Below are 72,089 nucleotides of genomic sequence, written 5' to 3' on the forward strand. Positions count from 1 at the left end.
TAACGGAAACGGTGAAGTGTTGGGTGTCTCTCCTGGAGTTGGGGTTTGCAACGACGGTTGATGACTCTGGATACTGAAACGACCCACAAATCTGACTGTAGGAGGGAGCGACCCTCGATGAACGTCCGCAACAGCCTTCATCCGCCCAAACTCAAAGTGGAGGCTGGAAACCATTGACACAATGGAATGGAGAGAGACCTGTGGCCGCCGGGAAGGGTATTGTGGGCAACCTGTGGTCTGGTTCCGGGAGACGAGACAACGTGGTAGTCTCTAGTTCTTGGTTCAGACTGTCCATTTGACTGAGGGTGATATCCTGATGACAGGCTGACGGTGGCACCTATGAGTCGACAAAACTCTTTCCAGAAGGCGGAAATGAATTGTGGACCCTGTCGGAAACAATGTCATTAGGGAATCCATGGATCCTGAATACTTGATTCATCATGACCTCTGCGGTGACTTTGGCAGAGGAAGCTTGGTCAATGGGATGAAGTGAGCCATCTTTGAAAATCGATCAACCACTGTTAGAACCGTAGTCTTGCCTCTGGATGAGAAATCCTGTCACAAAATCCATCGAAATGTGTGACCAAGGACGATGGGGAATCGGCGGCGGAGCAAGCCCATCTTAACTTGAGATGAGGTCTTATTACATGCACACATTTTCTTCATGGATGGCCACCAGAAACGTTGTTGAATCCTGAACATTGTTCTTGCTACTCCCGGATGGCAAAGCACAGATGAGTGAGCCCAGTGGATGACCTTGGAGTGAAGAGCCTCCGGAACAAACAGCAGATTGTTGGGACACTCGCTAGCGCTGGATTCATGACACACTTGCCAGGAAAAGGCTCCGATCACGGTTAAGTGGAAGGATGGTCTTGGGCTCTACCGCAGTGGTTCGGGATCGTAAAAGGAGACAAAGCATCGGGTTTTGATTCTGAGACCGGGCGAAAAGAGAGTGTGAAGTTGAATCTACTAAAGAAAAGTGTCCACCTGGCCTGACGGGAGTTGAGACGCTAGCCTTTCTTATATATTCTAGATTCTTGTGATCTGTCCAGACTAAAACGGTTGCTCTGCACCCTCTAGCCAGTGTCTCCATTCCTCGAGGGCAGCTTTTACAGCTAACAATTCCTTGTTTGTTGTCAACTTCGCGACAGGTAAGCACATGGATGCATCTTGTTGTCTTCTGCAGAACGTTGAGACAGTACTCCTCCAATTCCCTCATTGGAAGCATCCACCTCGACCATAAACTGGCGCTGGGGATCTGGAATGGTGAGTATGGGAGCTGATGTGAATCTATCTCTGAGAAGTTTGAAAGCAAGATCCGCCTGGGGTCCACTTGAAGGAACCTTAGGAGAAGTCAGAACATGCAGAGGAGCAGCAACAGAACTGAAATTCCTAATAAACTTCCTATAGAAGTTAGCAAATCCTAGGAACTGCTGAACCTTTTTCCTGGAGTCTGGTGTGGGCCACTGGGATACTGCACTGACTTTCGCAGGATCCATTTGGATATGATTAGGTGAGACTATGTATCCTAAGAAAGACACCTCTTCTGTGTGGAACTCGCACTTCTCTGCCTTGACATATAGCTGATTATCCAGTAGTTTCTGCAAAACTTGGCGGACATGGTTAACATGAGATTTAGCGTCTGGGGAGAAAATCAGTATGTCATCCAGATACACAAACACTGAAATATTCAAGAATTCCCGCAAAACCTCATTCACAAAAGCTTGAAAAACATTGCACAGTCCAAAAGGCATTACCAAGTACTCATAGTGACCATGCTGAGTGTTGAATCCAGTCTTCCACTCATCCCTTGTTTTATTCTAACCAAGTGATATGCATTTCTTAAATCCAACTTGGTGAATATCTTGGCCGTTGAAGCAGTTCAAAAGCAGATGACATGAGTGGCAGAGGATAGCGGTTCTTCACCGTAATGTCATTTAGTGGACTGTAGTCTATGCAAGGTCTCAGAGACCCGTCTTTCTTTCCCACAAAGAATCCCGCCCGCTGGAGACGATGAAGGACGGATAATCCCTGATTTGAGTGAAGAGGAGATGTATTCATCCATTGCTGTTCTCTCAGGTCTCGAAATCGAGTAAAGTCTCCCCTTGGAATGGGGGGCTCCAAAGAGATCAATGGGACAGTCAAAATCTCGGTGAGGAGGTAGCGACAAGGCTTTAGACTTGTTTTTAAATCATGGTAACAGGAAGGTACCTTGTGTAGATCAGGATAGTCAGGGTGATCTATAATGATCCTACTAGAGTCTGTTGGTGCATTAACAGGTTGCGAAAGTTTACTGCTGCCTCATCTGCGAAAGTTTACACCCTGCCCATTCCTTAACTTTCCTGAAGGCCAGTCTATGTGAGGATTGTGGATCTTCAAAACCCCAAAATAATCGGGTGCTGAGTCGACTCAAAAATATGAAATTGCATGCTCTCGGTATGGTCCTTATTTATAGTAATCCGTATGGGCTCAGTGCAATGGGTAACTGGCACTAACAGAATGAGATAGCGGGACAGTTTTTATTTTTAGCTGTTTGACTAGGCCCCAGTCTATAAGGCTTTCGTCAGCCCCTGAGTCTATTAACACACCCTGGTCAATGGTCTGATTGTTAATACAAATGTCTACCTGAGTAACAGGTCGAGGAGGAAAGTTCAGGAAAACTTGCCACCAGCGCCTCCTTTTGACTGGTGAGCACGATCTTTCCCGGGCATGAAGCGAGTTGATGACCCGCTGGCGCAGTAAACAGCAACCCTCCGTCCCGACGGCGCTGCCTCTCCTCCAGAGAAAGCCTGGTTCTTCCAAGCTGCATGGGTTCACCGGAGTCATTCGGAGTGTAGTCCTCTGATGGTCCGGTAACATGAGCTGGAAATCCTCCGCTGGCGGCGCCGACTCGAATTCTGGAAGCTGGGAATAACATCTCGGTTAAGGCCGACGCTCTCTCTTCCTCCGAAGGGTTATCGATCCGGATGGCCACAGCGATGAGGATTCCAGATTGGTCCTTTATCGGTTCCGAAGTCCTGTCATGAAGGCGGAACATTCCATCCGCTGTCCGCTGCTGCTGTACGAAACTCGATGGCATAATCAACCACCTGACGGTTGAGCTGACGTATTGAAACAGTCTTCTGCTGGCCTCCGTAGCAGGCGATGAGTGGTCAAAATGCACCTCATAGTCTCTATGAAATCGGCCAATGAGTAACATAGTTCGGTGTCTCTAGACCATTCTGCAGTAGCCCAGGCTGCAGCTCTTAATGAGACACAATAAACGCCACTTTACCATGCTCAGATAAAAAGCTGCTGGGTTGTGTTGAAAATGCAGATCACACTGTACCAGAAAGGCTCTGCAAAGAGTCTCCGGAAAATCTCTCCGGAAGAGCCAGCCGTAATGGGAGGAAACAGCCTGACCTGCTGGAGTATTGACAGGCAAATTCTCAACTGTGGATGACGTCACCGGAGGAGCAGTCTGTTGATGAGTGAAAAATTATTCATTTGGGCAACCAGTTGTTGCATCTGTGTAGATAATTCTTCCTGAACCCCGCCCTGGCCCTCTCAGCTCTTGTATTTCCGGCTGACTTTGTCCAGTCTTTCCTCGTGATGAAAAATCGTCACGCCCTGTACCGACAGAGCGCGTGAAGCGTTCTTCGGTCGCTGGGTCCATAGAACTCAGACACTTAGGAAGTAGGACCAAATTGCACCCGGGAGACAGAGATAAAGTATTTGTAAGTACTTTATTCTTCGGTTCTGCAGTGACCAAAATGAAAGCGCCACGTAGTGAGGATCAAAAACTTTTCAAGAGCACAACATAACCCGACCTGATCATGGCGACAAGGAACACTGGGAGACAGGGGAATTTAAGCACATGGTAACAAGACACAGGTGGGACCAATCAGGGGCGGGGCTGACACTGATGAGCATAGGAGACAGGTGTGATGACAGGTGAAAACAATCAGGAAGCCTGGAATGAGAGAAAGCGAACATAAATGACATGAACCTCTCTAGCATATCTGTCGGTGCACAACACAATTACATTCAAATGAAACAAAGATCTGCCAAACACAAAGCATTAAGCCCCCGTTATTTGTATTTATCACTCTTAAATGTCACTGTCCTTGACAGATTGTACCCCGGGACCTTCCAGTCTAAAAAAAGAAAACCTCATCAAGTCTCATATCAAGGAAGATGATTTCTAAGCTGTAACTTCGTTTGAAGCTCTGAGCAGCAGAACATTAGAATTATTTTAATCAAAATTCCACCGTAGTTACATGTTAGCACAGATAGCATTGGCCCTTCCCCACAGCTTAGATATTATATATTTGCTCTTATTCCTGGCTTTTCTTAAAACCTTTGATCCAGTATAAATCAAATATATTTTATCTTACTGCTATGAAACAATTTAACACACCTTTTATATCAGTTTTAAATACATGTGACTTTGGCAAGTGGCTTTTACATATTGCAATTCCCTCTGTAAATTATATATATATATATATATATATTTTAAATGTCCTAGGAAGTACTACAGGATGCTTTGTGACCTTATTCCAAAGGCATGCTTGTCTAATTTAAACTCCTAAATAATCAGTTTTACCAAAAAATGAAGTAATTAATTAATTTAATTAATCAAAGTTAATGAATAAATAAATAAGTAAATGGATGACCAACCGCCATAAAATCTCAAACTGAACTAAAATGTTGGTGACTTGGTGAACTTGGCGGGCAAAAAAAATTATAATTATTTTCACCTGGCCTTTCAAGGCTGCCATTGCACACACCACCAGCGTTAATGAACTGTGAGTGTTAAAGTCAACACTGTGCCGGTGTTTCTACAAAATTAATGCAACACTAGTTATGACCAGTAGCCCTAGAGCCATATCAACGCTGTGAATGTACCACCAGCCTTCCAACAACACATGTCTCTAAGTAAGTGCTACCGGATGATCACACCAGGCTTTTGGAGAGTATCTAAGTATTCCCCTATACGATGATTTTCAGTGGTGAGGCTGCAGTTTTTTTCTATTTCTGTTTAGATTGCAGCTCTTGTTTTAATGGTCATGGTCCTGAATACTGAGGAGCCAGAGTCCAGGGTTTTCCTGCTGCGCCTCAACAGAAGGATGCAGTTGAACTCATACTTCAACCACCAGATGTGTAGAGGACCAGATGAACGGTAGACACAATGTACCACAGCCCTAACGTATACTACACGCAGCCTCGGGGCTGACTACAGTATAGTAGTCACAGGAGTCTTCTGCTGCCTCTTTTGGGGTAAGGTACTACCTTTCTTATCGTGGATGATATATTAATGCAACGTGTGAAAGAAAAAAGTGTCTTTCAACTCAAACTGGCTGTTCTTAGAAAAACCGTCCTTGAGCACTATCATTTCAAATTAGATATTGTATATAGTCGTAACTGTGTGAATAATTTCTTAATGTTGAGATTAGTGGTGCCACGACTAAAGTTCACGGTTTGGATCGGATCAGTCACAAATCTGATTTTAAAAAAAAGAAGCAGATCAGCACAAAAGAAAAAAGGGGGCAAATATAACATTTGGAGATCCCTGATCACGTTTGTTTTTGCTGCCGATTATAATTTCCAATCGTTGATGATCCATATTGCTGTTTGATTATAGGATTAGGATTATAAGACTCCAGATGAATTTTGTTCCCACGTCCCACAAATAATTTAAACTGCTCTAAATTCAATGTAAACCACTTTAAGTTTGAAATATTATCCTTTCATTTTATTGTCGTAATTTATAAGTTTTTTCTTTCTTCATAAAAAAAGATCACGATTCAAATTATAAGGAAATATAAGATTGTATTTTTATAGATTTAAATAATCCTTGTAATTGGTCGTTTCGATTATGTAATGTAAACTGTGTATAGCTTGTGTAAACAGCTCATATTTCCTTCACTAATATCTATTTATGTTGTGATGAAAACATCCCCTTCAAACAACTGGATTCATTAGAGTTTCTCACCGACACTACATTTTACGAGATCAGGATAACGTTATAATTCACTGAACAGAGCCTGAAAGCATCACGATGAAGCATTATCAGAGATTGTTGACTAGAAAAGCATAAATTATAATGTCCTGCTCGTTTATTTACTGAATATTGGCGTTAAATTGTGTAATTAAGCCGATCCGTACGGATTACGGATCGATAGTGGTCAAGTAAAAGCATCCGTACCGGTCAGCATGCTGGCGTGGACAAAGTAGCATCTGCTGTGCTATTGTCAGAGGGTACACAGAGGACTCTGCAAAATAGTCTTAGAGGTTACCTTGTTTCCAGATATTCTAACTTTTACCAACACATCAGTAGTTACATTTAAAATGAATAGAGGCCACAATTCAAGCATTGTTTTTCTGAAACACACACATTTCTGAAAAAACAACAACCCCCCTTACTTACATCCGGAAATATGCCAAAATGCAATATGTCATTGTGTGGTTAAGCATGTTATCTTTTGGAAAATTAAAATTAGGTTGGCTAGGAATAAATTGATGTGGAAGAAAACATTACCTCAGCCCCAAACAAATACATTGGACAAAGCTTCATTGCAGTAGAGTGGAATGAAAAGTCTCACCTCTCATGCATTAAATCTCATATTCTTGGAGGGATTGATGCTAACAATAGTTCTCTAAGCCGAGCTTGTGGAACTCTTTAACCATAATTGCTTGTAGCAGCAACATTTTGCAGCAATAACGGCCTGCTATTGTGGAGAGGAGAATTAGAAAATTGTGAAAATATTTACTCTGCCCAGCAGTCTATGGGGTAAAATGGAAACACATACATTGTTTTTTCAATAAAGATAACATTAATCAAAAATACCCACTATACATTGTTAATGTGGTAAATGACTATTCTAGGTGGAAACATCTGGTTTCTAATGAAATATCTCCATATGTGTATAGAGGCCCATTTCCATCAACTATCACTCCAGTGTTCTAATGGTACATTGTGTTTGCTAATCGCCTTAGAAGACTAATATCTGATTAGAAAACCCTTGTGTAATTATGTTAGCACAGCTGAAAACAGTTATGCTGGTGATATAAGCTATACAACTGGCCTTCCTTTGAGCTTGAAGGAAGGCCGGAACAAAATTAATACTTCAAATATTAATCATTATTTCTAACCTTGTCAATGTCTTGACTATATTTTCTATTCAATTTTCAATTCATTTGATAAATAAAAGTGAGTTTTCATGGAAGACATGAAATTGTCTGGATGACCCCAAATTTTGAACGGTAGGCTAGTGTAGCTTCGGACTTCGAGCAGTGTTTCCTCTTTTGGAGAGCGCTGACAGTTCTGAGAGAGGTATACTCCAGTTTCAGCTCACAAGAAGTCACCTTCAGATATCAGCTGCACCAATAATGTACATTATTTCAGTATGAACGTAAATATCCAGAGCAAGCTCTATGTGAGAAAAGGAAATATCTTTGGTCATTGTTCGGATAAATGTGTATCAGAGCAGTCGAGGAGAAGAAAGAGATTTTGCGAGAGGGGATACGATTAAGTGGAGTCCGTGACTGATGATGTGGAGTGAGCCACTTTCTCCACTGCAGAGCCTGCAGGGAGAGGAGTTCAGTCTGAACACAGGCAGTGATGGTGAGAAGAAAACTGGGGCTGGACCACCATCATGGAAAAGAGACCCTTAGCAGCTTCACAGGTGGCATTTTTTGAATTAGTGAAGCTGCAGCAGGAGGGAGGAGCCACTTAAACACATTTGGGAATGTTAAATGCAGAAGGCTTGTGAACAATTACAGAAGTCCAGACAGGAAGGAGATTAAAGCACAAGGAGGTGCAACTTTGGTTTCATCATTTGTTTACTCATTGAAGGCGTGAGTCTCCTGCGTGCCACAACTTGATAGGTGATTTTGATTTTCACATTTGTAGAATTTTCTGAAGTTATGTGAAAAAGTGAGACGCACGGTTCTTTCCACAAGTGAAGGTGAAAAGGAAAATGTTGTAAGTACAGAAAAGATTAATCAATTGTCTCTTCTCAATTATATCAACAACTGCAGAGGTAAAGGACATCCTGCCATTCTTTTCATTATTACCTCACCCTACGTTATTTGCGTGAAGAATAGCGGACCGGGTTGGAAGATACAAGAGTAAAGCTCAATGAACGAGCGAATGTGATTCTAAATCCTCATAACGATCACTTCGTTTTAAAACCTTCAACTTGCGTTGGAATACAGTTCAAAAGCAGGTAAAAGATATTCATACATTTGGTGTCATGAATATTTTAATAAATTAGGCTTTTTTTGTATCACAAAAAACAACAAGACTAGAGAGCTATGATAACATCAGCATGCTAACAGTGACACTGTGACCACCTGACAGCCAGCAGGTATTCAGCATGTTCACCATCCTTTAATTAAGGAAGTATCTTAGAAGCACGCTGCTATCTCTAAAACCTCAACAAGTTTATATTTGACTGCATGCCTCCTATTACTTACTCATTTGGTGACTTCATTTGAGATGTTATTAACATGGTTATTAATGAATTACTTACCAACTTACTATTCATCAGAAGCTTGATGTCTAAATTGGATACATTAATATCTAACAAGAAGTTACAGAAATGGCATGGAAATAAGAACTGGAAACGGAGTACTGCATAACAAGTGTGTATATCTGTAACGATGTTAACAGTTGTAATGAATAAATAACGCACAGCTGATGTATTATGTATGAAGCAATTTCTGCAGCTTTAGTGGAAACTGTTTTAAAATAAGGAAGAATGGTTTTAGTTTTCAACTTGTCTTCTGTGGTGGAATATAAAACTAAGGACAGACATTAAGGGAAGCACCATTGATCTTCTGCAGCTGCTTCTTTCCCAAAAACTTGCCAATACTGCATGTCACATCATGGAAGAATAACTTGAATACTTGCTATATAAGCTTGCTGCTAATTGTGATAGATTCATTAGAGGGGGAGTTTAAATTGACGATTATCGAGCTATTTTATGTATTATTAAACATAATAATAGTCTGTATCTTTTCACCCTCAGGCAACTGTTGTATCACTATCACTTTATTATGGCCTGCAAAGGCCTCTCACTCAATAAGCCGTGGGCAGAGGGAAGACTAACGCAGATAGAAGGGATGGAAGTCATAGTTGGGTAACAAGTGTCATTCAGTGAGGGTTCGGCTATGTGTGGGGTTTCTTTCTTCAGTGCAGAGTGAACAAACAGGTTTGTCTTTTTTTTATTGTGAAATTAATTCATATTTTCAACGCCATGTCTGAGACAAACCAGCTACAGGCCGAGATTAATAAACAAGCTGATCTGCAGTACAACATGGATGTGGCTTTCATCCAATGTTGCAAGTAAATGTACCACAAAGTAATGTGAAGAAGACTTCTGTGTTCAGGACAAACTCACCCCTGGACGAATTAGCATAATTGTGACCGTGGTGGAGTTCGTTTATGTTAGCTTTTTACTTTAGATTGCATTTACGCTTCGAACATCCTAAAAGTGGAGCTCTTGTGTGAAGATAATCTTTTTGAACAAAACGTGGGTATCACGAGTTTCATAAACGTATGTTTGCAGGCAGAGTTTGCTTTCTGCTATTATCCAAAATCCTAACTTGTCTGTTACATTTGATAACTTCTCCAACCAAATAGTGGCTGCTTTCCATCATATGACTCTCAAGTAATTCCAATGGTACATGAATGCACCACTGTACAACAGTACTCAGCAATACGAGCACACAGCAGCCTGCAGCGTAGAATACAAATACACGAGGTGAGCAGGATGAAGAATGCAAAACCACGAGCACGATGCTTAAACATGCATGGCTGAAGACAAAGCAAATTATTTCAAAAGAACAATCAAGGACACAACATTCCCAGACTTGTCCCATGCATAAAACAACTCGAGAAACTATTCAGTACCCTTGAATTTATATTTTTTTAAAGAAGCAATGATACGGTGCATAATTTGTAGACTAAAATAATGTCCTTAAAGATAAGTAATTATAATTATGTGAAGTAACTTAATGTGATGGCTTATGAGAGTATAATAGTTAGTTATCCAGAGTTGGCCCAGATTCATGGTCTCACTTGACGTCACTGAAGGCTCTCCCCTCTGTGCGGTCCATACTGTGAATGCATGAACTATAACTTGAGTGCAGTTTTAATAATAATGTGGAAACTCTCATTTTCATTCACGAGATGCCGTCGCCACAGCGTATACTGAGCAACTGAGCAACTGAGCAACTCATGGCTAAATCATGAGAACTGCATTCTGTGTTCCCAGACTGTTCCCATTCATTCTAATTAATAATAATTAATATATATCATTCACTGCAAATAATGAAAGAGTTTTGCTTCTTTCGTCTCTTCCCACAGGTCATGCACACTGGGGCCTTAGCTTTACCTATAATCTGACATAATAAAGATCAGTATATGTTGAACCCAGTGGATCTGATTAATTATTCAAACAGTATATTTATAAATCCTTTTAAATATGTATGATAGCCATTATGCTAAACACACCACGCAGTCCAGTGTTGTTCATAAAGGCTGCAGGTGAAGACCTCGAGGAACCACCTTTGATCACCATATATGTCTTCAGCAGCTGGTGGCTCGTTCTGGCGGCCATGGAGTCATCTTCCAGGTCAGCGTTGAGCCCTTTACACAAATTCCTAATTAAATTAATAAAGCAGTTGTCATTGGAGACGCAGTGCGAGCCCATGGAGTGTAGCAGCTCATTAATAAGTAACGTTCAAGACTGACTTATTTTTTTGGAGAAGAAAGAGTTTAATCGAGTTGCTTTAATAACTTTTGAGCGACTATTTGTTTGCAACTTCAAAATCATTAGAGAGACAACTAAATCAAATGCAACGTCAAATCTGTCATGCCCACAAGTTGCGCACAGTGACAACTCCAAGACAGCAACTGAAGTACGCACCTGTGAGTGAAATGAGAGCAGAGATGAATGATTCACTACGACAGACGCCAACTGCAAACTAATTGGGGTAGACTTGACAGCACAATTGAAAACATGTTAAAACAGGAACATCACTCAAATCACACATTCATAGACTTCACTGGGAGCGCACACACAAACTCAGCATAGTCAATTCTGTACCGCTGTGATGTCTGGAGGACAGTTTTAACCTACAAGGTATAAACTACATCGGGTCAAGGTCTACTCAACATTCAAACATTAATGCCTCGCGATTATTCAGATGTGTGATTGTCATCACACCTGTCATTATTCTGCTGAGGGTATATCTCTGCGGACCCGCTGCTGAATGATGTATTACCTGTCCACTTAGAAATCACAAGCACTTCCATTACACACTCACCTTGGAGCAGCGGAGCAGGAGTGCACAGGTGTGGTAACTTATAAGAATTCCCGTTCCCCTCCCCTTCCACTGTATCCTCGCAGAGTGCTGTCATGGCACCTGTCATCTCCAGTATGTCAAATTTCATTAGAGGAGGGATTTACTGGACTCCTCACTGCACAGCAGGTGGCTTGGGACACTAACATCAACTGTCCTCACGCTGTCCTCCCACGGGCCTTTTCTGAACGCTCAGATTGGCTTTCTCTGTCGCTTCTTACCCTTCTTTGACCCTCCTGCTTTGCATAATGAGACCGCTGTCACCCCGTTACTTGCCACTGTCTTTTGTGTCGCCAGGCATCAAAGGCCCGCACTGCTCACGACCGCAGCTTCATTTAGCTATGCCAACATCTTTAGGCTAAAGAGATGTAAGAAATATAACATGAATATAAACCAGCTCTCGTTCCAGTTTACCCATGACTGAAAGAGAAATGAGTGCAAATGCTGTGAATACTTTGTGCCACCTTCATCTTTGTCGGTGTAAACGTTATGATTAATCAATGTTTTAACAGTACCATATGTATTTTTACAAATTATAGCTGATAATATTCCTTTTCCATTTACCCTTAATTGAATTCAGACAGAAACTGAATCCCAAATCGTGAAGGCAAAATCTGTTCATGCTTCACAATTGCAGAGGTGTCTCCATATAAAAAAACATCAGAATTATCTTGTGTGTACCAGACACAAACAATAGTTTCACAAGAGAGACATATTGAAACGATTGGAGCAGCAGAGGCCAGCATGTTGACCTCTCTATAGATCAAGATAAAAAAAGACAAACACTGGATCCTACATTTCCCATATTGCAACTTATGTCTTATAAACTCCACACAGAGATGTCCTGCTGAAAAAGAAAATAAGCTTTTCTTTAATGTGCTCACTCAAAGTCCACTTGCTAGTTTTTCTTTTGGAACAATATTCTTCAGCAGATTAAAGCACTTTTAGGACTTTCGATTGGTGTTGGCGTAAGAATGAACGTTATTTATTGATCTTTAAAAAAGTAGTTTGACCATTTAAATATTCCCAATTTAAGTTGTCATGGTCGATAGGGTTGCCTTTTAAATTTCTCTGAAGATTTTTTGAAAAATAAACTTTTACGAGTTTACATCTAGAATTATGCTCACAAAATACATTAAATACATATAGTCAGTGGATTTGAATAATTGTCATGGTGTTAAAGAAACTAACCTGAATGTAAAAGAAGACACCCTTTCTGCTGGTAAACTGGTCGTATCAAATTCCCAGAAAATGAAATATATAGCGACTCTTTTATCCAACATGTGTCCCTATAGCGGAAAAGGACAACACGGTTTGTTTGTGAATGTTGAAGTGAGGGAGGGAGACAGAAGCACATAAACGGAAGGAGACAGATTATTTCCGTGCTGTCCCTGTCTCTCTTTCATCTGGAGGTCTGGCTGGTGCCGCTCACTCTTTAATCTAAATGTTGCTAGAAAAACAGCCTGTTTTATTGATTTCTACTTCTCTTACTGATTTCAGATAGAAATCTATATGCCCAAGTTCCTCATTTCTCCAAAGTAAAAGTGAACGAACACTCGTCTGATAAATGACAAAGATTGATGACAGGGAAGTTTTTGAAGTTATTGAGCGAAAGCCTCATCCCATAAATATGTAATACTACCGAGAGTCCTTCTGAAGAATCCACATTTGTGATGGAGTATCTCATTCCTCTCTTTGTTTCCCATTGTGCAAAGTGGGCAGCACAGCGGTGACCCCCTGCCTACACAATGTGCTTCAGCGCCTCGGCACCGCTGCACCCAGAGCATATTTTTGTGATTTGAAAAAGCAGTTGTGGATTACAGCCTAATTTAAATTCAGAAGAAGGGACATTAAATTAGTTCAGGTGCCACCTCCAAGGTCTTCTTCTGCTTCGTTTTATTTACTACCTGCTCACTTTATCTGTCAGCTGGAGGCAGAGTTACAGCCCCCAACTCTAAGTGCTGCCCGGCCCGGCATTGTAAAGCACAGTCTTCGACTCAGTCCTGAGCCAAATATCCTCCATCACAGACGCTGGCATAAAACTGATTACAGTTGCTCACCTGAAGCTTCATAAAACTGTTATAACACAGCTGACACAGATGTTGAGGGACGAATGAGCTGGGAAATTTGACAATAAAAAGTCCCTTTTGTCAGGAGGTGAGGTTATAAAGACAAAGACGTATATTAAAGAAGCAAAATAAAAAGCCAAACGAGGAACAAAATCCTGGCACGAGTGCTCAACTTTACTGTTATGGTTGTTTTCCTCAAGTGGCCAATTTCGGTTGCGCCTCCTTCAGAGCTTGACCTTGATGCTGTACAGTGGAGGCTGGCTCCAGCTGTTCCGGCAGAGTTTAGCTCTGGCCATAATTACCAATGACAGCGTCGCAGAGAGGGAGTTGTCTCCTGGACAGAAAGACAGCATAACACAGCTGACAGGACAATGGAAGGCTGAGACCATTTTACAGCTGAGGAGTGTTAGAAGTGGGACAAATAAATGCGAATTTTTCTGGGATTAGCACGAGGATCCGTAGACCAGGCCGGGAAGAGCGAATGCGGAATGTGAGTAATAAAACAGATCAAAGGGGACCCCAGTTCCATTAGACTACAACAACAGGAAAGCAACAAGGCATCCATCAGGCCGGCCGACGGGGAGAGTGGCTGTAAGATCAAATGAAAGCGTCGAGGCCATCGCTGGGACGATAAGCAGAGGGCCAGGTGTGACAGAACAAGGGTCCTGAGTGGTCATCTTTGGCGTTTACAACCGGTGACCCTCTGACTGAACTCACTCAGGGGCCCCACGCCGACACCAGATGTAAACATTGCACCTCTGGTGATATTCAAATGAAGACCTGGTTGATTGTGTGTTCGGAGCCCATATCCGCACCATATGGGCCCAAGAGGATGTATTGCGGAGTGAATAAACACAAACCTGGATTCATGTGTGTTAACCTGCCTGTAGATCAATGGTCTTTGATATGATAATGTAATATATGTCTCCCAATATGTTCTGTATCCTGACCCCCGGTTAGAGTGTGTTTGATGTCACTGGCATCGGGAAGTCTCACCAGGTCTGAAAGGATCATAAAGAGGGGACCCTAAGTGCCTGAGAGATAAGAGGAGACACCCAGAGACAGGTCACCGATGTGACCGAGCTCATCTAAACCAGCTAAGACAACGGTCCCCCTCTTTGATGTGGGACAGAGAGTCTCTCCAGAACCTCTCAGGAAGAGAGGGGGGGGGGGGGGAGGAACCCCCCATCAGCACCCCAAAGAGGGACGGATATCCGGTAAAAGTGGGAGGAGCCGAGGGTATAAAGGTGACGAACAGAGGAAATGAGAAGGTCAGAAAAAAAAGAAGAGTTTTTAGTGGTTGTGTTTTAGCGTCAGGCTTCCGTGAGGGAACTGACTTGTAATTGTACTTTGTTTCTTTCTTCTTTCTTTTTTTGAATAAAATACTTGGCTGCCTTGCAGTCTTAAACTTTACATTCGGTTTGTGGACCTACTTTGTTTGTGAGACCTATTTCTTCACCTGTCGACCCACCCGAGGAGACGGAAGGCGGAGAACCGAGAGCGGACCCCGCAGCCGCCGAGGTGAGTCTGCACGGCTACCCCTACTGACCTCAGTCCCCCAGGGACCATTCTGAGCCCTCACACTCTCCACTGACATTTTGTACTGACGAGAGAAATCGCTGCAGCTGGTAGACCTCCGGCTCTCGGCCGAGCCGTGGTTGGTTCCTGGACCAAGAGAGGGACTCGTAACACTTGAGTCCTCGTCACGGAGTTTGTCCTAAGAATAAGAATATTAATAAGTGTCCCGCCAGCCGCTCTACGAGCCTTGTACCCTCGAGCGGGTGGGGAGGAGACCAGATAATTGAATACCCAGCATTTCTCTCCGCGGAGATCGTTCCGACATCATCCGGGGTGCCGCGTGCCGAGAATAACAGCTACCACTGTCTATGTGCACGCGCGTCATTCATCAGGCCCGAACGATCGCAGAATCATATAGAGGGAGTTACTGATCTCCGCCTCCTCTCCCCCTTAACTCGGTCTTCGCCTCGCTCGAGTTTCCCGTTCCCCCTCGAAGCTAAAGGCGAGGATACCGTGACCGGGGCGGTCGTCAGAAGAGAGGCCGGGCATCGTGACCCGTGGACCCGCGTCCTCTCCAGTGCGACAGGTTAGCAGCGCGCGGTGACGCGCTGCGCCTGGGCGTCGCCGACGTGCATGCTTTTACGACAGTTTGCTACACGTCTGTCCTTAGAGCACGATTATTTCCCTCAATAAAGTACCCGGTGTGAGCCGGCTCGCACCTCAAACCTTTCCCCCTCCTCTCCATCTCTCCTCTCCCGTCTCGTCCCCCCCCCCCCTCCCCGCTCCTCTCCTCCCCCGTTTTCCCTACACGAGAAGACTGCGGCGTGACTTTTCTTTCCGTCTCCCACCCGAGGTGACCGAATCGGTTCACGTACGCGTCTCTCTTAACAGAGAGAACAAAAGGAAAAGATGAAATGTCATACTGGACCCAAACTTCACACTGTATTGAGTGGACAGAGGTGGCTGAGGGATAGTGAATGAAGCATGTGCATTCAAGAATATCCAGCAAACCCCTTAGAGGACTTGTCATGTGATCCTAAATGTATTGTACAATGTTTCAGACAGCTGCTGAGTCATCACATATTTACATGTTGCTCAAGCTTTCTGTTTTGCTGAACCTGGTCTTCAACCAGAGCAAAGTAACATTGGGCTATTCTAAAGATCCTTTTTATTCCTCTAATCCTCTATTCGTTCAAATGCAGTGGGCCAACATATTGTGATTAGCACACGATCATAAAGGGTTCCCATTGCTAATATCTCACGAGGAGCAGTGTCTAAATCCATGTGGTGCTCCCGAGGGAGAGTGAACAGTCCATCGTCTTATACGCAGACATGGTTCAGAGAGTTCAAGTGACATAAATCTCTGTGAAACTTTACCACACAGGGATGCTTCCCTTTAAATACCAAGCTACGCAATCAGAGTTGTTTTTCTACAATGTAAGCAGATTAGCAAAATGGTTGCATCAGCACATAAAGATGTACGGAGGAGATACAGATGTTCCTGCTTTCAGGGGCTAATACCTCCTCTGGGCGTCTGCTGCTGATACTTTGTATCCGTGATGAATAGATTCAGCTGTCTGTGGAGCAGGAATTCATTACTGAAACTGAACTCTTGTTTAAAACCGACACAGTGCGTTTTGTTGGATTCAAGATGTGCCATATGCTCGTAGGGATGGGTATCGTTTGGGTTTTTTCCGATACCGGTGCTAAACCGGTACTTTTAAAACGATACCGGTGCCTAAACGGTGCCTGAACCGATACTTAAAAAAAAACGCACAATGAGGACATTAAAAACCTCTTCGGCCATATTCCCTGTAGAAGCCGTTATCATGGAGCACTGACACACAACGGATATCAGACTGTTAACATACACAATATATGTTCTCCATTATATGATGTGATATGTATTGTCATGTGCAGACCTTATAGGGTTAATCCTGTCACTGTGTTGATGGGCAAAGAGAACAACCAATCAGAGGTACTGAAGATGACACGTGACAAATAAAGTTTTGCTTCTGACAGCGAGAGTTACACTGAAACAAAGTGATGCCCCACGGTCTTTATTCCTCCGTCATTATATTCCCGGTAACACCGGGTATACAGCCGGGATCGCTGGACATCAACACACCTGCTAGCAGACTGTCACGCTCGTAGCTAGCGCCAGCTACGAGCTAACGCTAGCTACGAGCTAGCTTAAGCATGGTTATAATGGCTAATTTATTATTTCTTGGCCTACTTTTATGAATGCAAGACTTGCAATCAACGTTACGGTACTAATCTGAGTTAAGGCTGCTCGTCATCATCGGTCTCCACGTGTTCAGGGGGACCAGTGACGGTCTCCCCATCGCGTCCAGCTTGACGCTGGTGTGCTCCACACGGGCTCACGTAGTCACACACGGCCACGCCTCCGCTGTCAAAGTTAAATATGAGAGGCTCGTAACCTGCTGACAGGGCGGAGTCACCAGAGAAGTTCACAACAATAGTTTTTTTCATTTTCAATCGGCTCAGGCACCGGATAGAAGCACCGAAATGTGCGTTGCGTTTCGGTCCGGGTAATACCGGTTGTATTGGAACCGGTACCATATTGGCACCGGGTTTCGGTACCCAACCCTATATGCTCGCGCACATTTTTCACCAGCTTGGTTATTCTCACATTTAAAACTTTCCGTTTATTGTTAAATTGTTGATTAAAACAGTTATTTATACAGATTTACACTACCGTTCAAAAGTTTGGGGTCACTTAGAAATGTCTTTATTTTTCAAAGAAAAGCACTGTTTTTTCAATAAAGATAACATTAATCAAAAATACACACTATACATTGTTAATGTGGGAAATGACTATTCTAGGTGGAAGTGTCTGGTTTCTAATGAAATATCTCCATAGGTGTATAGAGGCCGATTTCCATCAACGATCACTCCAGTGTTCTAATGGTACATTGTGTTTGCTAATCGCCTTAGAAGACTAATATCTGATTAGAAAACCCTTGTGCAATTATGTTAGCACAGCTGAAAACAGTTATGCTGGTGATATAAGCTATAACTGGCCTTCCTTTGAGCTTGAAGTTTGAAGAACAACATTTATACTTCAAATATTAATCATTATTTCTAACCTTGTCAATGTCTTGACTATATTTTCTATTCAATTTTCAATTCATTTGATAAATAAAAGTGAGTTTTCATGGAAGACACGAAATTGTCTGGATGACCCCAAACTTTTGAACGGTAGTGTATGTACATTTTAGATTTAATTTATCTTTTATTTGCCACATATAGTGCCATGGGCTAGGGCAGTATCGGTCAGTTTGTCCACCACTCCAGACTGAAATATCCTAATAACTATTAAATTGTATTTGTATCCAAAGATGAAGCTGAGACTTGAGCATGTGGATTACACTAGACTGCTATTGTGATTTTTAACGAACAATGGTTGATTAAAAAAATGCTAAATGTAGCACTTCACAGTGAGAAACAGAAAAGACTTAAAAATGCCCTTACTTGTAAAGTTTTTCATTCACAACATATCAACCATACGACTGTGTCATCTTCATTAAACACAGCAACAATAGAGAACTGTTGTTCTGACAGGGAGAGGGATGTACGGTAACAATGCCAAAGCACGTTGCATAATGTGTGATCCACAACAAAGACTTGACAGAAGATGAAAGAGACAATTCTTTTAGGTTCACCAGAGGAAACAAACAAAGGGAGACCTGCAGATAAAAAAGGTAGAAGTAAACAAATGTGTCACTTTGTCGAGCAATATTTACACAAACAAATGTATCACATTACTTAAATACCTTCTATCATGAAAGAAAACATTGAACAGTTTATTTTTTATTTTTTTACATTTATTCAATAATCAGTCGTTTGTTATGCTATTGACACAATTCTGACTTCTAAAAATATCTGATCCAAAGCATTTGAGAAATATATTCTTCGCTGGAGTATTTTTTTTTTGGCAAGAGTTTCACTCTCTTTCTTTTCCATTGGCTCATCCACGACTGACAGTTTTAGCTTTCATCAAACCAAAGCTCTTCCTTTGATCCGTTGATATTTTCATATAGTTTTAGGCATTTCATATTTTATAACGGGGAAATGATTCTTAATCAGGTTTCTGCTTGAAAGATGTGTTCATTTGCGAGTCATTATTTTATATGAAACAGGGATACGTTTCAGTGAAGCTTACTGGCCTCCTGAGGGATGAGCTGGGGAAACGTTTCCTGCTTAACAGCGCCTGACCGTCACATCGCCGTGTTTTGTGTTTTTTCAATTTGATGAAATAATGCATATGTTTTTGTTTTGTGCACTGTGGCTGACGATATGGGCAGGAAAATAATAGACCGTCATTTATTTACTGTCATACAGAAGTGACACATTGTGGCGCTATCTTTGCATCCTGTACTGCTGTTATCTCATTTTTGCTATGAGTGTAATTGCGACTAACAGATACCAGGTGCATGGTGCATACAGCATCTTATGAACATGTCCTGTTTATGCATCATTACTTTTTTAGTTTTCTCAAAATGTTACCCTGTATTCTGCAGTGAAGTTTTATGCATCCCACCCTAGAGAGCAATAAGGGGGAAAGGTTTGGAGTCTCATGCCACCTGTTCGTTACATGCAATATACGCCAGGCACTTCCAGTAAAATACCTACTTATTCAAAGAAATATTAATAATGAAGATGATGTAGTGTTTTATATCAGCGAAGGTTTTACAATCCTGGGGCAAAAACTCCCAATGAGCCAGAGTGGCCACATCACTGTTGGTGTCCGTTTCACTCCCATCCCATTCTTTTTATATTGATTCATCCTCTGAGTCCCAGTGTAGCTCTCAGGAGAAAAACAAATCAACACATTTTCTACCTACCAAAAATGTGAACGTTGGTCTTTCTCTCCTATGTGCCGAGTCTTTAACACTTGTCAAGTTAGGATGTAGAAACCCTCTCGGAGTATTCGTCGAAAATGTGTCAATAGAATCCGAATTTGAATGATTAGAATTTTTTATCATTTTATTTGAATGACTGAGAAACGTGAGAAGCATAATTTGAAATTGTATTTATTAGTTTGTTGACTGATTTCCAATAAACTTTAAACTTAATTAATTTGCTCTGAAATTGCATTTGATCCTCACTGAACTCATTCAGAAAAAAACCCTCAAGACGAGCGAAGTGGAAGTGCAAAAATGCTAAATCATATCTAGGTTTCAGGACTTGTTCCTGCATCACTCTCGAGGATACGCAGTTTGTATTCATTTTATTTGTATAGCCCATTCTCACAAATTAAAGATTTGCCTCAGAGTGCTTTACAATCTGTACACATAGACATCCCTGTCCCAGAACCTGGATGCATAACGGATATGGATATAAAATATGTGAGATTCAATTAATACTTTTTTAATGTAATTAATTAAGTTGAGCAATTCAAATGAATGATTCAAGTTCAGTTTATAGTGACACATATTTCACATATTACCAGAGCCCCCTATACTGAAGATTTGATAGACATCTCTGAGAAAACATCAACGGAGCGTTTTAAGGGTGAGGCCTCAAAGATTAGTCTCTCAGGCTAGCTGCTAACCTTTGGCCAGATTAAGTTGTGATATGCAACAGCTGTGATCTCCTCTGTAAGTATTCTGACGTTTAATGTATATTTATGTGTGATGGGTGTGCCACTGTATAAAGGCCTTACATGGAGGGCACCGCCTATTCGCAAGCCACTTGTGAAAGGTAAATCATAATTCTAAAAGAGAATACAATATGATTCAAGTGTAACCATAAACATATGTTGCTGCTATTTAGATTGTAGGTGATGTTCCTGATTTTGTTTATTTTAGTCTCCACTTTCACCTATCCTTCATATTATTATTAAAATGAATGTATTCAATCTTTAGTTTAAAATAACAGCAAGAGGGTAATGAGTATGAGTATGAGTAATGGTTGGCGGTAATATTTAATATGATATTCTGTTCTTATTTATTCAATTCCCCCCCCCATCGAATAGTGCCAGTCTGCTGTTCTGCAACAGTGCTTCTTTTAATAGTAAACCGTGTGGAAACCCTTGACCTTTACTGCACAGTGTTTGATCTGAACTAGCCTTGCTGGTTTGAAATAATCATTTTGAGCTTGGTGTTTCTTTTGGTTGAAATTTTCTGTATATGTACTGCTAATGGTGTTTTTTTTCAAAGTAAAAATGAACTGTTTTTCGATGTACTGACTAAACCGTGACTGCTTTTTGTACTATCCATTCCTTTTTGTTCCTCCTTAGATCAGGTGTAAAGAGCTGCCTTGATAGGAATTATAAATTCAAGTCAACATAATCACCGACGCTTTTTTGTTGTCTTGAGCACGTGTGGTTTGTCCCTGCGATAGAGTAGAGTACGTCTTTGCAGGTAGCCCTTGGGATAGGGATTTTATTTATTTTGTTTGTTAAGAAGGTATTTATTTTGTTCTGTGAGTTTCAAAACGTACAAAAAAAATGTTATTGTAAAAGACTGGTGCTAAAAGGGAAATCCAGAATTTATTACCTTTCAATGGCTCTCAACATGGCCAGCAACAGTGCTACCAGCAACATTGCTATCAGAAACAGTGCAACAGTGTTACCAGCAACATTGCTACAGTGCTGCCAGCAACAGTGCTATCAGCAACAGTGTTACCAGCAACAGTGTTACCAGCAAGAATCATTCTTACTGGTAACACTGTTGCTGGTAATACTGCTGCACTGTTGTTGTACTGTAGCACTGTTGCTGGAAACACTGTTAACAGTGTTACCAGCAACAGTGCTACGAGCAACAGTGCAACATTGTTACCAGCAACACTGCAACATTGTTACCAGCAACAGTGCAACATTTCTACCAGCAACAGTGCAACATTGTTACCAGCAACAGTGCAACATTTCTACCAGCAACAGTGCAACAGTGCTACCAGAGCTAACAGTGTTTACCTGATGGGGAACCAGAGGGAGCCACAGCTGTCACCACCATATAGTGCAGAGTGGCGGCCGTGAGATAGCCAGTGTGATACGCTCACATGCACTAACATGCAACAGTGTCACTCAAGGCCATTGCCAGAATTTTAGAAACCATCAGCAGGACCTCTCGCACCTAAGAATTCTTTTTTTTTAACAGTCTTATATTTCGTAAAAATTAACTTTCCCTAATGCCTGGTGGAAGTACTACATTCCCTTAATTTGTATGAAACCAATTAGTCAGTTATGAATATTCTATTCAATATCTGTTTTAATCAGTGTATAATCATCGAAATGAAGAATTGTTATGTTTTCCTTAGCCGAGAAAAAGCCATTTATATTTGTCTTGCGCCGTCATGTTTCTACAGCAGCCCAGAGCGGACACAGGTTATGGATGCGCACATCTGCTCTGCTCTCCCTGTGGGCCTGAGCTCCTCCAACTACACGCACGCACGCACACACACAAACACATACATTAGTGCGTAAAAAAACAATATTTTATCAATACATCTGTCAAAAGTGAACCCTGATTCAGTCGGCCACCTATATTATGTTTAAACAAGCAAAGCATAAACGATCGGCCAAAAGCTTTCGTTTTTTCCCCCGGCTAATTTACTTTGGTGGTCATCGTGGCATCATCGTTTACAAATACAAATTGAGATCGATCTGATAAATGGGATCTAAACCAACTTAGTGCGGTACCTGAAATGCCAATCGACTCATCCAGTCTCTGTAACAGGATGTCATGGTCAATGGTGTCGAACGCAGCACTAAGGTCGAACAAGACCAGTACAGAGATGAGTCCTTTATCTGATGCTATTAGGAGGCCATTTGTAATTTTCACCAGTGCTGTCTCTGTGCTGTGGTGTTTTCTAAATCCTGACTGAAACCACTTTCTCAAGTATCTTGGATAGGAAGGGGAGGTTAGACACATTGATCATATCTAATAGAGAGCTGCTAATTAAAGGCAAAATGTCTTTAAGCAGCCTCGTCAGGATGGGGTCCAAGAGACAGGTAGACGGTTTAGAAGTAGAAACCGAAAAAAAAAAATCAAAATATACACTTTCTCAACATTGTCATAATAATGAAGCCATGCCTTTTTTAAATGAGCTTTAAAACCGTCATAAATAGCTTTTCACTACACCCCTGTAGTGAAAAGCTATTAGGAACCAGATAGTGTTAGGGGGAGCAGATACAAGTTCTCAGGGGCCTGAGCAAGATAAGGAGCTGACCTTTCAGGATGTAGGAAAGAGGACTTCTTTTATGTAGTTGTCATATAATTTAGAATCGACACTTGTGTTTGTTTGACCGGGGCTAAGAGGTGTAATCTAAATCTGTATAAAGAAGGCTGTAACTGTTGTTCGTTGACTCTTGTGTCACAGAGTTCCCTGAGAACTGTGACGGACTTTTCCTCCTTGCAAGGAATAAAACAGATGAAGGCAATTTTGATTCAGAGACTTCATTCCTTCTTTTCAGATTAACAGAGAAAATCTTCCACTACACCCCCAGCCCAGCAGGGCCTCATGCCTCTGTACCACCCTTCCCTGTGTCCCTCCCACCCCCCACCCCAGTGACGACTCTCTCTATTCTGGAGAGAGGCGTCAACAGAACCTCCGCAAAGCAGCCGGCCTGGACTCTGTCTCCCCCTCCACCCTGAAGCATTGTGCTGATCAGCCTCCTTCAAGTCCTTCACCATAATCCCGTCCCCCAATAAACGAGGATCACAGGACTCAATGACAACAGGCTTGTCGCCCTGACCTCTGTGGTCATGAAGTCTTTTAAACGCCCAGTCCTCTCCCACCTCAAAACCCCCACCGACCCACATCTTGACCCCCTGCAGTTCGCCTACAGAGCAAAAGCTCTATAGATGACACTATCAACATGCCCTTCACTTCATCATCCAACATCTGGACTGCAGGAACCTACACCAGGATCCTGTTTTTAGACTTCAGCTCTGCACCATCATCCCATCTCTGCTGCATGACAAGCTCTCTCAGCTGCACGTGTCCGACTCCACCTGCAAGTGGATTATAGACTTCCTGTCTGACGGAAAGCAGCACGTGAATCTGGTAAAAGATGTCTCAGCCTCTCGTTTCCCCTCGGCTCTTCTCCCGGGACACCAACAGCTGCACCTCCAGTCACCAGTCCGTCAAGTTCCAGAAGTTTTCGGATGACAACACCTTCATTGGACTCATCTCTGGTGGGGATGAGTCCGCCTACAAGTGGAAGACTGACCATATGGTGACTTCTGAACAATTTAGAGCTCAATGCGCTCAAGACGGTGGAGATAGATGTGGATTTCAGGAAGAATGCAGCGCCACCCACCCCATCATCCTGTGTGACTCCCCCGTCAACGCTGTGGGGGCGTTCCGTCTCCTGGGCTCCATCAGAACTCAGGGACTCAATTGGGAGCTGAACATCAGCTCCATCATCAGACGGTGTTCTTCCTGAGGCAGTTAAAGAAATTCAACCTGCCAAAGACCATGATGGTGCACTTATACTCCGCCATCATCAAGTCCATTCTTTGCTCCTCCATCACCGTCTGGTACGCTGCAGCTACCGCCAAGGACAGGGCCAGGTGGCAGCGCATCATTCGCTCTGCTGAGATTCAGATTTCGATTCAGATTCAACTTTATTGTCATTGCCCAGAGTAAAGGCACTGGGGCAACGAAATATAGTTTTACATCTGACCAGAGAGTGCAAAGAAGCAGTATACCAATTCAATTCAATTCAGTTTATTTGTATAGCCCAATTTCACAAATAAAAAATGTGTCTGAGTGCTTTACAATCTGTACACATCGACATCCCTGCCCCAAAACCTCGCATCGGATCAGGAAAAACTCCCAAATAACCCTTCAGGGGGAAAAAAAAGACCAGATAACAAAAATACAGTTCAGATATGGTCAACAGTGGAAATGTACACAAATATAAATAAACGGCATGTACAAACAGCATGTGCAAACATGAGGGGGTGATTGGCTGCAATCTGCCGTCCCTTCAGGACTTGTTCGTTTCAAGGACCGAAGATTGTGGCCGATCGCTCTCTTCACGTCGGTAGTCGGGCTCATTAACAGAGCCCGGGTCCCCCACTGACAATTTCCCACCCGGTCACCCCCCTGCACTTCATTTTCACTTTAAATACACTTGTCACTTAAAACTTTTCACATTACATTACAATGAAAATTACACTGTTTAAAGTATTGTTACCTGTTTGTCTGTGCACTTTATTTTATATTTTTCTGTATATTTATTTTACTGTGTTGGTTGTTGTTTATGTTATTGTCCAATGTCACACCACACGCCATGACACATTTATTGTTTGTGAAAACATGAAAGGTTCTGATTCTGAAATGTTATTTATTTTATTGACACTTTTGTCTTCAGTGATATATTAATGACATTATATAGTTGCTTGTTGTAAACATAACTTTTGCTGCTCTAGAAACAATATTTTGCTCTATCTAAATTATAAATAACTTCTAATTCTGTTCTAAATTTGTTTGTTTTACACATTGTTTATATCTTTATGTTTTAATAATGTAGAAGTACCAAGTATTTCTAGGAGTAGCCCCATGTTCTAAAATCCTAAAGATACCTATCCATACCTTTAGGCCACTGTAGTTCTCTGACACACTTCTCTGAAAGGGAGGGGCTGAGCGGAGGGGTATTTAGTAGATGCCACTAAAATGTCCCCGCTGTCCCCATTAAGAGTAGCTATGGTTTCACTGCTAAACTCCTACTGGTGTAAGAATGCCATCAACCGAGTGATGACTTTGGCAACTTTATCAACATTTATCAAAAGCAGAGTATGGACAGTGCCTCTAACCATGAAAACCAATGAGTAGTCAGTAATGGCACTCCTGAAATGCCCTTGAGAAACGTATAATCCCCAATTCTTCTCAGTGCTGCTGCAACATTTGAAGGCAGATTTCATCGAGCAGCCCTCGGGGGTGGAACTCAGTGAATATAAGTGCAGGTGGTAGTGAAAGAGAATACATGCTATACTTTACCTTCATAAAAACAGGCACAAAAGAAAAATCCCAAGTGTTGTACCGCATACTTAAAAGGAGCATGTGAGGGAGGAGACACAACAAAAGAGATGTTGTAGTTCAGAGATCGACTGCGTTGTTGACAGAGTGAGGAGGATAGCAAGGAGCTTCTCCCTCTTAGGCCCGACTCAGTAGTGCAAAATGCAGGTAAAGCACACTGACATGGCACCCCATGAATATATATATATACAGGACTGTCTCAGAAAATTAGAATATTGTGATGAAGTTCTTTATTTTCTGCAATGCAATTAAAAAAACAAAAATGTCATGCATTCTGGATTCATTACAAATCAACTGAAATATTGCAAGCCTTTTATTCTTTTAATATTGCTGATTATGGCTTACAGCTTAAGAAAACTCAAATATCCTATCTCTAAATATTAGAATATCATGAAAAAGTATACTAGTAGGGTATTAAACAAATCACTTGAATTGTCTAATTAACTCGAAACACCTGCAAGGGTTTCCTGAGCCTTGACAAACACTCAGCTGTTATAAATAATTTTTTTTACTTGGTCTGAGGAAATATTAAAGTTTTATGAGATAGGATTTTAGAGTTTTCTTAAGCTGTAAACCATAATCAGCAATATTAAAAGAATAAAAGGCTTGCAATATTTCAGTTGATTTGTAATGAATCCAGAATGCATGACATTTTTGTTTTTTTAATTGCATTACAGAAAATAAAGAACTTCATCACAATATTCTAATTTTCTGAGACAGTCCTGTATATATATAAAACTACTAAAAACACAGAATCCAGAGGAAATTGAGAGGATGAGAAAGACATTTAACTAAGAAATGATATCAAGTCAAAATAAAGACTCTGTAGAGCCCAGCTGTGCATTTGTGATTGTGAAATTACTAAATGGAAGTCATTGTCAATTTACTTGAATGTGATCTCAGCTTGCTTATTTAAAGTGCATTTGCAATGGCGCTGCAACAGACATCACTGGATAATCCTTTTAGAGGTGTAGGTGAGATTATATTCTCATTCCTTATGCAATGATTTCCGCGAAAACTTTTAAATAGAAATATTGTACCTCGTTTATTTAAATCCTAATACAAGCACAGCTGATTTTCACCTGCATCATTTTCTTCCTCTGATTGCCCCAACTTTAAATATGGCTTGTAGCAACACTTCAGTAATTTCAAAGCCACGACTCAACCGAGGGAGGCATGGTTGTACTTTTTCTTGGAGAATAAAAAGCAATATGCGTGCACATTTTAGCATAGGTGCAATCTTCCCACCGAGTGTCTTAACAGGGTGTGAAGCTCCACCTTTAAGTTCAGACAAATACAAGGTTGGACTGTCTAAGCTATGTCAATGAATCAATAGAGCACCCTGTAATCTCTCTCTTGTTTGGCAACCAAGTCTCCTGGAAGAGACGTAATGCCTTTGAACAGAGAGGGGAGTGCAATCTCGGATCAAGGACGATGTGTTTTCTCCGGGTATTTTGTGGAGGTTGTTATCAATGCAGCAGGGCGGAAGCTGTAGAATGAGATAGAGACAGACAGACAGAGAGGCAGAGCGAGAGAGAGAGAGAGGGGGGGGGGGGGTAATGAATAATCTGTCATTTTCTCTACTCATAAACATTTAGAAAGCTTCACTCACTATAATACAAGCATGCAGTGAAACAACTTGTACTGCTACCTTTTAATTCACTATGTGCAGACATTTTAAAGCAGCAGCATTTAAGCGTTTTTTAGCTTATTAACAATCAAGACAATCACATACATTTTGGAGCCGTCTGTGCATTTCTGAGACAATGACGTTTTTGATACAATTAGGAGTCCCACAATCCCCCCCCCCCCAATTAAAAAAAATAAATCCTCTACACCTATGGGCTTTACATCATACTAGCATGGCAAACACTCTAATTCTCCCAATCATGTTCATGCAATATGAAAAAAGGGATTACATGAGGGAAGGAAATGTATTTATAAGCTTAATGAGTTGCACGTCTGTTTGTTTTATTAGGTTGCATGTATTTTCCATCCTTTGGTCATAACTTCAAGGCTAATGAAACGACCAAGTCATTTTTAAATGGTACATTCTGAATTGTATTGCTTTAATCCAGATACACTTGTACTCAACAGCTGATTTGAGCTTTGTCTCTTCGCCTTGTGTCCCAGTTTTGAGAGTTGATATTTGTGGCAGTACAAGCAGTTATTTTACATCAAGGTCAACGACTTAATTGCAATTCTCTTTCAGAAGAAATATAATCTTTACCCTCTTCAGTTCAATCATTAGTTGTCGTGTCCACTGTGTCCCTCTGAGTTATTCTAACAACAAATACATTCTTAATAAATTTATTTTTGGTGAACCTATTTTCCCACAAACTCTTTTGCTCTACTCTGGCTTCAGTGATTCCTGCGTTTCCTGCAGTGCCTTTCATTGGCCTTGCAGAGGGAACTTCTCTGTACCCAACAGGATTAGAGAGTAATCACAAAGGCAATATAGCTTTTTCCAGTTGAGAAAAAATAGGTAATACAAGGAGGGATCAATGCCGCTGTGTCCTATGCCCAGTCGCTCAAAACATAGACAATATTTGCGACTCTAAACTGACTCAAGGTTATTACCGGGATGTCCGTCCGATTCATGAATCATTTATTATTTTCAGCTGTGTCCTGCAATTGCCCGGGCAGTAGATTTGTATTTCTTATATTTCAGCCAAGTCGATAGGTAAAATGTTGCCATTGTACATTTCTACAAGCCAGGCATACATTGAATTTGAATTTGTGTGGACATATTTGCAATTCAGGCAGCGCAAACGATGTATTACAACAAGAGAGGTGCAAGTGACGTTATATGTGGAGCAAATCAAGCATCACAGGTCTGTCACCCAGGACACCGCTGTTCGTGTCCTGTGTGAAACATGAAGTAAACAATGTGTTTACACTTGTTTGGTAACGTTGTTAACCAGTGCTGGAAGTGACGCTATGGGTGTTAATTAATAATGTTTGTTATGTTTTTATGATGTCAATATTTTAACATAAAACATATACATGCTCTGTACAACCTCCCTTTTGTAGCTTTCACCTAACTAATTGCTTCACAACTAAAACCATGTGAATTTCTGCAAGCTTGAGACAAAGTATTTATGACATATCTTTGGTTAAAAACTGGCTACATTAAACATATTTGCTGGCTTCATTAAACGGTTTGCAGAAACATACAATGACAAAATATTTTTCTGCCGTTTTTGGGACTGACCGACCTGAGTGACTAAAGAAGATAGAGTTAAAAAGGTTCAAGTATATTTGAATGGGAAAGGGAAAGTGTTATCCTCCTTTGATTCTCAAGAATTGACACTAAAACATGTACTAACTAGAATGGGCACTCGGTAGAGTGCATACCTTCGCATATCACAAGATTGGGCATTGAATTATGAACATTTTGGCATTAGTTGCATGCCAATTGGACAAAAATGTATCGTGCTATGGTAAAAAAAAGATTTTGACCTTTCCATGACCTTGACCTTTGACCCGATCGATCCCAAAATCTAATCAACTGGTCCCCGGATAATAACCAATCATCCCACCAAATTTCATGCGATTCGGTTCAATACTTTTTGAGTTCTGCGAATAACACACATACAAATAAATAAATAAATACACGATCAAAACATAACCTTCCGCATTTTCAATGCGAAGGTAATGAAATGGATGGCAGATTGCAGATAGTGATTACACTTATTGATAGCTAACAAGGATATTAAAATGAAACAGAAATGGTGTCAGTGTCACATTTTGCCAATCATCTGTGGATATTTGGAAATATAATGTAATTTGGACAACTGTTTGACAATCACAAAATAGCATTTGCTGTTTGATCCAGATGTACACATACTTAATATATAACAGTCTGCTTTCCCCCCAACAATTAAGAATATTCAACCAGGATCCTTCTGTGAAAACTCCAGAGTTGGACATAATCACACTTCAAAGTTGTTGGTCACGACTCTCACGAGACCATCGTACGTTTTATTAATCGTTCCTGATGGGACAAACTGTGAGCCGTTAAAAGGAAAATGAATATCTGAAGAAACGATGTTGCAATTGTACGTGTTGAAATCATACGATTGTGTTGTATAGTGTAGGAATCATGTTCGGCACTATGCTGAACCAAAGTTCAACTGTTTCTTGAAGCTGTGCATAGGCAACATGCAGTAATGTGCGGAGGCGTATACGTCTCTCAGAACTGTGCAATCAAACATAACCCAACCTGTACAAATAGCTTCAAATTAGATTTACATTTTGGTCAAAATAGAGACCATCTGTTCCTAAGCCATATAATAATCAAAATTATAAAACAACGTATTTGCTGGATATCAGCTCTTTCTTTTTCAAGGACACAGCACTGTTTTGTTAAGAGACTGCAATTATATATGTACACTGAATCATATTAAGCTTATCTTATTTGCAATATTAGTATTATCTACAGTAATTCACATTGAGGCTTCTCTCAGATAAAGTAATTTCAAATTTAGCAAGTAGATTTATCGGGGAAAGACTTTATCTATGAGATGCCTCATTAAACTGATACTTAATGAAGCCACGGAAAGACGAGTTAGTTCTCTCGTGTCCTCTGTCAACGATCAAACACACTAAACTCACACAGCTGAGATTATGGTAAATCTATGCAGATGCAGAATTAGTCATATAACTACTCATTATTCATGTATATAGAGGCTACAGGCAAATACAAACAGACACAACATGCATTCTGAAATATATATTATGAAACCGTATGCCGACTTCCATTAATCAGACTTCCACTAGATTTCTTTGGAACATTTGATTCTGTTTCCCACAGCTGTCTGACCCCCTGTGGTCAGCTACGTCTGCAATTGTCAACCCTCCAATCACCTGGCAATGATACACTTCTAAGCCATCAATCAGGGGAAATTACATAGTAACCTCGACTGTATAAGTAATCTAAAAGTTGGAAATTCTTGCAACTCATGACCCCAACCAAAACCTTTGCAATCCCAGAACAAGTAGAGGCAAAGTACGACTTCATTAGCTGGTAGAATGGACTCAGATTGTGTCGCTGTTACCAAAATATCAACCTGAATCTACTCTCGATTTAAGAAAGAAAAGAGAGTAAGGATAGGCTCTACATTAGCTATATTTTTCCCTTTGTTTGGTGAGCGTAATTATGTGCATTTAATTTCACCTTATTTTACTGTGTAATAAATATATTGAGTGTCCTGTAGAGAAATGTAATTATACAAATTTAGTCGAGTGAAGTGTTTGCTTAATAATAATCTAATGTGTTTCAAACTAGTCCTTTTGTTAACATAACAAGGGGAACAAGAGAAACAGTACAACAAGCATCTTATTCACTTCAAGCTCAAACATTCAGTGGCGGGACAACATCATCAGAATCAGAATCAGAATCAGAATCAGAATCAGAATCAGAAACAGTTTTATTGCCAGGAATGTTTTCACAAACAAACGAGGATTTTTTTTTGGTGGAAGGTGCAACATTTGGACATGACAAACAAACAACAATCAACACGACAGAAAGACAACAAATAATGTGAAGTGTTTGGGTGTGTGCTTCAAGTGGTGTGTTTTAACCAAGTAGCGGAGCTAACATTAGTTTAATTAGCTAGTGAGCTGAAAACATGATATAGTTATAATTTGAGAAGGCAAAGTCAATGATTTCAGGCTCGAGTTGTGAAGCCGGTTTTATCTTCCTCTCAAGGACGACAATGTATTGTTCTTTGACAAACGACCATTTTGAGGCTTTTACTTGTTTTAAAAATGGTTGCTAACAAGTGGCTAAATTACACTACAGTTGGACATTAAATATTATCACGCTGACACACTCATGTGACCATGGTTAGTTTATTACTTATGGCAATTACATCATAAAAGTGTATCATAAACCTATTATTGCCCCACATTTTCTCGAAATAATCCAAAAACGAATGGAAAAAATGCCGTTGGCTTTTCGGTGAGGGAACCAATGCGTTGCTAACTTCCAGGTTGGCCAACACAATATGTCATCCCTGCAGCACTCTATTAAGTTTGATTAATGAGCAAGCTGTACTGCAGCCTTATGTATCCAATAATGACCTCTGTTGTATATCATTGTGGACTTCAACAGACCTGAGCATGTACGGTAGACTTAAACTGAAATACATCCGAATCTCAGGTGGAAAAACTAAATCAGCTCAGTATGTGGGAGTGTAGATGCTTGCGAGGCATCAATCTCGCCATTCAAGTACACCTCTGCTTTTTAATATGAGAGAAAAAAATTACGGATTGAATGTAAACATGCAGCTGACAGAAAACCTTCTCAACAGAACTCCTTTAGAAAACCCATTAACATTCAGGTCAGAGTCAAAGCCATATCGGTTTTCTTTCCCCATGAACCAAAATCAGACTTGCAGCTGTGATAGTCTCTGTATGTGACACACACAGGTTCACAGAGGGGGGTACATTCGCATTTGTATCCTTCCTGTCTCTATTCTTCCCACATCCCAAAACAACATTTCTAAATAGATTGCACATTTGGCATCTCAATGCACATGAGCTGTGCCCTGAGATGTCATAGTACATTAACCCAATTTCAATGGGTTTAATCCTGCCTCACTCCCACCCACACCCCACCACCCCGAGGTCTCCTCTCAGCCCCTCTTGCCCTGTCAGAAGACATGCTCCATTTCATGGCTGCATCCTCTGTCTGCAGGAAGATGTGACTGAAGGAAGACACGAGTAATAACTAAGACCCATATTTTCTCGTTGAAGACTGTTTTAAAACTCACAGCACGAGTACTGAATGGGTATACCGTTAAGCAGATCTGTGTCTTGTTCAAACCCCCAGGCAGTATAAATGAAACCTCTCCTAATGGTCCAGAGAACCATTTACAGCCAACAAAATGCATTCTCTGTGTCAACTGAGGGGACATTTGAGTGGATCGTTTGAGTCTATTCATTTTCTTTTGGCCATAACACTGTTTCTCTACAAATGGACCTTCAGTAAAACGATTTTCTCAAAGGATAATGTGGGTATGCTTGGATGTGTTGTTCTCGATTTTTCCACACTAAAACTTAAATTGGGTTCTTGAGACAAAAACAATCTAAATGGGACACTTTCCTTTCCTTGCATGCCTTTCTCCATCAAAAGGGTCAAGCACATGACCTCACTAACATGCACACACCAGATATTGTTTAACTGCTGGAGCCAATTTAATGAAATATTTATATTTACGTCTCAATATTGATGTACATAAGCTCAGACTTCTGATTCCATGGTCAAGAGGTTTCAGTCAGCTGGCTGCTTGCCAGAGAAATGAAATGCAAATGGGGCCAACCAAGTTGTCAGCATCTGCAACAGAACAGAGCAACTTTCGAATATTTCTGCTTCTTGATTCTCCTCTTAGACCTTTCGAAATCATGATACTGTCCAACAAACAAAGACTTCTGCGAAGCAGAAAGGTCTGGGAGAAAAATCCGCAGCACCCTCGCACAATAACACCCTCTGTGATGTGTGTTCTTTCGAGTCAGCCAGGAATTCAAGAAAAACCTGCACAGTCATAATTGTTGCAGTATAGACTTAAACAAAAATTGTCTGTGGGCTTGACACCACCTCTCAGTGCTCTGTCAGTCCCAGTGCTCCTCTCCCAGCGAGGCTGTTAGCATAAGATTGTTCTTGACTCTTTTGAAAAATCTCAGTAGAAGAATGTCTGAAATATTGCAATTCCAAATGTGGCTGCATTCTCGCATGAGTCCAACTCTGTTACTCTGACATTGTATTCTGTTACAGCGTTATCTTTTAATGGTTATGGTGAGGATAGGTCATTGGTCAGAGAGTCTCATGGAGGTTTTTAGAAGTGTTCCATCTTTGTGGGTTAACATATGACAGGGGTGATGGATAGATCAAACAAACCCAGGTCTCTCAACCGGGAAACTGCTATTCTAGTCCCGTTTGAAAAATAAACGTTGACATATTTTTGCAGTTCTTTTATTTGATCCCAAACCCCAATCTTTTTTTGAACCTAACCAAATCCAGGAGAAGCCTTTATAACGAGACACACAGAGGGAGAGCATCATCATTCTCTTTTCAGGTGGACGATGCTCCACTATATCTTTACATTGTAGATAGTTGTGGCATTCTAAAGGATAATTCAGCTCCTATAAAATACACCATATTGTTAAGTGATCAAACTCAAATAATTAGTTTTTAATCTCCTCTTCCCTTGAAATCCCCCCCTACAGGAAAAATAAGGACATCAGGTAATCATGTTATCTGGGGAGTGTTGCCAAAGGCAACAACATAGTATTTTCTATTGGTGATAAGCATCAGTTTGTTTTCTTCATTGGAGCAGGAAGGCTGGTTAAGAATCTTTTGGATAAGACCCTGTAGAGACACACCAAATGTGAGGACTGCGAGATTAAGCAGCATGTTGACAAAATGCATTATTTGGTTATATCTTAATTCCTCAGAGGTTGAGTTGTACAGTGTTTGGTGTCAGGGTATGTTATAGCATATTTACAGTTTTGTTTTCCCTGACTTCATGTTGAACTGCTTCCTACTTTACTGCAAAAGATTTTATATCTATTCAATTCAATTCAGTTTATTTTACATAGCCCAATATCACAAATTACACATTTGCCGTGGTGGGGGTAGGGGGCACATCAGCAGGGTCGTGGCAGGAGGCCGGCCCACCAGGCAGGAGGCATCAGATACAGCCAGGTCCAATGGACCCTATGAGACGTGAAGTCACAAAGACTCCGGGGAGGAAGCAGAGTTAATGTGCAATGGAGAGATGAAAATTCATCCATAGGTAGAGAGAGAAGAGGAGAGAGGTGCTCAGTGTATCCTAAAACGTCCCCCAGCAGCCTATAAGCCTATAGCAGCATGTCAAGGGGCTGGACCAGGTGAACCGGATTCAGCCCTAACTATAAGCGCTATCAAAGAGTCTACTCTTACATGATTAGATGAGTCTACTCTTAAATGAGGTGACTGTCTGCCTCCCGGACTGAAGGTGGAAGCTGGTTCCATAAAAGAGGAGCTTGATAACTGAAGGCTCTGGCTCCCATCCTACTCTTTAAGATTCTAGGAACCACACGTAACTGAGTGAATTGGAAATCAACACAGACTGTTATGAATTTAATTGGTTGATTATATTGCTCATTATAAAGTGAAGAGCACTAATTGGCAATATTAATTTGACTCATGAATGCCACTTCGGCATTAACAACACCAAGACGGAATGAGCCAGTCCCATCCACGGAGCAGCCAGTGGAAGAAACAAAATGGTGTTATCATCGCGTTAATGCCAAGTCATCCCATTCTGTTTGATACTAATAATGTAGAAAACCTATGTCCTGTAAAATGTTGCTTTAACATAAAATCCATTTCCTGCCTGTAGCAACGTAATGCATCCTACAGCTGTTCCTTGTGTGTATGTAATGAGGAGGTTTCCATGTTCGCATGTGAGGGGGTGGAAGGGACTTGCACACCTGTGTTACATATTGCAGCCTCGCACAACAAAGCTGCAATAAGTACCACCTTTCTGAAGCCTACGGCTTAATTTGTCAGCTCTTCAGTAACATTGTCAACACAAATTGAACATTATAAGCTTCACAAAGCCTGTATTTATGTCAAGGCTATTTATTTCTTTATTTGTTATTTAAATTTATTTAACCAGGAAAAGCCTCATTGAGATAAAAAAAATCACCTTTACAAGAGTTTCCTAGCCAAGACAGCAATAGCACATTAAACAAAGTTTCAGACATACAACATAAAACAGTGACATACAAACAACAAAAAGAAAAAATATAGATATTTTTTTAGATCACAGCACGAGTAAAACCAAAACTAAGAGTCAAGTCATCATATCCCAGTTCACACAGGTGCACATACCTCAGTCCAAAAAAAATATTGAATTGTATTTGCATAATATTATGAATGTTTTCATGTTGCTGTATTCTACGCTGATGAAAATATTCAAAATAGTTTGGTTACAAGTTAAATTTGCAAACTCCTGGTAGGACAAGGAAATGCACTGTTCCATTATACTAAATACACATCTATAACTCCTATTTTACAGAAACTGTATATTTACAAAATCATAACCGCAGTGGCCCTCTTTTAAAATCATTGACATGTCTGTTACGGATGCAGTGGCAGCAGAAGTATCCAAAGAAAAATAAGAAATGGCGGAGAATGATAAGGAGCTCATTACCAATAAAGGTACACAGTAAAAAATGAGGGTACTTTTTTTAGAAAGATAGTGACACTTACTTCAATGCCTGAAATGACTTTGACTCCTGCGTGTACCGAGGTTTGTAAAACCTGTTTCTGTTTGTTCCGTTTCCTGGGTGCCATCATCTTCAGCACCCTTAAAAAAAAAACATTTCATACTATGGTCTCTTCCATTCCAATACTGAAAAGCTATTTATTTGTTAGACTTTAATACTCTCAAGTGGAGGACTCGGACAATGTCAAAGTGGAGCAGGGAGGCAAAGGGCAAAGACGTAGCAATTGATCTTTTTCGAGCAAACAAAAGCCTGTGAGAGAAGAAGCTTCACTCTGAGAGGACTCGCCCGGTATGTCCTCACCTCTGATGGTCATGTACTTCTTTATTAAGTGACTTTTCTTCATCCCTGAACACTATTTATTTACTATCTCATTTAAAATACAGTGTAGATAAACCAAAATACACATAAGTAATCATGTGTGCTTCATTTATTTAAGGTTCTCTGTACGGCATTCAAACCATTAGTGTTGACACAACTTTATGATATAGTGGAGTAATGTCGAGGGAGCGTGGCACCCACGCTCCGGTTCGTGAGCACTTTTCATATCGTCTGCAATGTTTGAGCTTCTAACGTGGTTATCAGCGTGCCACCGGATCTGTCATCGCCCCGTTGAGAGCAGTGCGGATGCAATAGATGAAGTTATGCCTTTTAAAGAGGAAAATGCTAAGTTTAAAAATGTATTTTACTCATTTACAATTGATGAAATAGCATTTTGTGTCCAAATTTAAAGGGCGTATTCTCATGGCTACAATCAAATAATTACATATTTATACACCATCTTATATCACATGGTCTACTGACACTTTATTTGTTTGCATATAGATTGAGTTTATTATGTCTCTGCAGGTAATTCTACCAACAATGATACCAATGGAGAGCTCATTTAAAAAATGTTCAAGCCTTTGTCAGGCCTCATGATGTATATTACGTTTATTGACCAGCTAAGTAAAAACGGGTCATTACGTGTTTTTATTATTATTATGTGATTCCCTTAACAGGAGTTAAAAGAATACTTTAAATTGTACAAAGTGTCTGAGGTAGACAGTTTTCAAATATTCAGTCACAAACCTTTTTAAGTGCATGCTTTCAAGGGAACATTTTCCTTTGAATCCATATCAACAACAACAGCCTTAATTGTTTTGGATGACAACAAAAAGTATTCATCTGTGGTAATCATGCAATCAGGATACCTTTTAATATTGATGTTGTTGGACTGTCTTTCTGCAAGGAAAGAGCAGAATCTAATACAGTATCTACCAAGAAACATTGTTTTTAATTAACTGCTCTGCCAAGATTGATAGAATAAAATAATGTATCTCCATGAATAAACATTACGATTCCCAAAGGTGACATTGAAATCCGGTGGATCTGGTAGTGATATGATTTGTATGTCTGGAGCAGCAACAGCGGTTGGTTTGGAATAGAGCGAGTAATTGGGTGAAGAGCAGCGAAAGCCAACTTAGCCGAACAGACCAAGAGGAGTAACATCTACGGAAACCTTCATCAACAGTGACTCTACAACCAGAACAGTGTCAACATTAGAGAACAAGAATATGAGAGAATATTATGTTATTAATTTAATAATGATTACGAGATGTATGTGTCCAAATTTCGTGTCTTTATCTCAGAAGGTGAATCAAATTAAACATGATGGTGTCTCATACTAGATAAAAAGGATTAATTGTCAGGTTTCTATACACAAAATCTGAACCATTTTATACATACAGGACATTTTAAAATACATCAATCAAACTCCAGCACATTGCAGTCAATTAAAATTCAGAAGTAGACATGCAAAAATTATCCTGTAATTATCTTTATTCGTTTATCGAATTCACCACCATTTTGACACAAGGGTGGTGCTGAAGGAAGAGTCGGGAGTCATCAAAGTCATGACAATACATGTGTAGACTACCACATTGAACCACAATCTATCCAGTATTTATTTAGAGATTGAATTCTTAATTAAAACTTCTAATAAACTTAACTATGGACATATGCCATACAAACACAGATAACATATAGGTGACAACATCTTCCCACCATGAGGCATAGGTATAACCACACGATGCAGTCAAAACAGTGTCAGAAGTAAAAACTCAAGTGATGTCCAGCACCATAGGGAGGCTGTCAAACCAGAAGACATCAGCTGTCAAGCCACCAAAGACTGAGGCAATGTACAAAGTCTGTTGCTCTCTACCAGCTTCCTAAGCTGCAACAGGTAACCAGGCAACTCAAAACTCCCTGTTGGCCAGGAAATAACTTTATGAACTCAACTATGTCAGTGTCCTTAAATTTGCCCTTAAACATATCAGGAAAATCCTCCAGGCGATCTCCTCCTGAACAAAAATGTAAAGATTATTTCACAAATAACCCGATCCAGGCTGCGATACATTATCCCAGTGCAAAATAATTCCATATTAAAAAGGATCAATTTAATTTTCTCGTCTTCCAGTTCAAGCTACGGTTTACAATTGTTTCTCTCAACAGTCGTTCAGGAGAAACTAATGAACATCTCTTATGAAATGTTACACTCCCATTCCCTCTTGCCTCTCATTTATGATATATGGATTATTTTCTTAATCTAGTCATCATAAACTACTGCTGCTGTGTTGCTTAGTCTCACATCTTAATCATCAGGGCCTGATGTTGAATATATATGAACAATCCACTTTGTTTTACAGCATCACAACCAAGTCAATTGGTTCCAAATCATAAAGTCCTTCGACGCAGCGAGTGATATAGTCCCTTTGGCTACCAGTGATTGGATTTAGCAGTCCTTGGCTCTACATTTTATTGGTCGCTGGCACTGATCTACAGAGTGATCAATAGCTAGAAAAAGACTGACCTTGCTGGAATTGTCCATCTTGGGATCACGTGAGGATGGAGTTGTTGATGTGTGTCGCGCCCCAGTCTGACGGTCAAAAGGAAAAAGCATAAACCTCTACGGCAAATTCATAGGAAATTCTTGCTTTAATGCGATAATACATATAGGGAAGACGACAAATCATACACCATGATCTCACACATATCATGCTTTGTAGTCATGGAATAATTACAATAATTATGTCTCTTATTAAAGGCAGTTGAATAGACATTGAAGACGTACATTTTAGTGCGATCTCACAAGGCGATTTAAAGGGGGTTAGGGATTTGAAACCATCTGTCTCCCCCAGGAAGATAAATCATTTTCATCACAGAGAGAGAGTATTTTAATGAAAGGAAATATGTACAAATAAAGAGAGAGAAGTTGTGGAAGAGAAAAACAGTTATAACATGTTACATTTAATTTTAAGACTTACATCTGGGCAAAAGTTGGCTTTCTGGTTGTCTTAATATTATTCTTTGCACATGGTGAGTAGTGTTTATTATATATAAAATACATCTGTAAGCGCAAATCCTTGATAATGCATGAGTGTAGCAATTAGAGCATTTACCATTCGTACATAATTTAAAAAAACAGTTAGATACATAACTGAATATGTTGTATGCAAAATATATACATTTATAATTAAGAGTTGAACTCAACCTCATAGCGTGCAGATCCATGAGTCTATGGAGTTCACCAGAAATCCACATTTGTGGAGAGATGCGGGATAGACAGTTTGCTTGTCTTAGATCCTAATCAATGCTAGGGCCAAACCGTTAAAGCTCTGCCTGAAGGTGGCGCTACAGTTTACTGAAATATAGAATGTGTGGTGTTTTTACAGGAACATCTCAGACTGAGATAGACAGGATCAGATCAATGTGGAATAGAATTGAAATGTACATCTATGTTGCTGTATTAATACTGTCTCAAACTTCATTATTTCTAACAGCCACCAGGGGATGATTCCTCTGGGTGAAATAATAAGTGTATTTTGATTGTATTGGTCTTTTGAGAAAACTACTTTACTTCTCACTTGATTTATTGCCTCTGTAAACATTGTAAATATGAGTTTATGGTCTCAGTTGCTTCCAGTCTTGTTTTAAATAGCATAATGTTTATTTAGTAAATTCTGGTTAAATTTAGAGGGTTAGTAGTGGGTTCAATTCCCGGTCGGGGCGGTCCTTCTGTGTGGAGTTTGCATGTTCTCCCCGTGGCAGCGTGGGCTTCCTCCCACAGTCCAAAGACATGCTGCAGGTTAATTGATCTCTCAATTGCCCATAGGTGTGAATGTGAGAGTGAATGGTTGTATGTCTCTATATGTGCCCTCGATGGACTGGCGGCCTGTCCAGGGTGAACCCTGCCTTCGCCCTATGTCAGCTGGGATCGGCTCCAGCGCCCCCGCGACCCTAATGAGGATAAGCGGTATTGATAATGGATGGATGGTTATATTTAGAGTAAAATAGACCATAAAACAGGTCATACATTAGGGCGTGGCTAACTTTTGATTGACAGGTCTCTGTCACGCTGTTGTCCAGTCTGGGATATTTGCTTTACCAGTTCATAACAGTTAATTGTAACCGTTTTGGTCATCAAACAATTTCATATTGAGCGTTCGCATGTACTTAGCTTCATCCTCTCAAGCCACATCTGGTTGAAAAAAAGTCATAGTCCACAAACTAATTAGGGATATCAGGGTGACTACATCCACTTCTTACATCCAGTCTATGTATGTTAAGTTAGCATGATTTTAGGATCTAAAATTCCATACATTTGCATTTTAGTTTGCATACTTAAGCTACATCTGAGTTTGGGTAGGACAGTACTTGACAAGACTTGGTCATTTAGAGGTTCCCAGTCATGATCTCACAGGTGGTGGAAGGACCCAAACGCAATGGAGCAGACATTTATTCAGGCAGACCTCACAACACAAAAACAGTCTAGGGTCTGCTTACGGGGAAAAGGCCGACAAAAGCCGAGGGAGCTGAGGCGGTTCTCGTGTTCGGGGACAGAAGGCTGAGGCAGCGTTCCGAGGCAAAGGCAAGGCAGGGAAGACCAAACGGGCAGGGTCTGCAACGGGAGAGCAGCCAGAGGGTAATTGCCGCAGGGTCTGGCATAAATGCTGGAGAACGATCTGGCAGCGACTTTGAGTCAAGCCGGGGCTTCTAAACCAGAGGGAGTAGGCGCAGCAGAGCGGACAGGTGAGAGTGATTGAGCTGACGAGGTGGGCGTGACTAACAGGTGCACTGAATGAGCTGATTAAGCTGTGAGAGACAGCGTGGCAGGAGACAACGGAAGCTGAACGGTGACACATGCACCCAATTACTGGACAGTTTTAAACTGTTGTCATTGTGGCTTTAGAGAAAAAAAGGTCAGGAGATCACCGACATCATCAGGATTTATCCTCTGGAATTGGATGTCTAGAATATCTCCCCCAATTCCATAGCTGTCGCTCTCTAAAGCGACTTCAGAGACATCAGATCCATGGTGCTAATGTGTCTAAAAATAATAAAGCTCTTCGCGGTGTAGATATGAACACAAGACAGCCTTTACACCAGTGGTCGCCAACCCGTCGATCGCGATCGACCGGTCGATCTCGGAGACGTTCCCTGTCGATCTCCAAAATAAAATGAAAATAAATTCAGAAACACATTGTTCCTTGTTTTGGAACATTTTCTGAAGTGTCTTCTGAAATGTTTTCTTCCTGACTGGAAGATCGACGTCAGAAAACATCTCCGCCTGATTCATGAACGCCTGAAAACGGGTTCGCTGTGCTCCTAAAAGAGGGGAACGTACCACTACAGGTGGGGCGCAGGGGGAAATGCAGAAACACCTTTATTGATAACTTCACATATTACAAAAGCTCAAAGTACAAAGACATAAAACTAAGTCATCAATAAATAAATGTTGAAATGCCTGTACCTTCGTGTAAATGTTTAGGTTAAGACATTAACAGGTTACGCCTGCGCATGCGCGACTGCCGAGATTCTTGGCAACTTGCCAGGTTTTACCTCGGTGAGTTCGGCTTTTCTGCTGTTGTCCTTCAAAACAAAATCTCAACATTGAACTTTTTTTTCTTGTCTGATAGAGCAATCTGGTTTACTTGAAAGTGCTTGCAATTGCATTTATTCTATTATTTGAAAAGGGACAGATGCAGGAGTCACAAATGGTGGTTCTCATATTTATTATTATGATAATTATTTAAATCTGAGGATGTCTGTTGAGTTGATGTGAATGTATTCACCAACGGTCTGAATTCAGAACCAGTCCCAGATAAGAAAACTTTCATGAATACCAAATTTGCCCCGAAAAACTCGTCGGTGGAGTTGAGAAAATCACCAAATCAAAGACCAGGAGCTGGATTACTGACAGACAGCTGACAGACGGCCTCAGACTGTCTGTCTGTGATTATGAACTCACTACAAGCTCACAGGCAGAGTTCAGTCACAGCCGTCACACTGACTGGAGTCAATTGACTTGATGGCATTATGATGAGAGCTGAACTTACATGAGTTGCACTGACTGATCATGTTGTCAGTGTTGTGTTGTAATTGGATTGGATTCAATTTATTGTCATTGCTAGAGTCCAGGTACAGAGGCAACAACATGTAAATAAATACAACATTTATATTGGTAGTTCATCCAGCTGCTCATTGCAAATGTGTTTTTTCTTGTTCATATTGTGTGCTGTGAACAAATATCTTACTTGTTATATTACACTTAAATTCTGTGTTCCTGGTCACATCAATTTGAACGCTGGACCAAAATGACAATTAGGCCAAATAAAAAGTTGTAAGTCCAGTCTGGACCGTCGTTTCCTCTCAACGCCTCAATAGGTAGATCTTGCCGGTCATGAAGGCGGAGGTCAGGGATCTTGGGCTCAAAAAGGTTGGTGACCACTGCTTTACACTGTAGATATTCAATTCAATTCAGTTTATTTTGTATAGCCCAATATCACAAATTTCGAGGACAGCATCATTGGTGTTATCTTATGCTTCAACTTTGTCCGAATTTTTTTTTTGGCAATGGGTGCCCTTTTTTTTTAGGTTTGAGCACCTGCCCCCCAAAATGTCTGTGCACGTGCCTGCATATTGATAATAAATTCAGCTCAAGTAATGTTTCTTTTTTATTCTGTTATTTTAAGTAATGTTTTCAGAAAGCTCAAAATTGGAGCAAAAAGTTAACACTTTTAACTCCATGGCCAACAGGTGCATTCTGGGTCAGGCACACATTAACTATTATCGGGCAAGAAGGTTCTAAACAGTTTAATTTGATTAGTAACTATGTGTATCCCTCTGAGATGTAGTAGAATAAACACAATAATGTACCTCTAATTTGTGTCCTTCCTCAGTACAGAACTTCTGTCAATGTACCAAGTCACATTCCACCTCTGATCGTCAGTAAGGTATGAATAGCTTTCTTCTTTCATAGACAATCCTTCTGTGGTTGTGACTGTTGAGTGCTCATTCTCCAAACTCCCAACAAAGTTTGAGGAGTGTGCTTGACAAGAGATCGGAACAAATTGTCATATTCTGCATCGAGGATAACTGAGTAAATACGTTGTCTCTAGGGCAACAGCATTAGATTGTAATTGCTACAATACCCTTGTTCTAGAGTCAGTATAGTCACTGATGGGTTGCAACTCTCCATAAGAAATCTTCGGCAATCACTCTGTTGCTTAGCAACATAGCATTGCACATGTGCAAATACAATGAGGAGTCTAATGAGTGCACCACCTCTGGTGTTACCATTACTTACACCTGTCCAGGATGTGTTGTTGTTTGGTGAGGTGATACTCTCTAGTGTATTTATGTGTGTGTATATGTGTGTGTGAATATATATGTATGTGTATGTACATGTGTATATATGTTTATGTATATATATAGGTATATGTATATGGTTCTCTGAAATAAGTTTTTTCGTGAAATTATAGGTTAGGGCACTTATAAGCTTGATAGCTTCAGCCTTGACCCTTTCGGTCAGCCACTTTCTTCTTTTGTTCAATTTTGATTTTTTTATATTTTGCTGATCAAAATAAACTAAACTAAACTACTATTATTTTCCGGCTTTATTGAAGTTGTGCATATTTGGAATTGATATTCAGTTTTACTCATTGGATGCAAAGCCTCCATCTATAGAAAATACATGTAATGTCGCTGGGCTTGACTTGAACACTAGTCTACAGAATTTTGAGAACCATAACAAAGTTATTAATAAGTTCAATCTTCCTCTCTTACATTTCTTCATCAAGCCCCCATCTTTAGTAGAGAAGGTTTCGACTTTCTACAACAGTGAGAAAAAGTGCTTAGGTGCTTGTTAGAACTTCTGACGACAAAAAAACTACAACTGATAGAAAGGGATTTAACAAGAAATCCAGTGGGGAAGAAAATGGGAGAAAAAATGAATTGGGAGATAATGTCTCCTATCACACATCAAATGACTCTGACTATCGAGGAACTCCATAAAGACTTGAAGGCATACAAGCTGAAGAAATTTGAGACGCAGTAAAGACGACTAAAATGACACTGCTTATAACCTCCTAGGCAAGAAGATGAAATTCTACTCTGCAGAGAAACCACATTTTGAACACACTGCAGAAACAGAAACGGTGGATAACAGGGGCTCTCATACATTGCACACAAAGGATTCCTCCACTTCTATTACCCCCCTTCCCCCCCAAAAAAGGAGACAAGAGGTGAGAGGTTGTGGTATTTGACAACAAGCAGGCCACATTTGCATTGATATCCTACACTAAATATCAATACCCTGAATCCCCTTATCTAAATGTCACTATGTATGTATATGTATATGTATATATATACCTATCAGACCTTGCATGCCATGGTGCAGGTACTGTATGTATATTTAACACTGAGTGGTTAGGAGGTGTAAAACTGAGAACTCTAATCAGGCAGAGCTGGATCGGGTTGCAGATTACATGTTATTAGAGCTCTCTTCAGAATATTTTACCCTGCTTTATAAATCAAGCCCAATGCCTTTCACTCCCACAGTGTGTTCAAACCACAAGCTGTGTAGTTGTCTGGAAAAACGGGTCATTGCCTTGATCATGAAAGCTTGTTCATGCTGTAATAGACCGTGATAAATTAAACTCACTTTAACGGCTTTCAAACCATCATCTGCATTTTGGTGACGTCCTCTCGGAGCAGGCTCTGCTCTCTTATTCATTACAGTAATCTTGTCCTCTGGACTGGGCACAGAAAAAGGTTCATTAAATTGCATTTTCAGATATTGAATCACATTTCTTCCATAACTACCTGTTGAGGGAAAAGAGAAATAACGTGACCTGATTAACAAGTGTGATAACTCACACAAAATAGGACGAAAGAGACAAATTAATTGGAAGACGTAATTTCAACAGCTTCCTGGAAGATTATCTCACCTAAATATTTGATGACCTCTCTTTTTGTGTGGCTGATGTACATCCATTTTTAAAGCACATGTTTCTTCCACGTTGCACACATTTATCTTAACCGTGGTAAAGAATAGACTCAGCTCATTGGTTAATGGTGATGTGTGGTTTCCACTTTAACTGGATAGTTTATACTTTTAAATGGCTTACTATATAATCCCTGCAGTAATCCAACGCTGCCTGTTCATGAGTCTTTTCCCCTCTGTGGTAGTGGGTTAAACAGGCTGCGTTCTCAAGCACTGCACAGCAGCTTTCAATAGCGTTCATATCTCCACCAGCCTTTACTCACACAGTGAATACACGTTGCAGACATGTCATATGGCTGAACTGTGGATATGTGCGTCCACCTTCACTGACACCTGCACTGTATCAAGCCCATGCACAACTGTCCCTGTGATCCTTTGGTTACACTTGTTGATTCACTGCACATAGGGAATGTACTATTGATCTGCCCAGCCGCCTCACTCTCTACAGCTTAGATTGAAATGATGGTTTACTGACTGATGGTATGGGATGCAGCACCACCTTTAAAGCTGGGGTCCGTACCGTTCGAAGCCTTCATATATCCAGCTGTATTGTGGAGCATTATTAAAACTGATTGACGATACATTAATGGCAGATTTCCCAGAGTGTGTCGTCCTTTCATCTTTTCTCAAATCAAGTACACTCATTTGATCATCAGTCGTGTCTCAATCCATCAACACCCCGTCGCCATCAAGGAACACAATACATTTGTCTTTGTTACTTTTTTAAAATCACAATCACAGTTTAATAAAAAAGGAAACTAAACAAAGTAGAATTCATTTATTTGAGTTGTTTTCCACATCAATACCTCTCGAGACAGGGTGTGCACAGGCACATTTAGTTTAGGGCACCCAGAAGTTCACAATAGTGGCAGAAGTACTACGATCTTTTACTTAATAGAAGCAAAAGTCATGCATTCAAAGTAAGAACACACATATTACCAGCAAAATGCAATTCAATTATCATAAAAGTTCAATCATACATTCTGCAGAATGTAAAAATATATGTATTATCATACAGTACTTTTTATGTTATAGTTATAGTTGCTAGTTTAATCTGCTTTATTTACAGTTGGGCAGTTGAATAGAAGTATAAAGTAATATCATTTAGAAATACCAATGTAAAGTGTTACTAAGCACAGTAGCCTACTTGAAGACATGTACTTACATTTAATTCAATTCAGTTTATTTGTATAGCCCAATTTCACAAATTACAAATTTGTCTCTGAGTGCTTTACAATCTGTACACATAGACATCCCTGTCCCAAAACCTCACATCGGATCAGGAAAAACTCCCAAATAACCCTTCACGGGGAGAAAAGGGAAGAAACCTTCAGGAGAGCAACAGAGGAGGATCCCTCTCCAGGATGGACAGGTGCAATAGATGTAATGTGTACAGAAGGACAGATTTAGAGTTTAAATACATTCAATGAATATGACAGAGTGTATGCATAGTTAATAGTAGGCATATTCCACGATGGAGACCTCCACGATCCATCAGGCAGATGGAGAGAGGAGGAGTGGGCGGAGTCTCAACAGGGCAGTGGCAGATGTCCTCACCATAGTTTAGGTTGAGGACATCTGAAACTCATCTTCTCATCCACATTCACTGTATCAAGACTCTGGGTGTCCAGCAATGGAGACTATGTCAAAGTAAGAAACTGCGCAGAAATTTGGTAACAATAAATATATTTATACATCATGGAAAATGTATTGCTCATTGCATGTCACTTGACTACAATTTCCATATTGGGACTACAAGGGCCCTTAAAGGCATTTATAATTCCAAGGGACAAAAGGCAGGAGTACTGTCACCACTAAAGGCGGAGCAGCCATACACAAGTACAGCGTATCTCAGTGGGGCGATGCACTTTAACCATTAGCCCAGACTTTGACTTTGATGCCATCCAGACAACTTTGAGTCGGTACACCCCCGAAATGGATTCTGTCCACAGGTAGAGACGGATAAAAAGAATTATCTTGATATGATGTGCTAAAATATTCACCACTGTAACACGGCTCCGTTCTTATCTCCTGGCTTTTCTTGGCTCGAGACTTGGCGTCAGAGAGTTCATCCACAGTCTCTAACAATCTCGTATGAAGCAGTTCTTAGGGAACCTTGGGCTCACATCCAAGTCCCCCAATAAACCTGTCAGGCACTCCTCCCTTGAAGCTGCATTGGGATGTCCTCACTGGCTTGTGAGTGCTGCATGTTCTCTAGTTGACTTTGTGAAGTCAACACACACAGTATTTGTAATATCATGTAAGAGCAGACACATTTGTTTATTTGAGCTTAAACTTCAAGTTACACAAGACAATGTCTGAAGAATGAAAGTTGTAAGGCAGCAGCTGATAAAAAAGAAAGACTTGAAAGTGTTATTTGGCAATAAAAGCCAAAGGGGCTTACACAACATGTTGTACTAATACGCGTTGAATTCCAAACCCCCCCACAAATATTTGAGTATGAAACCACAAGCAGCTGAACAGAGGAAATATTGAAGTTTCTAAAGGACATAATCACATTTTATTATCACATTGTACTCCTCTGACTGGCTCAAACACGAGTCATGTTCTGTGTATAGAGGATGTGTTTCGTTTGCAGAGCTTGTGAATTGATTCAATCCATTCTTGGAATTTTTCTGCCAACGTGCTGCTGTGATTTATAAATATCATTTCAGGACGTGGGATTGCTTTTCAATTTCACACTGTCTTTTCAGGAAGCTAGAGACGACGATGCAGTTTCCATGCTTTTACCTTGCAGAGCCAGGAGTACTGTGTATAGGTTATGAATAAATATAATTTCAACCCTTTTTAATAGAAAAGCCATTTACAGGATATCCACACACCATTTTGTAGTTCTACCTGGACATTCTTTCAAACACGTTTTTAAGCTGAGCTAAGAAGACGGAATAAAGCACTACATAACACACACCACCAAAAAATTCTAAAAATATATATACATTCGATGAAAGGTCAGATAGCATTTCAAATTATTCCACATGCTTACATTAAAAGTCTGAATCTCTCTCTCTTTGTTTTTTGCTCTAATGTCAGGTCAAAACCTAAATACATCACAACACCTACACACAAAACAAAACCTGCATCAAATACCATCATCTGAATATGTTGTGTGTGTGTGTGCAAAGATTCGTTAGGCTCCACTGACACCATGTGATCGCCTCAGATACAAATTAATTTTAGAATGATTAGGCGGGTTAAAGCAAAAGTGATGAGTGACAAGTCCCATATTCTGTAGGTAAGAGGAACAAGGAAGGATGGAAGGAAGGAATGATCTTTCCTTCCTTCCTTTAGGTTGTTGATACCAGAGAGTGAATATAATACCCTGAAATCTGCACCATCGATCGGACCCCGCCATCCTTTGAAGTCCTCAGTCCCCTCATATAATATCAATGAAGCTGAAGTTAAAGGCTATGGACGTTATACTCAACCTGATCCTCTCTGCCAGGGGTTCTTTTTTCGTTCTGTAAGCTTATTTAGTTTCCACTTTGATGTTGCAAAGAAAGAACTCTTTCAGGACACATGAGGGGCTTCGACGCTCAATCATTCATCCGCAGGTGTCAATCTGTGTGCTTTGACATTTAGTAGCACTGTTGGGAAAATGACTTAATCAACTAATACAAAAATACATATTCCCTGTACTTTGCTAATCAAACAGCAGCCATACATTATGAATTCCACGAGCAGCACATCTCAGTCAATGGATGCGTTTAAAGTCTCCCCACCCACACATCACATATTCTATTCTTAACAAATGTAGAAATAGAAAGCGAGACATTACGGTTTATTGGCCTATGTTTAGGAGGTATTTATTTAACCCTCTTAATGAGCCACAAGGCCACAATTAGCTCCCTCCATAGGTCCCTACACATTAAGCCTTGCCCCATGTTGAGTGGGTATAGTTTATCCGTTATAGTTCTGCGTCACGTCATATTCAGTCTTCCCGGTTTTCTTTTGCCTGGAAGTAATTTACTAACCAGCAACAGCAAACTAATGTTGCTTGGTAATGGTAATGCTTTGCTGCAAACACTGCTTGCATGTGCTTCTTTTGAGTACAACATCAGCATATTAACTTAATTTGCTACTAATAACATGCTTATGACACTTATCAATATTTGTATTTGCATTTCAAGCCAAACTATATTAACTTGCTTTGCTTGAGGTATCCTTGAATGTCTCCAAGGTCCGGGATTGCATTGATTCATGGATGACTATTTTCACTGCTAGCCATATCCTGTCAGTCAGAAGAAAAGCAAGCAGACAAGGTAAGCACATTAAACCTGAGCATATTCATTAGATTGTAATGAGCACATTTTATACTAAATTTAAACATGCTTTTCATTTTGCATGACACAAAGATACAGCGTTCTCTCTGCGGGCCACGCTCCCTTTGGCTCGATACCACCTGGAATGCAAAAGATGACCCAGTATCCATTTGCCCCTGTAGTGGCTCTATCCCAACTGTTTCCCTCTGAAGTCAAGCGGCTATGAATAATGAGATGAAGCCCCATGCATTAATGTAACAGCATGGCCCCTAAAGGAGCGTGTGCTAGCAGGTGATTGTTCCCAGCCTCTGTGGGGCTGTCAGTAAACATGTGCCACATGTAGCGTGGGGACTTTTAACAGGAGCAACCTCCCTTGCCCCACACCCCTCACCCTGCATCCTGGGAAATTATGGATGAGTCTTTATCGAACCCCAAAGCAGCATGTTAGCTTTTAGGCCACCTCTGGCTCCAAGTGATTTATGAGTACACATCAACATGAGCATCTCTTATAATACAGTGACATTTAAAAGATGAAAGAGATGAGATGTGCGTCATGGGTAATTGAACACACTTGAGAATTTTTACAGTGGAATTAAAAATAGACTGCTTAGCAGGAGATATCTGGAGGCAACACGCCAGCAATGCCTGAAAGCCTTAAATGACTGACAGATGTTACTTTCAATACGCGAAGTGTTCTTATTCATGTGTGCACGTATGCATGTCTGCACGTCAATATTTAAAGAAGCATCTCTCAATTTTCAACGATTTCATATGCGCATGGCTGGGCAAATATTTACAAATAAAGTGCTGTGGCTGAGGCCTATAAAATATGCATTATTGACCACTAAAGACAAGTTGATAGGTGTGAGCTGGTGATCAATCAAAGAGCAGACACACTTTATTCAAATTCAGAAAACCTTCGTAACATTAAAACAAGCTTTTTAAAAGCATGACTACACAGTAAACCAATGAATCAAACCATATGCGCAATCTGATTAGACATTCATGCACTACTTTCATCGTAATCATTATTATTAGTAGTATTCATTGTTAACACAGAACAAACTTATTGATTGAAAACGCCTCCTGGGTAAGCCGATCAAGATACAGTCCATTTGAAACAAGTCAATCAGCACTTTATACATTTACAACATTACAACATGATGCAGTGTCTTCCATTTCAATGGGATAATAGAATGGTTATAAATAGGATTTCAAAAAAAAAAATCGTTGCATAGAATTTAATGTGATGTTGCCATAGTTTATGAAGTGCTTGATGTTCAAGCCTTTAAACTTCAGTATGCCAGAGTTATTTTCGTTGTGTGTGTGGCTCCACCAGCAGGATTCAGGCGGTTTATTACTGTTTGTATGTGAGTAAGTTCTCAGTCATGTGAATCTGCAATTTGCAGCTAATTTATACAAATCAAGCTAAAAAGAAAGTTACATTTTTATTTCCGCCCAATATCAGGGATGCCATCACAATGAAAATAGTTGTAGTTCTTTTACCCCGAATTCTAACATTGTCATTCAGTTTCTGTGTTTTCTCCTTATTGGTAGGCAAAAGGATGTATTTGAAATAAAAGGATGTATATTAAAATAGTTGGTTAAAAAACATTGTTGAGCACGATATCACTGCTTCCTTGACTATGCAGGTATAGTGAGAATGTTTAAAGTTTACTGCCACTAATCCAACAGTGGAGGAGCTGCAGCTCTTACTGCTCCATTGCTTAAGAGACACATGGAGTCCCTCAAGGGCAATATTTAAGTCCCTGTTATGGCATTTCAGCCTGCTGCAATGGCTTCCTGTGCAATTGTCTCGCCATAAAAGGCAGCACTGTCTCAGACAGGTAATGGTATTATTACACTTTTTGCATCTCATTATTTTATTTTAAATGTGGAACAAGCACTGTGGCTACAGATACATAATGCAACTGGGTTAAGCAAGTTGTGTTCTAATTTATCTGTTTATCATCTATTTATATTAACCTTCATTATAATTGCGTGACAGATTCCAGTCTGGTGAAAAAATTGATGCAAGTAAGTCCTTCTGGACCTCTAAGGTTTGCCATAAATAATAATAATCACTTTCAGCTGCCACTGCATGTACTTCTGTTTTGCTTTATTATTTAGCATAAAGTGTGGCAACAGTAATTCATTATTGTTGCCTCCAATGAACAAGAAGGGGACCTTCATCCAAATGGAGCTTTATTTTAGTTTAGTAAAAAGAGCACAAAACCAGAGTTTTATGTCCTGCAAATAAACCCAATTATCCACTGTATTGGCCTCACAATGACGGTCAGTGCCAGTGAAGCTTGAATTATTTCTCTTTTCTGGCTTCACTTTGCTTCAACCTATAACAAACTGTTCTGTGGGAATGAATGGCATGTACATGTTCTCAGATTATCTTACTGTGACATAATTATCCATCATTACCATTACATTAGATCCAATTTAAGCATCAAGCACAGCCTCGATGTGCACTTTTAATAGGCAAAAGATACGTACTGCATGGGGCTTATTATTTGAACACTCTTGTTTTGCTGTGCCTACTGGTGCAAGAAAGGATACGTTTAGATGTCACTGATACATTATTCTCTCCATTTACTAAACGGAAAGAAATGCAATCTTGATTAGCAAAGAAAATACCCAGAATTAACTTTGAAAGGCAGCGGAATAATCTTGAATACTTGATTTATGGACACACCATGTTACATAAAGAGGCAGCTCCTTTCTGTCAGACACCACCTCGTGATCTCTAAATTAAACATTACGAAACGTTCACAATATACATGTAATAAACTAATAGAATTCATAAAAAAATACTTGAAGAGGGGAGTTGTCTACAAGATGTTCATGATCAAAGTTCATAATAAGTGCATGAATACATGCTCTATTTACATACTGTACAAAATATATGCTTGTATACAGAGACCTTTTCCACATAATACCTCCCTGACATCTTTTATATATTTTTGGCTATTTTTAGAGTTGCCTCTTTCGGGGAAATATCAGGCTTGTCACCTCTGTGCTGAAAATGTGTCATTATTCTTATTTTCTGGGGCTGTAAGAGCAGGACTGAACAGCAGCAGGTAATGCTATGTTGTTATTTTTATTATTTGTTATTTGTATTGCTTTAATTTGTCACAATGTACAATATACATATGTCTTTTGAATATGTTGTGTAACATCTTGTATTTGTTGTTCATCATAACAATACAGATAGTCTGCCTTTCTATTAATTCATGCAAACCATAACCCAACTTCCTCTTCTTCCTAACCCATGTTGTTTCAGACCACATGTATTGGTACATTATTGTGTGTCAAGTGTATTTGATCCATATTAATAAGGGGAAAACAATCTGTATAATTGAAGCAGGTCTCTAACTGACCATTTGCGAAACCCCACCTGCTGTTACGAGGCCCTTCAAGCTCTCCATTTGAGCAGGACATAGGCTACCGTGTGGAGTTTACAATGACAAGCGTAGCAGATTAGCACACTCACCACCTTTATTTAACATAAACGCAAACAAAAGCAGGCTTCTCATCTCGAGCCAATGAGCCTCAATTTGTGTTGAGCTGGCAGATCGTATCATGGCAAATCGTATCAGCTGTAGCTAGCTAGCTAATTAACATTCACTCTGAAGTAGAAGTAAATGAGCAGCAATGTTGTTGTGCTGCAGTGTGAAGCCTGTTAGCTCCAGTAAAGTTATGAAGAGAAATGTAATTAAAACCACATTTGTTCGAACACAGCCTAATTGGATTGGATTGCTTGGATAGTTGCTAAAGAAAAACCTACTTGGACAAGCAACTCAAAAACTCAAACAACAGCTAGTGACGTAGTCAAGCCCTCACACACACAACACAAACAGGACTTGCAGGACGATTCTGGCGTACATATTTTATTGCTACTTATTTGAAGCCTAAACTTTTTGTTGGTGATTTTGTTGCATTAAATTGTTTCTGTGTTGGCGGCACATCATTTTACTCATTATAGCCTACAGTATGCAGGGCTCTCAAGTTTTGAAGACAGGAAAGAGTGATATTTCCATCAGCACCCCCCCGCAGAACGAAATTTTCGGATATCAGTCAGTCGCGCGCAATTCCAGGATGCTTTATTTTCATTGGTTGCTGGATTAAATTTTACCCAGATACAACAGATAGTGTTTTTTCTGATTGGCTATTGTGTAGCCCATTTCTTTTTTTGGATTGGCTGATAAGTGGCTCCTCACAGCAGAACTTCAGGGGAGCGCTTGATTCCTCCACGGTGAGGGCAGCGCGGCCAGCTCATGCGCTGCGGCACATTAAAACATTAAATAGCCGAGAGTTTTTTTCAGCGTGAGAAATACGATGTGTGGCGGGAGTGCGTGACTTAAGACCGAAATGCGTGAGTCTCACGCTCAATGCGTGACACTTTTGAACCCTGAGTATGCCTCCCCCTCGTACTGTGCTTAACGCCATATTGAGAAATAACTTTAGCTGGAGTCGATGGAGCATAAACGTCCCTAAACCAAATATCAAGAAAGACAAAGTAGGCGCCAACAAAAAACAAATCTAGTATTGTAGCATCCTGACTCCAACGCAGTTGATGTTCCACAAGTATTTATTTCTACGGTAACCTTTAGCCTTCGCTAGCTAATAATATGCTCTTTAGCTGACGTTGGGTTCCTACTAGTGAGCTCTTTAGCCAAACATGCTTCGAGTCAGAGCTTATGTGGCAGCAGATAGACACACAGCTTGACCCATATCTCATATGTTCACTTTTCCACGTTTGTTTTTGAAATCGCAAAAGAAACAACAAACTCTTGAGGTACCAAATATTGTTGTGTCTAGTGCCAGGTGGCATCCAGCCCGCTGAAATCCAAAGCTAGACAGCCTGCTGTGTTGTTGCTAAACTGGACGGGCTTTAGTGAACATTCTTTATGTGTCTAACAACGAAGATGGTTGTGGCAGATTGTGTTATTTGTTTGTGTGGCTTTGCTTTTGTGTGTGTAAGTGCACATATGTTTGCGAGTGGGTTGAGGAGAGTGCGATGAGGAGTTGCTGTTGTCTCATCCCATGGATGTTTGGCAAGGAGCCGCTCTGCTCAGCAGCGGCTCGTAGAGCAGAGAACTCAGACTGCAATGGCACATTTGGGACTAAATGATACTGCAAGGCATTGTATCAATTAGATAGATGAATGACCACAGGTTTTAATTAGAACATTGGGTACACCGTCTATTTCATTATTCAGTGGAAGCAAAGTCATTCTGCTGCCCAACAGCAGCGTGGAGCCCGGCTGCTCCATCAGCACTCTGCCTCTGATAAGAGCACTGGGGCTTTGAAAGGTGGTGACATAAAGATAAATAATACGGTCTCATCAGCGGAAGGAAACAATATGAAAAAGAATGCCATCAAACTGGGTAGAGAACCACAATGCTGCAGTTTCTGTATATCCGAGCATGCCTCTGATCTTTTCTCTCATTGTCCCGAATGTTAACATACTCGGAGAACTTCAAAAGCCCTATAATGTGTTGTGAAATGAGTTGTGCACATCCCTTGAACCGGTGTAAACTGAAGTCACATCTGCAGCTGGTTGAGAGCGATTTAGCTTCTGTTTAAAATATGATTCTGTATCTCAGGCCTGGTGTTGATTAATCACCTCTTGTATGCAGAGAATATTCTTTACACAACAACATAATTTCATTAAAGCCAAATAAGTTGTCTCAGAGCTGGCAACAGGAGTGTAATTTTACATAGAAATAGGGTTTACCAATGATGGAGAATCCTGTGATGTGGTGGAGCCGGTGATCTTTGAAGTCCCACTCAAAGTAAATTAATTTCCAGGCTGCTGTAGGCGGGCAGCAGATCTGTCCTCTAAAAAACGCCGAACCGGCTCTGACATTTTCTGGAAATCCAAAGCATGCTGAGTTTTGTTTCAATAGCCGTTGCTGATACTGTATTAATTTTAAATGATTCCTCATAAGTATATATGTATTAATCCGCCAGTATTCTTCCTCTTGAAACAATGTTCCTTGGTATTATTATTATGATTATTATGACTATTATTAATCATATAACATTTCTGTTTCACCTCAACCATTATTTCAGGAAGAAAACCCTCTTGTGTGAGTGATCACATAGTTCAAGTGTCACTTTGTGTTTGTCAGCATTGATCAAATCCAATTCTTAAAAACATTTCCATCCTGACTATTTCTCTGACTTTTCTCATTTTAATTATTTTAATCAAAGCAGAAAATATCTACAGTGACTCAGTGAGGGTGGTATATAGGTTTTGATAATAACTTCAATATTATATTACCACGGGTGATTATTAAGAAAACAACTTCCTTATTTTGCAGAGTTGTATTGCTGCTGATGAAATAATATGACAAATGAATGTCTACATGATGGGAAACAATATAGCTGTATAAATATATATAATTGATTTTAACTGATCACCTGACCCTCCTTGTGCACCGCTGACTACACTGTATTTACTGCCGACATTACCTTCCATGACTGCCATGTGATGCACACTGAGAAATTCCCTTCATACTACGAGTAAACATGCTTCTTTGCTCGAACATTAATTTGTATTACGGTAATGGCTGTGTTGTAATAAAAAGTAGCATATGGTCCTCGTCCAGTTTCTAGCATACAGTATTGAGAATATGCATTTGCTCTGTTCACCTCATTTTACGGTACTTTATTTAATGCCAACAACGAGGTTAGATGACACTGTAGTTAATTGGTCGGGAGTCCGTTGATGGCTTTTTAATTGCTCAGCAATGCACCACTATGATGAGAAGCAATAAGCGAATGCCACTGTGTCCTCTTTGCAAACACAGCACTCCATTCCAGTCTGGACTACACAGTACTGCAAATGTGACAGCACAGTTATGCTGCACAATAAGCTGTTGAGCTACCTCCCCTTCTTTTCCCCTAGTGAATCGTGTCAACCAAACAGTTGTCAGCATTGTTGACATTGTTTGCTTTCCTGTTTTGGAAAACATGTAAAACATAGCAAAAGGTAATGCTGAGACGCCACTTGCCGCTTTTATTTTGTATATTCTCTCAACCTTTTCTTTGTTGCTGGCTGCAGTTGGCAACCCTCTAAATGTCACAGTGACCCCAATACCACACCCCGGCAACACACACTCAAATGCACACACAAATGACTGTCTTGTCCCCAAACAGCACTGAAGGCCCAGCAGATATATAAACAAGTTACTGCTGCACACAGGAGGCAATTTATTGTGGCTCATCTGCAGTTATCCACCTCTATAGGTCAAGATCAGAGGGACCTGGTTGAGCCAAGCAAGTCCAAAGGTGAGGCTGTGAGGCCGGTAAGGTTTCATTGAGATCAAGTGATGTTACATAAAGGCAGAGACGTGAGAAGTCCAGCTTTCTCTTCACTGTGGCGCCATGTGAGCACAGATGTGTAACACAAGATTGTTGAAACAACTCTCATCTGACTTCCTGCATTCCCCGGCAGCCGTTGTGATCAAATGATATCAGCAACAGGAGCAAAAGCAAATGACTCTACCCTGACAATTAAAAGCTGAACGTGTCATAGCGATGCGAGGCCTGCACTATATTTGCAAGGATGTCCTTGTACTTCACCTGTGACTTTTATACAGCAGCAGAAGGACATGCAGAACATGTCCTCGAGCTGAAAACAAGGGTGCAGTGAGCCTTCCAGACTCTCAGCCAGAACGACCAGCTCTACACGAGGAAGAGGTGGCGGTAGATCGATGGCAAGTCTTGCAGAATTTGGTGCAACGGTATTGATCACCCGAAAAATAAAGGATGAAAAACAACCACCTGGCCTTTTCTACAAATCATTTGTCTCATGCAACATGAGCTTGAGTCAGACACGGATCTTTCTGTCTGAATTGTAGCTTTTTATTCCATCTGTTCAGTCAGTCAACCATTTCAAGGGTTCTCCACGGAGATTGAAACTGAAATGGTTCATTAACCTAAGTCATTAATAAAAGTCATGGACTGATTCAGATGCTGAGATCTGTAGAGGAAGTGCCAGCAACCCATTTACAAAGCAACAAATTAAATCAGAGATGTTTCTGAATCAAGAGAACCAAATACAGATATAGTTGAACAAATGAAGAACTGCTGCGGTCTGCCACCTATTGTATCGCTCCACCAGGCTGAAAGAGATCTCTTCTGTTCTGGGAAAGTGGTTTCCAAGTTTTAGCTCGAATATGCAAGTTTTCCCTTTGAGGTAGAAAATGTATTGTTAGTCCTGCCCTCCTCCTCCGCTGGTCAAGTCCCGGCATCCACACGTGTCACTCATCTTGATGAGCTGTTTGCGATGAAACAGCTTCGAGCCCGGTGCTAATGTAACCAGCATCCATAAAGCCACTGCAGGTGTAGAAGAAGCCAACATACAGCACAGAAAAACCACAAGAGCATTTCTGGTTTTAGACTTGTTTTAAAGCGTCACTCTGCCATGTGTTTGGCTTTGCTACAAGCTTTCCTGCTCTTGATATGTCACAGCCATGGATGTACCCCCAGAAGATTCAAAGAGATTCCTTCTCTCTCTCTCTCTCCCTCTCGGCATATTTGCTTATGCCGTTGAATTGCTTATGCCTTGTTTTAGGTAATTCTTATAATTCTGCTCAAATGAAACCTAATATATATATAAAATTATTCTAGAAATATTCCTTCATCTGTAATTCTGCCCAGATCACAATCTTACAAACAGCACATGTTGGAAGTGCTACAAATCTTATCAGGTCAGTCACTGTGCCAGTCACAAATCTCCTTTTTGATAATATACTAACTGAGTATTATTGTTATTCTAATTATTACAGTGGACATCATAATAGTTGTTAATAATACCACAAAGAGAGTAGAGAGTCTCCTTCCTGTTAAAGCTGTTACTGAAGTCCCAGATGATATCCACGACGGAGTAAACATGAACTGTGTATATAATGTTAAACATTAATGTTTCAATGAAGCGATTACATTATGTTATCAAAATGATACATCATGTATTTCTAATATGATGATTTAAGATAATACTTATTTAATGTGCACACGTTTTTATCACCTTTAGAGCAGTCTGTCTGGCGCGTCACAGCGTCTGGAGTTTGGAGGATGTTCAGGGATTGATATGTTTTCAGATCAAGATCTCCCTGCTTATGCAGATGTGCACACACCTGAGTTAGCCTAGAGCAATATAGTGTCTTCTGTAGCTTTTGGTTCCTCTCGAAGTGTCTTTAAGCAAGACACTGAACCCCAGTTGTTCCCTGGGCACTGCAGCCCACTGCACCTTAATAACTAAGGATCAGTCAAATGCAGAGAAGAACTAAAATGGGCACTCGGTAGAGCGCATACCTTCGCATAACACAAGATTGGGCATTGAATTATGAACATGTTGGCATTAGTTGCATGCCAATTGGATATAAATTGACCGTGCTATGGTAAAAAGAAGATTTTGACCTATCCACGACCTTGACCTTGACCTTTGACCCGATTGATCCCAAAATCTAATCAAATGGTCCCCGGATAATAACCAATCATCCCACCAAATTTCATGCGATTCAAGAGGATGTTGACCTTTTCATGACCTTGACCTTGACCTTTGACCTGATCGATCCCAAAATCTAATCAAATGCTGCCCGGATAATAACCAATCATCCCACCAAATTTCATGCGATTCGGTTTAAAACTTTTTTTGTTATGCGAATAACACGCATACAAATAAATTAAAAAAAAATAATAATAAAAAAATACACGGCGATCAAAACATAACCTTCCGCATTTTCAATGCGAAGGTAATTACCCCACCCTGGGATTAATAAAGGATATATTATTATTATTATTATTATTATTATTATTATTATTAACTGAGTGTATGGGTCACGAATGCCTTTAAAAGATACCGACAGCACATCCATGGTAGAAATCCACCCACGGGTGTGTATGGACGTGGCAGGTCATTACGTCCTGGAAAACAAAGAATATTTAAAAGATTTAATGTCCAAAACATCAGTTACTTTTCCTCAGTACAATCAGTTAGAGGAGCGTCTGGCAATCAAGCAAATGAAACAATGTTGATAAAACTGTGAGAAATCTGTCAAGAAAGAGTTCACACTTGTTAACTAATTGGCAGCCACTTTAACATTCCTTGATTGCGAGGTTTGTTCTTGTTTGTCTCAACTTGATTTCCCGTAATTGTAATGAGAAATAGTACTTGTATGTACTTGTACTGTGTATGTTGTGGTTGATATTATCACAATTTTGTCTGAAACTTAAATCAAATGCTATGTTTGAGCTTATTTTCTCAGCTGTTCAAGTTGTTCGGGTAAAATATCTGTCAAAAACATTGATAGTATATCCGTGCTAAAAGTCAATAACGTGGGAACCCAAGTGAAAAATAAATAAATGTACCATTCGCTGATTTGTATGCTATTTTGTGGTCGTGTGCATATTGCGCAGCTGACTGAGGCAAAGAAGACTGCAGTCACATGAGGATGTGCTTGTGAACAGGGGAGACCTTGCTATAATTATGATGACTCAGTGCAATGTTGACAGCATGTCTGTGCTCTGCGCTGTTTATTTTAAAGGCAGGGGAGAGCACGAGCATCCTATGGATAGAAAATGGCCCCAGCTATAATTTGTTCAGGCAGTGATGACTCAGTTAGGTAAGGCAACAACTGCAAGAAGGATACACTTTCATCCCATGATATATAAAACAGTGTGACCTTGTCCATGACAATAAAGAAAAAACGGAAGAAAGGACTTAGATTTCATTTGAACTTGTGGGCACATTACGGATCACCCCCCCCCCCCCCCACACCCTTTCCTCAGCACCGCTCCCACGATACGCAGCATCACATAATACCTTGACATAGACTCCGATTAATGTACACAGGAGGAACATTGCACCTTATAAGCAGCATATTGTAATTGACTGTTTAGTAAGCCTTGGTTCCCTTTGTTACTGTTGCTATGCCTGTCAAACTAGACCAGCCCCCAGTGGACTTTACACTATTAGCTATGGCAGATTTACCACTGCAGTAATATGAAACAGGGGGCTTTTATTTCTCACAGATGTCAAAAGCTTGCTTCTCCACTGTGACTGCTGATTGTGGATTTTGTCATTTGAATTTGATCAGCTTTCCTATCCAATAACATTGGTAGGTAATGGCATGGCCCTTAGGCAATATGTCTCGGACTTGCTGGGAATGCAAACGTGCAGCTTACAATAGAGCATGCACAATCCTTCCCTTACACTTTTCTCTCTTTTTTTTGGTTCTGTTAAAGCTAAATAACATTTAAAAAACACAACACTTCACAGTCTCGAGATACAAAGTAGCATTCTTGTATATTTAAGCAGTTTAAAGTGCAATTTTGGCTTGCTGTTGCTAGTTACTAAGAGCCTCGTTTTCTAAACTCCAGGGTTTAATGAAAGGTAAATTAAAGCAGTAATCAACTTGTCAAGTCCACTTTTAGAAAAATAGGAATGTAATGTGCTTTTATTCAATTCACACCATATTTAACATATAGAAAGAGTGTGTCTATGTGGCATCAATAAAATAAAAGAGGAAAGTGACTATCTCGTGAATATCAGCCTTTTTTCATAATCTTTCACATTGTTACTTTGGAAACCAGACTGAACCAACGCAAAATAAAATTTCACGTAACATCGATCCAAGGATATTAAATATTGATTGTAGCATTACGATGGATCCCAGAAGCAGAAAATAAATGTAATTTGAAAGAGCATATTTAATTCTGCGAACAAAGATTGTAACCGCCGGCACAAATCAATCAGTTGTTCATCATCTTCACAGCCACCACCACAACAAGGATAACTAGAATGGGCACTTGGTAGAGCGCATACCTTCACATATCACAAGATTGGGCATTGAATTATGAACATTTTGGCATTAGTTGCATGCCAATTGGATAAAAATTGACCTATGGGAAAAAGAAGATTTTGACCTTTTCATGACCTTGACGTTTGACCCGATCGATCCCAAAATCTAATCAAATGGTCCCCGGATAATAACCAATCATCCCACCAAATTTCATGCGATTCGGTTTAATACTTTTTTAGTTATGCGATTAACACGCATACAAATAAAGAAATAAATACACAGCGATCAAAACATAACCTTACGCATTTTCAATGCGAAGGTAATGATGAGCTCCAACTCTCAGGCAAAGAAAAAGTGACTTGTGCTAATGAGAGTCTTCCTCCTAGGATACGATTAGGAGTCGGCTGACAAAGATAAAGTGCATATCCTCCTCAGATAGGACAATATCTGAAGTTTATTTGCATTATGACCCGTGCTGCTCATCTTGTTATGGAACATCAGAAATATTTTTTAAATCTCATATCAGCTCCAACTGAAAGAAGATGTCCCTGGTGTCTCTAGAAACTTTGTTGGAACAATTCAATTCAATTCAGTTTATTTGTATAGCCCAATTTCACAAATTACAAATTTGTCTCGGAGTGCTTTACAATCTGTACACATAGACATCCCTGCCCCAAAACCTCACATCGGACCAGGAAAAACTCCCAAATAACCCTTCAGGTGGAAAAAAAGGGAAGAAACCTGCAGGAGAGCAACAGAGGAGGATCCCTCTCCAGGATGGACAGATGCAATAGATGTAATGTGTACAGAAGGACAGATTTAGAGTTAAAATACATTCAATGAATGTGACAGAGTGTATGAATAGTTCATAGTAGGCATATTCCACGATGGAGACCTCCACGATCCATCAGGCAGATGGCGGTGGGGAGGAGGAGTGGGCGGAGTCTCAACAGTGGGCGGAGTCTCAACAGGACAGTGGCGTAGTCATGAGCAGGAATTCCACGACCCAGACGATCCATCAGGCAGATAGGATCTATGCCGTCTCATAGGGTCCGATGACCCCATGAGACGTGAAGTCAAGGACTCCGGGCAGAAAGCAGAGTTAGTAAGGTGTGATTGAGAGATGAAAATTCATCCTTAAGGAGAGAAAAAAGAGGAGATAGGTACTCAGTGCATCCTAAAACGTCCCCCGGCAGCTATAAGCCTATAGCAGCATATCAAGGGGCTGGACCAGGGCAAACCTGATTCAGCCCTAACTATAAGCTCTGTCAAAGAGGAAGGTCTTAAGTCTACTCTTAAACGAGGTGACTGTGTCTGCCTCCCGGACTGAAATTGGAAGCTGGTTCCATAAAAGAGGAGCTTGATAACTAAAGGCTCTGGCTCCCATTCTACTTTTTAAGACTCTAGGAACTACAAGTAGTCCCGCATTTAGTGAGCGTAGCTCTCTAGTGGGGCAATATGGTACTACAAGCTCCTTAAGATATGATGGAGCATCACCAATCAAGGCTTTGTAGGTTAAGAGAAGAATTTTAGAAGTGATTCTTGATTTTACTGGGAGCCGGTGCAGAGCAGCTAGTGCAGGAGTGATGTGATCTCTTTTCTTAGTTTTAGTGAGAACACGAGCTGCAGCATTCTGGATCAACTGGAGCGACCTAAGATATTTATTAGAGCAGCCTGATAATAAGGAGTTGCAGTAATCCAGTCTCGAAGTAACGAACGCGTGAACCAATTTTTCTGCATCTTTTTGAGACAAGATGTGCCTGATTTTTGAAATATTACGTAGATGAAAGAATGCAGTCCTTGAGATTTGCTTTACGTGGGAGTTAAAGGACAAGTCCCGATCAAAGATAACGCCAAGATTCTTTACAGTGGTGTTGGATGCCAGGGCAATGCCGTCTACAGAATCCACATCACCAGATAATTGATCTCTGAGGTGCTCAGGGCCGATTAAAATTACTTCGGTTTTGTCTGAGTTTAACATCAAGAAGTTGCAGGTCATCCATGTTTTATGTCTTTAAGACATGCTTGAATTTTACAGAGTTGGTTGCTCTCCTCTGGTTTTATCGATAAATATAGTTGAGTATCATCTGCATAACAATGAAAGTTTATGGAGTGTTTCCTGATAATATTGCCCAAAGGAAGCATGTATAAGGTAAATAAAATTGGTCCAAGCACAGAACCTTGTGGAACTCCGTGATTAACGTTGGTGGTTATCGAGGCGTCATCGTTTACAAATACAAACTGAGATCGATCTGATAAATAGGATTTAAACCAAATTAGTGCCGTGCCTGAAATGCCAATCGACTGCTCCAGTCTCTGTAACAGGATGTCATGGTCAATGGTGTCGAATGCAGCACTACGGTCTAACAAGACCAGCACAGAGAGGAGTCCTTTATCTGCTGCCATTAAGAGGTCATTTGTAATTTTCACCAGTGCCGTCTCGGTGCTGTGGTGTTTTCTAAATCCTGATTGAAATTTCTCAAATAAACTATTATGATGTAGAAAGTCGCACAACTGATTTGCGACCACTTTCTCAAGGATCTTGGAGAGGAAGGGGAGGTTAGAGATCGGTCTGTAGTTAGCCAATACCTCTGGATCCAGAGTGGGCTTCTTCAGGAGAGGTTTAATAACAGCCACCTTGAAGGAGTGTGGTACGTGGCCTGTTAGCAGAGACACATTGATAATATCTAATAGAGAGCCGCCAATTAAAGGCAAAACGTCTTTAAGCAGCCTCGTCGGGATGGGGTCCAAGAGACAGGTAGACGTGTTAGAAGTAGAAACCGTTGAAGATAATTGGTCACGGTTGATGGGAGAAAAGCCCTCCAAATATACACCAGGGCATACAGCGGTTTCCAAGGCCATTCCACTTGAGGACAGATTGGCACTGGTTATGGGCAAGAGAATATTAATCTTGTCCCTAATAGTTAAAATCTTTTCATTAAAGAAGTTCATAAAGTCATTACCACTAAGGTTTATAGGAATGCTCGGCTCCACAGAGCTGTGACTCTGTCAGCCTGGCTACAGTGCTGAAGAGAAACCTGGGGTTGTTTTTATTTTTTTCTATTACTGATGAGTAATAGGCTGCTCTGGCATTACGGAGGGCCTTCTTATATGTTTTAAGACTATCTCGCCAAACTAAGCGGGATTCTTAGTTTAGCTTGTTTAGCTTGGACAAGTGCAGCCAAGAATCCTCAGCTTGTTTTATTCTGACGCATAAAAAGTCTGAAAAAATAGGCACGACAAAGCATTCTTCACTTTAAAACATGTGATAATATTATTAGATCACGGTGTGTGTGCAGTATAGTTATTTTTATCACGTCCTGAAAGGAATGCACCCTAAAATGAATTATTATTGAATTATCTGGCATTTCTAATGATTATCTGATAGCTTGTATAGACTTGTGTTTCCTGTGTAGATCTGTGAACTAATCCCACATGGAGACACTGACGTACTGGTGGCTCCTCCTAAATGAAGCTAGTTGACCCCTCAGGGTGTCCTCTGGAGACACGACTCACATGAATTACTCTTTCACTGGGTGAGATACCGGCATCAAGCGCATCCGTTGGCACTAACCACATCATGCATGTCGGAGAGAAGGCTAAATAACGCTCCTAAGTTGGGCTCAACAACACTATGTTTAAATATTGGTCCCCTTTTAAGCATGCAGTGAGCTCAGTCCTCTGTAGACGGTCCAATTTAGTGGCAAGACATCCAGTGCCATTGCTGCTACTCTCCCCCCCATCTACAAGCACAAATGTGACTTTATTAGATATAAGATGATTTTTTTCCATCTTAAACTCATTACGCGAACAAATGTAGAGCTCAAGGGAATATTGTTAAAACTTGACCTGCTTCAACAAGAATTTGGTATTTAGTGGGATCCAAACCTTGCTGTGCAGCTACTATATGAGTGGGGTCTGAATACCAATTTTTGCAGGTATTCAGGTAAAAATTAAATTAAATTCCATTCAGTTTATTTTGTATAGCCCAATACCACAAATTACAAATTTGCCACAGAGGGCTTTCCAATCTGTACACAGACGACATCCCTGTCCCAGGACCTCACATCGGATCAGGAAAATCTCCCAAGAAATAAAGTCCCCGCTGGATGCAGACACAGGATGCAGCCTAAATTTTCAGGCATTGTATGTCCTCAAACTTTTAGCTAAAGTAAGAAACTTCCTCTTTGTTTTATTCCCATGTCCTTAGAAGTCATATGAAGCAAACTTGATATTACAGAGAAAACAGAGGGGGAAACTGTCACCTTGATGTTTCTACTGGAGTTTTTCATTGAAGCTGGTCTCAGAGGACGAGTGCTAAGGAAAACATCATTATGTGGGGAGGAATGTACCGGTAATAAACCCAAATGGCACTGAGAGGTGCAGTTGTCAACCATGATAAATGGCACCTATGCATCCTGAATGTGTTTGGTGCCCTTGCCATATTGACTTCCTCTCCTGAGGGCGGACTCTCGACTGCTGTGTTTGGTCTGAAGCTCCAACCTTAACCCCCCCGCACGGCCCGGGGCTCGACACTGACAGGGAGGAGGCAGCACCGAGATTGCCAAGAATTCGGACTCACAATTCTTCACTTAGCCTTGTTCGCATTGCATTTTAAAAGGTGTTAGAAGGGTTATGGTGGAGGAAAATAAGAAGGAATTGTGTACAATTACCATGCTTTGTATTTTAAATGGCTACACGCCATAAAACAAAAGGGTTGTTTTGTAATATTTGTTGCCTCTCATTTACATGCTATTTTTCCAAGTATACATGCAGTAGTATGATGTAATTGTGGGCCTGGTTGTGTTAATGTATGATAATATAATGCAGCTAACCAAAGCCATAGTCATTATACCAGTTTTCAACAAAATTCTTCAGATTGTGTACTATAATGATCTGAGGTATCATACTGAGATCAGTCATGCAAAATGGTGAGCAAATAAAAAGCCTTATGCTGCACCATTATCCCCACAAAATGCAAATCAAATGAGCAGAACAATACATGTTAGCAAATAAAGAATTCATCATTTGAGAAAGTGGTCGCAAATCAGTTGTGCGACTTTCTACATCATAATAGTTTATTTGAGAAATTTCAATCAGGATTTAGAAAACACCACAGCACCGAGACAGCACTGGTGAAAATTACAAATGACCTCCTAATAGCATCAGATAAAGGACTCCTCTCTGTCCTGGTCTTGTTAGACCTTAGTGCTGCATTCGACACCATTGACCATGACATCCTATTACAGAGACTGGAGCAGTCGATTGGCATTTCAGGCACGGCACTAAGTTGGTTTAAATCCTATTTATCAGATCGATCTCAGTTTGTATTTGTAAACGATGACGCCTCGATAACCACCAACGTTAATCACGGAGTTCCACAAGGTTCTGTGCTTGGACCCATTTTATTTACCTTATACATGCTTCCTTTGGGCAATATTATCAGGAAACATTCCATAAACTTTCATTGTTATGCAGATGATACTCAACTATATCTATCGATAAAACCAGAGGAGAGCAACCAACTCGGTAAAATTCAAGCATGTCTTAAAGAAATATAAACATGGATGACCTGCAACTTCTTGATGTTAAACTCAGACAAAACCGAAGTAATTTTAATCGGCCCTGAGCACCTCAGAGATCAATTATCTGGTGATGTGGTTTCTGTAGACTGCATTGCCCTGGCATCCAACACCACTGTAAAGAATCTTGGCGTTATCTTTGATCGGGACTTGTCCTTTAACTCCCACGTAAAGCAAATCTCAAGGACTGCATTCTTTCATTCTAAGTAATATTTCAAAAATCAGGCACATCTTGTCTCAAAAAGATGCAGAAAAATTGGTTCACACGTTCGTTACTTCGAGACTGGATTACTGCAACTCCTTATTATCAGGCTGCTCTAATAAGTCTCTTAGGTCCCTCCAGTTGATCCAGAATGCTGCAGCTCGTATTCTCACTAAAACTAAGAAAAGAGATCACATCACTCCAGCACTAGCTGCTCTGCACTGGCTCCCAGTAAAATCAAGAATCACTTTTAAAATTCTTCTCTTAACGTACAAAGCCTTGATTGGTGATGCACCATCATATCTTAAGGAGCTTGTAGTACCATATTGCCCCACTAGAGAGCTACGCTCACTAAATGCGGGACTACTTGTAGTTCCTAGAGTCTTAAAAAGTAGAATGGGAGCCAGAGCCTTTAGTTATCAAGCTCCTCTTCTATGGAACCTGCTTCCACCTTCAGTCCGGGAGGCAGACACAGTCACCTCGTTTAAGAGTCGACTTAAGACTTTCCTCTTGACAAAGCTTATAGTTAGGGCTGAATCAGGTTCACCTGGTCCAGCCCCTTGATATGCTGCTATAGGCTTATAGCTGCCGGGGGACGTTTTAGGATGCACTGAGTACCTATCTCCTCTTTTTTCTCTCCGTAAGGATGAATTTTCATCTCTCAATCACACGTTACTAACTCTGCTTTCTCCCCGGAGTCCTTTTGACTTCACGTCTCATGGGGTCATCGGACCCTATGAGACGGCATAGATCCTATCTGCCTGATGGATCATCGAGGTCTGGGTCGTGGAATTCCTGCTCCTGACTACGCCACTGTCCTGTTGAGACTCCGCCCACTCCTCCTCCCCACCGCCATCTGCCTGATGGATCGTGGAGGTCTCCATCGTGGAATAAGCCTACTATGAACTATTCATACACTCTGTCACATTCATTGAAAGTATTTAAACTCTAAATCTGTCCTTCTGTACACATTACATCTATTGCATCTGTCCATCCTGGAGAGGGATCCTCCTCTGTTGCTCTCCTGAAGGTTTCTTCCCTTTTTTTCCCCCTGAAGGGTTATTTGGGAGTTTTTCCTGGTCCGATGTGAGGTTTTGGGGCAGGGATGTCTATGTGTACAGATTGTAAAGCACTCCGAGACAAATTTGTAATTTGTGAAATTGGGCTATACAAATAAACTGAATTGAATTGAATCATTTTAAACCAAAATAATACCATTGAGAAAAACAACTTATTTAATTTAACTGAAACAAGCTTTAGCTTGTGTTGTGCCTTTTCCATTTCCGTACTATTAAAGGATTGTACTTATAAGCAGGCCTGCGTCATAATTAAAGATAAATTCAATATATTTTGGAAAAATAATAATTCTGCCTCATCCATTATGTAAAATTGCATAATAGCAAGGATATCTAGCAGAAACCCTTTTTTTATACTATAAAATAAATTGTGTTCAGGTAATGTCATGTTAATGTGTGCCTTTGGAAGAAAATGTTTGTGTCTTAATGCAATGCTCTGCTGGTTTGATCTGCACTCTTTCCTCATCAGAAATATCCGATACCCAGCCCGGTTCCTCTCAGGTCACATTGGGACGTGACTTGTATGAATCCCCAGACAATCTGACTCGCCTACAGAACTGAGATCCTTCAACTAGCTTCACATTTCTCCCATTCTCGGATCATGTCAGAATATTCCAGTGGCAATTATTTAAAGGAATATATGCAAAGTAATAAAAAACGGACAGGGATTTTCAGTGGTGTAAAGCAGTTAGGCAGGGGATGAGTGACAATCCCCAACAGCTGAAGTTTCAACAATTAAAAACAGAACTTGTGCCAGCACAATATATTTTTTTCTTAGAAAAAAAGAGCAAAGCATTTCAGATAGCTAGATGTTGTGTTGTGGTTGTGCAGGCCGCACTAAATGGGTGCTTATAAATGCACAGAGTTCTGCGTGAGCACACTGTTTTTAGATTGTGTGCCTGAAAGATGAATACTCCTTGGTAATCGTGTAAGACTAAACACGTTTTACTTCATGGACTGTAATTCATTTGATTCAGAACATTAATATCAAATTGTATTTTCAGATCCATGGTTAAGTATATCTACTTTAACCCGGTCAGTGACGGTTGCTTCTATTAAGCAATGATGATTTATAGCAGGCCAGCTTAGGGGTTTCTAAACAAATACTGAGTAAATGAAATGGAAACGTATGTAGTCTGGTGCTCCGCTGTGAAATAGAATCCACAAGGCGTGTCTCAAGTTCGGGGAGAGGGCATGAAAAAAGAAAAAAATTGATGATTATAGAAAAGGGGAATTACATTAGTGTGTCGAATTAAAGGGACATCTGGTATCCAGCTGAGATGGAAGCAAAGAGACTCGGTGAGAGAGGAGAAATGGCATTTGATGAATGCAAAAGACGGACAAAGACAGTGAGTGTGAGAGATGCAGGGGAGGAGGGATGAGAGGAAAGGATAAGCATGGTGCTAAAAATACCTCCCCACTTGGAGTTTTCATCTTTTGGCATCGACGATGTGTGCTGAAATAAAGCTGTGAGCTTGTTATTGTTATTTCATTATTTAATGACTTGTGTGTCCAGCATATATAGTGTACCCCCGAAGGGGGAAAGGCTCGAGCGAGTTGCTTCCAACTGGAAATGAACAAAAGTGCACAATTGACCCACTGAGAGCAAATGAAGCAAAGCAACATTCAAAATATATTATTAAGGATCTCTATTACAACCACATCATCTGGGTCTATGATCTAAAATCCAAAACAAGAGACTTTGTGGATGTTTCAAAAGTTAGAAAATGCATTCAACCTGTGTGTTAGGCCTTCTGGATACACACGATTAATTTGGGTGAGACTATCAGAATGTCAGGTTCACCATTTTCGACTTTTCCCTCACTTTTAAGAAAAGTCTGAAAGTGTTGCACCAATGCACAGCAACATGTTGTCTAAGATCTGTTCCTGATGGCATAAGATCAGGGGTGCACATAACTGGTACGCAGGTACGCATGCGTGAAAATAATCAACAATGCGTAATGCCACTTGTGTTACTTCGCGCCTTTGCGTAGTTGACCGATCTGATATTGATCGTCTCTTCACAGCAGCATGTCATTTCTGTCTCTACGTGTCGCGTTAACACTTCTCGGCTCTCAGTCTTGCGCGCCGCAGAGCTCCGATGCCGACGTGTGCGCGCACATCGGGACGAAAAAAAGTAACTTGCACCCCCCCATCAACAACTCTTCTCGGCTCGCGCGCGGCAGAGCTCCGATGCCGGCGCTCGCATCGCTCAGCCGTGATGCGCACACAGGTGAGCACACTCTCACTACCACCCCCTCCCCCACCCCCCTCCCCATAGGTGGACGTCACAAAAGCTGACGCTACATATGGAGTGAGTACCAAACACCATCTCCCGGTACTCACCTGAGTAACTCACTGAAAAAGTGATGTGCACCCCTGCATAAGATGCTCCCTCCCACCATCCCAGAGGCAGAACATACACTAAGACTGACCTGCTCAGCATTGACGCATTGACATTGACACTCGAGTTGCAGTGCCTGGAAGATATACTGTAAATTATACAAGGAGGACGTGACTGTATTTATTGTCAGTGGAGTGCTTTACCAGTTTGTTTTGAAAAAAGTGCATAGACTGAATCTGCTGTCAACATGTACAGGTGGTGAAAACACAGTGTGGCAGCCAGGGAGAACATAACATTATTTTTCCCCTGCTGTCAGATGTTTTATTCACTTTAGGGGAGCAGCTGTTAACACCATTGTTTTCTGTTGTATTAGAGCTGCGTTACCAGAGCCTTTTAAAAACACTGAGGATTTTCTGATTATCTCTGTGAAATAGTTGTTGGGCTGACGCTCTATTTGTAACGTAACTTTCCTCGTGTCTCTGAAATGGTCCAATGTGTGTTCTGGATGAACGCTCAGACATTGCTGCATGTTTTGGGCTGAACACCCAAAATGCTACATGCCAACATCCGCATGCTTAACATGTTCACAATGTTTATATACTGATTAGACGGTAAGATACATCTTACTTCAATGTGGCAGCACGGTAAATATTCATTTTATTTATTTGCATTAAACACAAACTACAGCAGAGAATAATTGAAATGCCTATTTTTTGTATTGGATACATGGACATTTTGACTTGATAGTTTCAGAACACCAAAGTTAGTGCAACTCATCCTGAGAGACATGAATGTCTGTACCAAATGTCATGTCCATCAATCCAATGGTTGTTCATACATGTCAGTCTGGACCAAGTGGTGCATTACTTCACAATAACAACATGCAGAATAATATCTGTAAACAAAAAAGCCCACTGAGATCAGAAAGAGTTTCCAAATCCACTAAACATGCACACTTACTTACTTGAGGAGAGACCTATGACAAAAACGTTCCCGTCACGGGCCAGCAGCACTGAGAGGAGGACATCGCTGTGACAATCTGTAACTTACCCTGACAGGAAGAGGCAATTGTTGGCCAAGAAGTTAAACCGACTCAACAGAAATAGACCTCTGTAACAGCAATGGAGCCGAGGCAGAGGAAGAAGGTCCAAGCAGCCTTCTCCAGTGCAAACTCCCCCTTAGCAACCCGACCGTTCACTCTGACATCGATTAGAACGAGAATATC

Source organism: Pseudoliparis swirei, chromosome 17, assembly GCF_029220125.1.
Source record: "Pseudoliparis swirei isolate HS2019 ecotype Mariana Trench chromosome 17, NWPU_hadal_v1, whole genome shotgun sequence".
NCBI classification, from domain to species: Eukaryota; Metazoa; Chordata; class Actinopteri; order Perciformes; family Liparidae; genus Pseudoliparis; species Pseudoliparis swirei.